Raw genomic sequence first — 64,958 nt, 5'->3', positions numbered from 1 at the left:
GTACAGTCCGTTCCACCTAGTCTATGGATCTGAAGCCGTCCTACCAATCAAAGCAATGCAAATGCCAACATTGAACGGCTACCTTTAACCCGGTTGAAAATGAGGAAGGCCCAAAGCCTCCCTAGACACTGGTCGAAGAAAGCCGAGATACGGCACGCCTCAACTTGGCAGTATACCAAAACCGAATGAGAAGAGCCTACAACCAACGAGTCCACAAGAGGGACCTAAAAATAGGGGATCTGGTCCTAAGGAAGTCGGCCGCCACCAACAAAGGAAACATCCATGGAAAGATGACGGCCAACTGGGAAGGTCCCTACAAAGTGGTTGAGGAAATGAGGCCGGGTACATACCGGCTTACAGACATGGAGGGTGTGCCTTTGATGAGCCATTGGAACACTGACAACCTAAGGAAGTACTTTGTATAGCGGCGGAGGTGTCCAAACCCATTGTGGGCACCCCAACGCATGATTATATCAAATGAAGAATCACCCAAGTTTTCCATCAAAGTGCTTGTCCTCTCCATAGTCGTTTCGAGGTAGACGCCGACGGTTGCCACCGGGCAGTCACCCCAAGAAATAGACGCCACGTATACTCAGTACAGTTGAGACGCAAATCTAGCCGCCTCGGCCATCCGAAGGCCCGACAGAGGAAGCGATCAATATGTCTATAGATACGAACGCTGTCGCGCCGTTAACCCCGACGGGGACACAGCGACCGATACGCTAAAAGAAACGTATACTCAGTGCAGTTGAGACGCAATTCTAGCCGCCTCGGCCAACCGAAGGCCTGGCAGAGGAAGCGATCAATATGTCTACAGATACGCTAACATGTTCACAGCGGCGGTTGGGAAGCGCAAATCGGACGCCTCGGCCAGACCGAGAGTGAAAGAGGAAGCGACCAACATGCCAACATGTTTAAAAAAAAAATACATTAAACACAGTTGAGATACGCATTCTAACTGCCTCGGCCAGGCCGAAGGTAAAAACGAAAAAGCGCTCAATTAATAACGCAAAAAGACAAGTGAAGGATTGTGATCAAAGCCCCGGCCAAGCCGAGGGCCAATAAACAAGCTTTATTAAAAATGATTACAAGTAAGGCAAAAACAGACGATGAGACGACGACCGTCCCCATAGGGATAAGCCAAAACACAACCTACCAAAGTTTTACAAAAAACAAGGAAAAGAAAAGCAAAAGGTTACAGACATATCATTTGAAGCGCCAAAAGATGGCAGGGAGGAAAGGCTTAATAATTGGCCCCCGAACAGCTGAAGCTGTCCGAGATGCCAGGTGAGTCTGGTGACGACCGCCCGTCTCCCTATGCCTGTTGCTGCCCTCCATCGGCAGCAGTAGCTCTCTGGCCTCCTTCACCTTTGCATCGTAGGCCGCCTTGGCCTCAGCTATCTGAGCCGCCTTCGCCACGGGAAGGAGCCTTCAGGAACGAGCTTCTTGATTGCCTCCCTGGTCGCTTCCTCGGCCTGGTCCCGGAATTGGGCGCACATGTTAGGGATGATCTCAGTTTGAAGCATCTCAATATCTTTCTCCCTTTGGGCAAGGATAGCCCTTGTGCCCCTATGTGCCTCCGACTGATCCAAGTACAGATCCTTCCATTCTTCCCTCTTGGCAACCACGGCGTCATAACCGCCCTTATACCTGTCCCGCTCCTTCAGAAGCTTGGCAACGGCAGCATCAGCAGCCTCAACCTTGGCCCTCTCGGCCAAGAGCAGCTTCTCAGCTTCCTCCTCACGCTTTCGTTCAGCAAGGAGGTCCAGCTTAGCCTTCCCGGCTTCCCCCTTCACAGTGGAAAGATCAAGCTTAAGCCGTTCGATCAATGGCCCAGCTTGGGCCATGGCCTTTTCTTGCTCCATAATGTGGGAGCCGGCTAGTTGAGTCCACTTCGCCAGCCTCTTGTATATTCTCGTACCCTCTGCCACAAGCTCGGCGGGGGGAACCTTCTGGAGTGAGGAGTCAACGGTGACATTTCTATCACCCGCCTTCTCAGGCTGCTTCTCTAATTGCCGTTCAGTAAGAACGGCGGCTGCCGACGGCGGATCTACAAAAAATTCACACAACGCATCCACGTCAACATTCATTGACACGTCAGAGAGTCTGTCATCGGGAATGCATAATGAACCAGCTAAGTCTGAACCACAGGTTAGATCCGTACCAGTCTGGACCTTCTTAAATGAAGGACCGGATGAATCATTCTTTTCCCCGGCAACGGTAGAAGCCGGTAGTGGCTCTTTTCTCTTCTTTGGAGGAGGAGGGCCCTTCGCAACGGTCACCACCTCCTCGGTGATATCGACGACCTCCACATGTTCCTTCTGGACCGCTGGGGTTGAAGAGGGAGTTGGGATTGACGCCGTCGCCGACCTGGACGCTGCCTTTGGCTTTCTCTTCGGCATGCCTCCGAGAACCCGTGCTTGAGCCACCGCCGGATCCAGTGCCTCCAGCTACTGATCCATGAGGTCGGTGGGAGCCGGTCTGCGATCACGAGTCTGGGCCTTAGGATGCAAATTGACAACGTTCTTGTCCTTATCAAGCCCTATTCTCTCAAGGATATCCTCCGACAGATCCGGGCCAAAACGGTCTGCAAAGGAAACGAAGCAAGAGTTAAATGAGGAAAGTGAAACAAAGCTCTAAAAACAGAAGCATAACAGACAAAGATGGGCCTCACACCGACCCTACTCACCCCGGTTGAGGGCCGGTATGAGGCCGACGCAGCAAAGCAGCTCGTCCTGAAGAATAATCTGAGTCGGGGGCATCCATCCCTTCTCAGCATCAAACAGCTGCATCGCCCGCTTCTCATCCGCATTAAGATAGACCTTCAAAGCGTCCATCTTAAGCTTACCCCGGGAGATATATTTCTCATATTCTCCCCGGTTCTCGCACCGCAAGTGAACAAGGCTCTGGAAAGACCGAGGCAATGGGTAGTCCTCCGGCACTTGGACGTACACCCACCGCCATTTCCAGTCCTTACAAGAAGTAATCTTGGACACGGAAACGTAGCCCGGCTCCATCTGCACGTTGTACCACCCCACTTTACCGGAAGTTGATGGCCGAAGATGATGAAGCCGGCGAAATAAGTTAACTGTTGGGACCTCCCCCTTAAAGAGACAGAGCCACACGAAGCCGACTATCGTCCTAATGGCCAACGGATGCAGTTGAGCCACAGCGACGTTCATAGCTTTGATGATGGCCGTGACGTATTCATTCAAAGGAAACCGGAGCCCATACTCCAGGTGCCTGATGTATACGCCGATATGGCCCGGGGGAGGGCAACAGACCGCCTGACCCTCCTCGGGGATAACAATTTTGTACCCCTCACCGAAGGAGAAATGACCCTCGAAAAGAGTTTCACCGGAACAACTGGCGAATTTATTGGTCCAGGCACGATCAAGACCAGTCATACAGGCCTCGCCGTGATCCAGGAGATGCGGCCTCTCATCACCAGAAGGAGTCCTTTCCTCACCGTCATCATCAAAGTCTTCATCAGCTTCGTCATCATCCTCCCAATCCTCCAAAACTTTTGGATCAACTTCGGAGAAAGGAGACCTAGGACCCCGGACCTTAGCGGGATGGCGGCCAGTGCCTCCTCTTCATCAAGACGCGACGGGGAACCCCCCGGCGCACGGTTACTAGGTCCGGCATCAGCAGAAGACATGGTAGCAACAATTACTTAACAAAATAAGAGATTGAGAAAAATTTGTTTGTTTACCTTGAAGAAAAGCACTAGCCGAAGTAACGACTCTAAAGATTAGAAGAAAAAGAAGCCCTTGAAAGTTTAGAGAGAAGAAAATTTTAGAGGAAATGAAATTGGTGGCCAATTTCAGGGACTAACTGCCCTATTTATAGAGGAAAGCCCATGAAGAAGGACCAATCAGGGCACAACCCATGAAACGTTAGCCAATCAGCGAACAGACACGTGTCAGACATGCAACCACGGAATGTCAATCGTTGCAACAGTTGAACGTCAATCAACGCAACAGTGACCAAGCGTCTTCAACACGCCCCTTCATATCTCTTTGCCTATTCATCTTCCTCAACAAACTCCTAAGTATCTGTTATCCGCCGGCCACATGATCAACCAAGCTAGGTAGCACCGGCCGGAGGCATTCAAAAACAACCGGCACTCTCAACCCTGGTCTCGGCCAGCGTCACTTTGTTTTCCACATCGGATGCCCTTTACACATCCATGTGGAGGGGGGATATGGTACGGCCTAAGCAGAACCAAGCCGAGATAGAAGAAGCCGGGAAAGGAAATTTTTACTTGCGCAGAATATACGCTCAACACACATCGGAGCCCATACCACGGCATAGACTACGCTGGGGGCAAATTGATGGGGCATATTCTGCACCCGCTGACCGAGTCAACATATTGAGCAAGGTCAAAGATATCCACAGCAAGTCAACGTATCGGGGACAGACCTAGCCGACTCGGCTCGGCTGTCGGCTGTCACTGGGTCTCGGGGGGACAACTAGCCAGTCGGGGCACATATCCGCGTACTCATATCCAAGACCCCTCGGCGGAGAGTCAACAGGGCCCGCCGGCCTGCCATGGGTCCCTCGGCCGAGGGTAGATCAGTCTTTCCACCTGCTAGCCACTTGGCCACTTGGCCACTACGTGACAAAAGGTGAAAGTCTATAAATACTCCTCAACCCTCATTGACGAAAGGATCCCCAAATTCATAACCTAAATACCTCATGATCTGGTAATATCTTCCTTATCTCTCTACAATATATACTTAGCCAAGTAACACATAACTTATCTCTTTAAGTTCACTGACTTGGGCGTCGGAGTGAGTACGCTCGGCCAAAGCCGAGCCCTCAGTTTGTTCATCATTTCAGGAGAGGCCAAAGGAGGATTCGATCAAAGACATCATTCTACAAGCCACGAGTGGTAACAATACCTGCTTCGGAATTAAACCCGGAACAACAATAATATATTGATTTTCCTTAAAATTAACATGTCCCACTTATGGAATTAATTAGTATCATCATAGAATTGTAAATTAAATTAAATGTAGTAAAAGTAATAGTAGCAGCAACGAGATTAATAAAATTAACGGTATAGTGACAGTGGGAGTAGTGAATGTAATAAAGAATGTAGTGAAAGTAACAGTGGTAACAATGGGAAAAAGTATGAACATTAAATAACCAATCGACTCAACAAAATATTTTATTTATTTAAATAAAGGCCGGATAAAATTAACGGGAATAATGATTTAACAGAAAAAAATAGAGGAATTAGTAAAAGAAATAATAGTAACCACGGGAGTAGTGAACGTAATGATATTAACAAAGAATGTCGTGAAAGTAATAATATTAATAGCGGGGTACTGAACGTGTCTCATAATTTGAAAATAAATTTTATATTTCATCATAATTACAAGATATGACATAGAAAAATATATTACTAATAGTAAACGTGTGAGTTAGACAACTCCAATATAGTTTATTTCATTGAAAATAAAATTTAACGGTAAATAGAGATAGCCCGGGCGAAGCCGGGCACCAAACCTAGTATATATTAAATTCAAAAACCAACTGACTTCAACGTAATTAAAGAAAATTATACAAATTTATTATACTATATAATTTTAAATCAATAGCACCGTGTAATGGACCCGATTAAGGGATCTCAATGCAAATATTATATAGTTTGGGTTAAAATTAAATTATATAGAAACTTGGTAATTTTCCTAAACATTTGTAAGAGGCTAAAACATGGTCAATTTCCTTAAAATAAAATAATTAATTAAGATGGTAAATTTTCTTAAAATAAAATAATTAATTTATAAGATGTTTGGTAATTTTCCTAAATATTTATAGAAGACTAGAAGATGTTCTATTTCCTTAAAATAAAATAATTAATTAGTATAAATATGCATACTTATGGTATTATTTATTATCATCATAAAATTATATATTAAATTTAAAATCTATGCAATTTTATTAAACTTTATTATAGTTTATTACTAGTTTGAATGCACGTGCGTTGCAACGGGGTAATTAACTTATTTATAATGCAAAAAAAAAGTTATAAGGGTTTAATGTTTACATTCGATGTCTAATGATTTGTTTACATATTATTAAAATATCTCTTTCAAAAAAAATAAAAGATTAATATATTCGTGGGTTAACTCTTATTTATAATCATATAATCACCCCCACCTTATACTAATCTTTCGATGTGGGACAATTCTACTATTTATAAGTAATATATTCACCAAACTTGGATTATTTTTCTGATGTGGGACAATTCTACTGTGACACCCCGCGATAAAGCGAAAATATAACTGATGGGGCATATTCTGCACCGCTGACCAAGTCAACATATTGAGCAAGGTCAAGGGTATCCACAGCATAGTCAACGACTCAGACAGCCTAGCCGATGGAGCCCATCGGCCTGTCACCTGAGTCTCGGCATGGTAACCAGCTAGCCGGGACACATATCCGCGTACTCATATCCAAGACCCTCGGCGAGCCTGCCACAGGTCCATCGGCCGAGGGTACAACGGTCTTTCCACCTGATAGCCACTTGGCCACTTGGCCACTACGTGACAAAAGGTGAATGCCTATAAATACTCCTCAACCTTCATTGAGGAAGGGATCCACAAAATTGACCTAATAACCATTATTCATCTGGTAATATCTTCCTTATCTCTCTACAATACACTCTTAGCCAAGCAGAACATCTTACCTCTCTAAGTTTACTGACTTGAGCGTCGGAGTGAGTACGCTCGGCCAAAGCCGAGCCCTCAGTTTGTTCATCGTTTCAGGAGACCGCAAGAAGGACTCTAGCAAGGACATCATTCTACTAGCTATGAGTGGTATCAAACATCTGCTCTGGATTTACACCCGGAACAATTGGCGCCGTCTGTGGGGAGTTAGACACTAAAAGCTAGTCACATTCATTCCCAAACAACAAAAACAAAAACACAAGAAAAACCCACCCCAAAAGCTAAGATGTCCAAACAACAAGTAGTCGTGACCGACGAAACCGAGCTACACCAAGATGATACATTTCACCATTCTGGAGTAGTGCAACCCTCCACCGGCGGAGTAATCCAACCGGAATTCGGAATGCCGACATTACCGGACACACCGCCGCCCGTCAACCAGGTCACCATCATGGGACAGGTGGTTGACGTAGCAAAACTGAAGACACTCCTGGACCTAATTGGGGGTGCACCAACTCACGCAGGCACGCCAACACGAGCGACGGAAGCCGTCCAGGAGAACAGGGCCCAGAACGTGACTCCAAGAAACTTGAACGGAGCGCTGGGAGAAGCAGACCATATCAAGACGCCGGAGGAGCCCAAAGTGGTCGTGGTAAACATAAGTCCATCTCGCACTCGGGAGAGGACAGCGTCGCCGCAACACCGACGAGGCACACCCCGGGGAACCAGGCGAAGTCCGACTCAGGAGAGTCGGAGAAGAAGTCCAAGTCAAAGAAGGAGTCCTTCTCGCTACGAGGAGAGGAGCCGGACCAGGAATGCAAGGAGTCGGTCGCCGCGTGTCATCCGACACGTGGTCAAGCAGCCCCTAAGCGACTATGTCCTAGACACCGCCGTGCCACCCAAGTCGAAGTTGCACGGCGCTCACATACAAAGGAGATAGTGACCCAACCGACCACGCCGAGGCCTTTGAGTCTCACATGTCGGTATGGGAGCAGCCCGATGAAGTCTGGTGCCGGGTCTTCCCAACGACTCTGCATGGGATGGCTCAGAGTTGGTACAAGGGGCTTCCTGACGGCTCGATATATTGTTTCGCCGACCTAAAGGACGCTTTCTTGGCCCAGTACTCTTGTAACAAAAGGAGGGCCGTGGAGACATCGGACCTCCTGACTATCAAACAGGAGGAGGGCGAGTCTCTGCGAGCCTATGTGAAGAGGTTCGACGGCAAAGTCCAGCAGATTCGGAGATCAACCCCGAATCGGCGGCGTCGCACTAATGAAGGGCCTCCCGAAGGGAAGCTTAAAGGACGAGCTCATCAAGCACGGAGGCCTGGGCCTGGACGCCGCAAGGAAGATGGCCGATCGGCCATCAAGGTGGAAGATTACCACAAGACCTGGTAGGCCCAGCGAGGCCGAGCCCTCGAGAAGAAAAGCCGCGGGATGACAAACCGGATGAGAGACGCCGCGACACTAACAGTCGCGCGTCGATGAGAAACGCCGTGACAAGAACAGTCACGGTCCGATAGATCTGCCAAGAAGCGGGGACTCGACGGGCGCCGGGGGAGTTCGGGAAGTTTTACCAAAGGCATTACCATGACAAAACCCCTCTCGGTCGCATCGGCCGCCTGTGTCTTCGCCCGAGCGAAGCGAGGGCCGAGAAGGGAACGGCCTCCCAAGCCAAAAGGAGACGGTGACGCGAACCAAGATCGCGAGTACCACGGTTGCGCCGCCCACCTCATCGACAACCGCCGGCACTGAAGAATGCCATTGAAGAGCTAATCCGAAAGGGGTGCCTCGACAAGTATGTGGCCAAAGGCCGAAGACCGACGCCGCGGCCGGATAAGAAATCCGTTTTTCAACGGATAAGAGTTATCCACGTAGTCATCGGAGGAAACGAGAACGGGGGTCGGCTCATGGGCACAAAAGGCACCCGAACGAGCCGTATCGGCCATCAACTTTGTGCCCAACACACGACCCCGCCTCGGATTCCCGATATGACTATTGGAGGGAAGGACTACGAGGAGTCATCGCCCCTCACAAATGACCCGCTCGTAGTCAACTTGGACATTTCCAACCACCTGGTAAAGAGGTGTCCGATTGACACAGCGCGCCTACACGAACATCATGTTTAGGAGTGCTTTAACAGACCTCGGCCTTAGACTCAAGGATTTGAGCCCCGCACCCATCCACTGCATACTGACTTCTCCGGGCTGGCCTGGTACCCCGGTTCATCGGACTCCGGTGATGTTCGGCGAAGGGAATGCGGCCAAGAATGTCTTAGCCGAGTTCGTCGTCATCAACGGCTCATCCGCCTACAACGCCCGATAGGCCGAGTTACTCGAGCGATGCCGACGCAAGTGATGTCCATCCGGCCCCGACACTAATGTATGTCTCGGACCGGGGGGAAGCACATAAGCTCGTCTCCAAAGACGAGAGGGACGAGGTGGTCAACATCCAGATATCTGCCAGAGGATGCAACATGCAATCCCTCAAAGTGGCGAAGCAGTCGGAGAAAGGGAAAAGCTCATCCTCACAACCAAAGGGCGACCTTATGGATGCAACCGACGGCTGACGTGGGAAGAACATGCAATCCCTCTAATAAGGCATTAGGAAACTAATAGACCTTGTTTAGCGCCGGAGGTGCCCAAAACAGCTGTGGGCACCCCGACGCATGTTAATATCAAATGTAAAAGGGACCAAGTGTTTCATCAAAATGTTCATTTTTCAGGCTAGGCGCCATCGAGAAGCCGACGCCGTCTCATACTGTCGATTGGATAAGAGCGGCGTTCGTTGTGAAAACGACGACGCCTGCTCACACTGTCGATTGGACAAGAGCGGCAGTCGTTATAAAGAATGAAGCCGACGCCGTCTCATACTGTCGATTGGATAAGAGCGGCGTTCGTTGTGAAAACGACGACGCCTGCTCACACTGTCGATTGGACAAGAGCGGCAGTCGTTATAAAGAATGAAGCCGACGCCGTCTCATACTGTCGATTGGATAAGAGCGGCGTTCGTTGTGAAAACGACGACGCCTGCTCACACTGTCGATTGGACAAGAGCGGCGATCGTTATAAAGAATGAAGCCGACGCCGTCTCACACTCGCCGATTGGATAAGAGCGGCGTTCGTTGTGAAAACGACGACGCCTGCTCACACTGTCGATTGGACAAGAGCGGCAGTCGTTATAAAGAATGAAGCCGACGCCGTCTCATACTGTCGATTGGATAAGAGCGGCGTTCGTTGTGAAAACGACGACGCCTGCTCACACTGTCGATTGGACAAGAGCGGCAGTCGTTATAAAAAAATGAGGCCGACGCCGACTCATACTGTCGATTGGACAAGAGCGGTGGACACCATGAAGAAATGTAGTCTTTGTGGCGATCACCCCAAATAGTAGACGCTTGGCGATCACGTAAAGTGGTAGACGCCGCGTAATACGCTATCCGGACGCCGACTCTTCTTCGTCGTACCAACAAGAGCGGCGTCTCCATCGAAAGCGTACACCGCGACAATCGCGCCAGCGCGCATTTGATAAACAAATCAAAATGCCTTGAAAACGTTAAGTTGAGATAAACACTCTAAACCGCCTCGGCCAAGCTAAGTCGGAAACAAAAAGAGACGCTCAATTAAAGACGTCAGAGGGCAACTCAGGCAAAAACGAGAAAAGACCTCGGCATGCCGAAGGCAAAGGAATCAAACTCTTATTAATAATAAACAGGTTACAGGTGGAAAGAATGCAGACAACGGCCGTCCCCATTGGGGTAAGCCGAAACACAACCTACCAAGGTTGTACAAAATACAAGGAAAGAAAAACAAAAATTGCAAGCATCATTTGAAGCGCCAAAGGATGGCAGGGAAGAAGGGTTTAACAATTGACTCCCAAGCGGCTAAAGCGGATCTGCAGAAACTTGTTCTCATCAAGCGACCCTATGCCCGTTGTTGCTTACCATCGCGCCGAGTCGCATCTTCTTCAATGGGCAACCCAGCGGCTTTCTTAGCAGCCTCGGCTACGCCTCGGCGTCATCGCCGCCCTCATTCTCGTCGCTTCCTCCTTGGCCGCCTTAGCCTTCTCGGCAAGAAGAGCGGCTCTCTCCGCGCCGCCTCCTTCTCAATTTTCGCCCTCACCGCCTCCCCGGGCCTTCTCCGCCATGGCTTTCTCCTTAGCCGCAAGCTTATCATCAAGCAGCTCGTTATATCTGTCCCACGGAAAGGAATCCTCAAGAGGAAAAAGCTCCTCGATCACTTCCCTGGCAGCTCCTTCAGCCGGATCCCGAATCGGCGCACGGATTGGGGAGCATGACGGTCCGGAGCATCTCAATGTCCTCCTCCTTCTCGCTTGATGACGGCCTCTTTGCCCCGAATCACCCCGCCTGGGCCTTAAACAGGCCCTCGGATTCGTTCCTCTGCTGGAGATAGAGGTCAGCACGCCCCTGTACAAAGTTACACTTCTCCAACAACTTCGCAGCTTCGGCTGCCGCAGCCTCGGCCTTGGCTCTCTCAGCCAGGACATCCTTTTCAGCGTCCTCCCTGAGTTTTCTCTCAGCCAAGAGCGCCTTCTCAGCATCTCCCCTAAGCTTCCGCTCATTGAGGAGATCCAGCTTCGCCGACGCAGCCACCCGCTTAGTGGCATTACGCTCATGAACAGCTCGAGCCACGGCCTTCTCTTGCTCCATGAGACGAGCACCGGTAATCACGTTCCACCTTGCCAGCTCCCTAATCAACTTCGTGCCTTCCTCTATAAGCTGGGAGACGGAAGCCCTCTGGGTAAAAGGGACGGTGGTGACAATTTGGCCACCAGCCCGCGGCTGGGAGGAGGAAGCCTTTTGGGATGAAGGGTTGACGGTGACGCCTTGATCACCAACCTGCGCAGAGGACCCCCCTACCTGCTGCCCAACGAGACCAAGAGCCGACTGCGGTTGGTCTGCAAAAATTTAATAAAGACATCAGTATCAACCTGTATCGACATATCAGAAAGCCCGGCTGAATTTGAGTCACGGGATAGATAGTTACCATGCTTGGCCTTCTTGACCGGAGGAGGCAACTCCTCGCCAAAGACGAGGGGGTCTCTTCTTCCTCTTACGGATGAGAGGAGATCCCTCCCCATCAGAGTCCCCCTCAGAAGGAATATCAACAATCTCCACTTTCTTGGGGGGAGGGATAGGAGATGGAGCCGGGGTCAATGGTGTTTTTCGCGTCCGACGCACTACACCGCTAACGACCCTCGCCTGAGCCTCCTCCACGCTCAAGCTTTTCAGCCGTCGTTCCATAAGGTCACTCGCCGACTTCCTACGGTCGTGGGCTCAGACCTTCGGATGCAAGTTAGCAACGGTCCCATCTTTGTGCGGCCCCATTCTCCGAAGAAGATCCTCGGACAAGTCTTTTCCAAAGTGGTCTCAAAAGAAACAAAGCAAGAGTTAGGTAGAGGAAATAAACCGAAATCCGAGGAGCAAGAGCATTAAGAGCGGCGATGGGCCTCACACCGACCCCACTCACCCCGTGCTAGGGCCGGTATGAGGCCCACGTGGCAGAGCGGCTCATCCCGAAGGATGATCTCGTCGGGGAATCCATTTTTTCGGTACCCCACTCTTGTCCGTCTCAAAGAGCCTCATTGCCGCCTCTCATCCTCTTGGAGATAGACACTGCATCCATTTTGAGCTTCTTCCGGAAACCCATCTATCGTGCTCCGCCGAGTCTCACACCGCAAGTTAACTCGGTCTTTGGAAGAAGCGAGGCGGCGGATAGTCATCCGCACCTTAACGTACACCCACCGCCTTGCCGATCCTTACAAGAAGGAAGTTTGTTGACAGAGACATAACCCGCTCCATCTCCACACTGTACCATCCGACGCGGCGTAAAATGGTTTGAGATGGTGAAGCCGGCGGAATAAATTGACCGTTGGGGTCTCTCCTTTGAAGAGACAGAGCCAGACAAAGCCGATTATGGTCCTCATAGCCAACGGGTGCAGTTGTGCAACGGCAACGTTCATGGCTCTAATAATGGCCATAACATACCCATTCAGCGGAAACCGGAGCCCATACTCCAGATGGTGCATATATACGCCGGTATGGCCCGGTGGAGGGCAACAGACGGCCTGACCCTCCTCGGGGATAACTATTTCGTATCCCCTACCGAAGAAAAAATGGCCCTCGAAAAATTTGTCGCCTGAACAACTGACGAGCTTATGAGTCCAAGCACGGTCAAGACGAGCCTTACAGGAGTCGCCGTGATCCATAACGTACTGCCTCCCTTCATTACGACGAGGCCTTTCCACTTCATCACCGAAATCATCACCAAAATCGCCATAGGAATCAGAGTCCTCCCATTCCTCAAGAATTTGAGGATCAACTTCAGAGAAGGAGACCTAGGGCCCCCGACGCAGTATACTAGGTCCAAAGATCGCGAGAAGACATGTTCACAACAAATTACCAACGAAATAAAAGAAAATTTGTTTAATTACCTTGAAGAAATACACTCGCCGGATCGAAGACCGAAGATTTGAAGAATAGAAAGCCCTTGAAAGTTTAGAAAGATGAAGATTTTGGGAGAAAATTTTCGAAAATTTGAGGAAATGAGAGTAATGGCCAAAATCACGGAATAAACTGCCCTATTTATAGGAAAAGCCCATGAAGAAGGACCAATCAGGGCACGACCCATGAAGCGTCAACCAATCAAAGAAGCGGACACGTGTCGGACATGCAACCACGGAATGTCAATCGTTGCAACGCTTAAATGTCAATCAATACTACAGTGACCAAGCGTATTCAACACGCCCTTTCACATCTATACACCTGTTCATCTCCCTCGAGAAAATTACTAAGTACCCGCTCTCCGCCGCCACACGATCGACCAAGCCAAGAAGCACCGGCCGGGGCAATCAAAAACAACCGCACTCTCGCCTGCCTCGGCCGGCATCATCACATTCTTTCCCACATCGGATACCCTTTACGCATCCATGTGGAGGGGGGATATGGTAGGCCTACGAATGATCAAGCCGATGCATCAGAAGAAGCCGACGCAGAAAATTTTTGCAAAATCAATTACGCAGAATATACGCTCAACATACATCGGAGCCCATACCACGGCATAGGCTACGCTGGGGGCAAATTGATGGGGCATATTCTGCACCGCTGACCAAGTCAACATATTGAGCAAGGTCAAGGGTATCCACAGCATAGTCAACGACTCAGACAGCCTAGCCGATGGAGCCCATCGGCCTGTCACCTGAGTCTCGGCATGGTAACCAGCTAGCCGGGACACATATCCGCGTACTCATATCCAAGACCCTCGGCGAGCCTGCCACAGGTCCATCGGCCGAGGGTACAACGGTCTTTCCACCTGATAGCCACTTGGCCACTTGGCCACTACGTGACAAAAGGTGAATGCCTATAAATACTCCTCAACCTTCATTGAGGAAGGGATCCACAAAATTGACCTAATAACCATTATTCATCTGGTAATATCTTCCTTATCTCTCTACAATACACTCTTAGCCAAGCAGAACATCTTACCTCTCTAAGTTTACTGACTTGAGCGTCGGAGTGAGTACGCTCGGCCAAAGCCGAGCCCTCAGTTTGTTCATCATTTCAGGAGACCGCAAGAAGGACTCTAGCAAGGACATCATTCTACTAGCTATGAGTGGTATCAAACATCTGCTCTGGATTTACACCCGGAACAATAACTTATAAAATTCAAGCGGAAGTTTGGAAGTTTTTGAAACTTTTAAAAATTTAAAGCGCGGGTTCATTAAAATCCAAAACATAAATAAAGAATGCGGAGATAAAGTTTAAATTATACAAACGTGATAGTCAAGGTGAGGGAAAATATATCCCTCGAATGACGATACAATAAAAGGTGAGTCTAAGCAATCCTAATGAATCGACTACAAGGCCAAAGTGCTCGCTAGCTCACACATGTCTTCACCCCATGAATGCACCACTAATACCTGTCATTCATGTAAACATGAACGCATACGATCGGTGGGGGAGTAACTCAAGGTTCTCCCAGCCACAAAATGTCAAAATGAACATAACCAAGAACTAAAACAGGTAAGTCATATAAGATACTCACAAAAGATAAGAACATCAAGTTTATATTTAAACACGGCAATTAAATGAGATGGAACGAGATAGATCAACATTAGCTTAATAAAGATTCAACTGATCATGTGAAACAATTAAATAATATGAAAGACAGGAATATGGTCATTTATACAAAAGCACGCATTTCAAGGAAATACAATATAGATATGAGATTAGAATTCGAATCATGTGAAACAGTTAAGTAAGGGATTAACCAATGCAAATTACAAGAATAGAAACCGTAGCCATTATTTGGAAAACCACTTAGCAAACATTGCACGGGACGTGGCTACTAATGTCACATTCATACTTATGGCTTGCATCTCACCATAAGAACGGATGGGAACATCAATCCCGACGATCATATCGCAACTAGAGGGCTTATAGCTCACCCCTAGTATCCGATAGGACCAAGACAAACAACACAAGGCATAACTCTTACCTTGAAAGACAAATACCAATATCTATAACCAAGCAAGACCTTTACTACTCATATATCAAAATATAATTCCCCCGGTAGGACGACAAGGTGGTACTCCCAAGACTCGGTCCTAGTCTAAATCGCCGGACTCTCGGGGCGAACGGTCCCCGATTCGACATGCGGCGAAGTCCGCATCCAAGACTCGAGACAGATCGGAAATCGAGAACCCACAATCGCGAAACAGTCCGAAAGAGGCGGAAAATATGAGCTAAACCCACAATCGGCAGGATACCCGAAAGAGGCGTAAAGATAAGTCAAGCAATACGGTATAGTATAAAGGCATTATCAAGAATACGACTCAACCAAGCGATACGAATCAACTTGGAAAGATACTACTACAAGTAATGAACCGATAATAATCCAAGTGAGACATTATTTCATGCCAAATCATAATCATGAAAATGAATAAGTAACCCATTTCCTCAATATTGTCACTTGAATAAAAAAAATGTAGCTAAATGGAAACGGACCATTTAAGGTAAGCAAAACAAGAATTTGATTATAAATAATTCAAATGTAAGATAAACCATTTACTACTCGCAAGGCATGAATAATCAAATGAGGTTCATACTAAAAGGGGGCATGTCATTTCATATACACATGAGATAATAGTGAATGTATTCCACAAGTATAAACCATGTGAGAAGAATATAAAAATGAATGACATTTAACGAATCACGTTATATAAAACACGAGACGGATATTTAATTATTTCAAAAGACCAAACTCGGCGTCAAAAGCACCATAACCACGACCCTAAGCAGCTATTGGACAACCCCTTACATGATACCCCAATGGCCAGCCGTGACCAAAGGCCACAACAAGTCAACCGAGGTCACTCTGCCAGGCTACAAATTCGCCCAGCCAGTCCCTGCCCAGGCCATAAGAAGTTCCCTTCCCAGACCTTAATCAGCCTTGCTCAACCCAACTAAAACCCATAATTGAAACAGGCCATAGCCTCAGCACAACTAGGCCACACACACTGCCCAAACCGAGGCCAACAGCAATTCACAAGACGGGCTTAACACATAGTACAACCACCCAGCCAACAATACTATAGACACGAAATCTAACAAGGTAAAAGCACGCACTTATATACATGAGACGGGAATTCCTTACTCACTCGTCACAACACTCAACACCAGTCACAAAGACACCCAAAACTGTGCAACATCACCACGACCATTATTTTCAACTCGCTCAAAACAGACCACACAACCCCTCATTCTAACTACCCGAAACAGACCATGAAGTACCCGCAAAGTCGAGTCAAAAACGGTCCCAATTTCCGTCTTAAAACGGTCCCAAAACAAAGATAATCTCGTGCCTAAGAACAACACTACACATACCCTACTCTCATCCAAAAACAAATCAGTATAAACACCATAATTTCATGCCCAAAACAGTCCCAAAGACAACACCAGTACCTGCTGAAAACGACACCCATACCGAGTCCATTTAAGACAAGAACAAAACGAAAAGAATTAACACTTTACAAATTCCAGCAAGCTCATTCTTTTCCTTTCCAAACCGTCCTCGCCTTTGGCGATCAAAACGACCCATTACAAAACAAATTTAAGACGAATTTCTAAGCATAAGCAAGACAGAATTAATCATATAAATCATCCAATTACATATACACTGCCAAGGAACTATAAGTCATGTAATTTCTACAATTGAAGTTGGAAATCTCGTAGTGCTCCGTCACAATCAATCACTCAAAAACAATCCAAGAAAAAGATGCAAAGATTCACACTTTAACACTACTAGTAACAAACTACAGCATATAAACACGAATTCTTGACATAATGTCGAGTAACCTATCACCGTTACCTTTTTTTTTGCTCTCTGAAAGTCCAAGGAATCGCCCAAGCATGATCTTAACCCAAAAACAGAAGAAATTAACCCAAAATCCGAATCCCTTGTAAGACGGCCGAATGAAACAAGATGAAAGCTAGACTCTTTCTTACATACAAAGAAGGAGGACGAGGAGAGGAAGTCGTTGGTGTAAAATTTATCGAATTTGGTTGAGAATGGAGGCGGGATCGGAGGTTGGAAGGGACGGGTTTCAATGGAGTTAGAGTATTGGTGTTGCTGCTGTATTCTATTCGAAAATGAAGACGGAAGAAATGAGGAGGGCAGGGAGTTGGGGGGGACACGCTGCACTAGCAACAACAATAATAATAAATAATAATAATAATAATAATAATAATAATAATAATAATAATAATAATAATAATAATAATAATAATAATAATAATAATAATAATAATAATAATAATAATAATAATAATAATAATTAAGTTAGAGTGCAAGAGTGAGTGTTGTCGGAATCGGGTTGGTCCGAATTGAAATAGCTTTATAAGAGAAATGCAACGATCTTGCTAGACGGAAATACACTTATAATTTAAGACGGAAAATTACTATTATTATCCCTATTAATACTATCCGACAAAATATTTATTTTTATATAAATTAAGCCTTAAAATTATAGCCTTGATAAAAATTATGTTTTAAAATGAATTAATTAAATTAAATAATTTAAAAATATAAGATAAATCAATTAAACGGTTAAATAAATTTTAATTGTCGAAATGAGAAATTTGCGGGTGTTACATCTACTATTTATACGTAGTATATATTCATCAAACCTGCATTGTTTTCAATGTGGGATAAATAACATACTCAGAATTACACCATCTTTTTTTCACTTAGTTCAACATCCAACCAGATCCCAAATACCGAATACGGACAATTTGCTACTCATTATATCTAATAGTTATATTTAAATTTAATAATATGATTAAATACTCTCCATTCATATTTGTACGTTGTTTTTCTTCAAAAAAATTTTATCATAATTGAGATACGGAAATTTCCCGTGGTACCCCTTAGTTTTGTCAGATTTTCCATGTTACCCCTACTTTTAAGAATCTGCCTATGATACCCTTGAGGTTCCATTTTTTTGCCCATGGTACCCCTAATGTAAAGGCTGTTAAATGGACGTTAAGTTTGATGGCGTGGCAATAAAATAACAATTAAAAAATAATACCCCATTTATTGTTTTATTGGTACGGATATCTCTCTCTTTTAAATGAAAATTTAATTAACTATATCATTATAATATTGAAAATTTCTCATGGTAACATTTAATTATATTCATGATTATGTTTAAAGTCTCTTATATAATAAGTATACTTTGAGAGATTCAATATATTTGGGGTGATACCTAAGTTCCAAGGATAAATCCTATTTATAATCATGGGATCACCCAACCTTATGATAATCTTCTGATGTGGGACAATTCAACTATTTAAACGTAGTATATATTTATCACACCTACGTTATTTTTCAATGTGAGACAAATAACATATTTAAAAGTACACCATATTTTTTGAACCTAATTCGACATCCAACCCGATTTAATAATAAACAAATACTATATTATCTATTAATATTCATACGTTTGTTTTCTATTTTTTTATCATAATTAAAATATGTGCAAATGATATGAACTATACTCTATTGATAGATTTTTTTTTAACACAATTATAATGATATTATTTAAACGTAGTATATTTACCACACCTACATTATTTTTCAATGTGGGACATATAAAATCTGTAGGTAGAAAATATAATGATATAAACTTTTAAGAGCTCTCCAAGACAATACTTAAGAGACTCAAAAGATTTTGGGTTGATGCCTAAGTTCCAAGGATGCCTCCTATTTATAATCATATAATCACCCACCTTATGCTATATTTCGATGTGGAAAAATTCTATTTTTTATATGTAGTATATTTGTCACACCTATATTATTTTTCAATGTGGGACATATAACATAGTACTATGAAATACACCATCTTTAATATGTGCAAATTATATGAAATCTATATATACTCTAATGATAGCATTTCTTACCATGAATCTAATAATATTATTTTCATAATTTTTTTACTGACATTATTTTGCCAAATGAAATGTAAAAGTTTTTATATAAAAATTAGAAACATCACTTGAATATAAAATAAAAAATACCGAGTATATACTATAATAACTTAAAGATTTTTCAAAGATTAACTTAGGTTAGAAATCATTATTGTAGAGACAGTAATACAAACTATTTTAAAAGCTCTCTCTGACAATACTTAAGAGAATCAAAAGATTTTGGGTTATGACTTCTATTTATAATTATAAGATCACTCTGCCTTATGGTAATCTTCCGATGTGGGACAATGTATGACAAATAACATACTAAGTACACCATATTTACTTTTATTAATTTCCAAGGATAAATCCTATTTATAATCATGTTTTTTATTAATTTTTTAAACTTTTATTTTGTATTTTTCATAAAAACATAACCATATTTACTTTTGTGATATGATAAATTGAATTTCTCGTGAGATTTTGACAAAGGGGTTTAATTTCACTTATTATGTAAGTTACGTGGCCTAATCACTCCAATTGAAAGTTATGGGGGTTAATTTCACAATTGCACAAAGTTATGGGGGTCAATCACCACTTCCCCGGATATAAATCATGATTAAAGATAAAACTAGTTTTAAACCCGTGAAATTCACGGTCTGCGATATTAAATTGTAATACCCGATATGATGGATGACAAGTTGAATTAAACTTAATCTCATATGTCATTTATCCACGGTCTCATATTATTACTTTTTCCTTTTGATAAATATGTATAATACTTGCCCTTCCATTTGACTCTTTGTGAGAGAGATCCGACTCATCATTTATCCACGGCCTCATATTATTATTACTTTACTTTTTCCTTTTGATAAATATGTATAATAATTGAGAAGCGGTACCACATATGCAAATCCGGAGCTGCAAAGCCATGATAATGAAGTGCCCACTAATGATAATGAGGTACCTTATATGCATCCTAAGGGATTGGGCAATTTGGAGCTTAGTGATGATGAAAAAGAAGCTGACGAAGTTGAAACACGAGCTGAGGATAAAAGCGAAAAGAACGAAAAAGACGAACCTGGTAAGGTTCCTCGATCGAGTGCAGGTAGGCTCGATCGAGGAACTTCTGTGCTTGATCGAGTGCGACTAGGGCTCGATCGAGGTTTCTCTATGGCAGACGACGGTGTTTCAAAATTTGATTCTAAAGCCAAGCAAGCCGAGCCCATTACTATTGCACTACCTTTTCCTTACCGTCAACAAAAGTCTAAGCTGGACAAGCAGTTTGGTAATTTTATGGAGGTAGTGAAGAACTTACAGGTAAGTGTTCCTTTCACTGAATTAATTACTCAAGTGCCGGCTTATGCAAAGTTTATGAAGGAGATTTTGACAAGGAAACGATCCTTTGATGCGGTGGAAACTATTGCTTACACTCAGAAGTGCAGCGCCATGTTGCCAATTAATTCACCACCTAAATTAAAAGACCCAGGAAGTTTTTCTAACCCTTGTCATATTGGTTATCTTGCTATTAGTAAAGCTCTTTGTGATTTAGGAGCTAGTGTTAGTGTCATGCCTTATTCTATTTGCATGAAATTAAATATGGGTCAGTTGACAGTTACTAATATGACTTTGCAGATGGCTGATAGATTTGTTAAACACCCATTGGGGGTGTTGGAGGATGTTCCCGTTCGAATTGGGAAATTCTTCATTCCCGTAGATTTTGTTGTCTTAGACATGGCGAAGGACAACCAAATCCCTATCATCTTAGGTAGACCATTCCTTCACACGACGGGGGCGGTTATAGATGTTAGGCAAGGGATACTGACTTTAGCTGTGGGGGATGATACCATTGTTTTTAACTTAGAAAAAGCATTAAAACATCCCATGATAGAAGAAACTTGTCATAGTATAGATGTTGTTGATTTTACTATTGATGAGTGTCTTTCTATGTGTTTGGACAGGGATCTTCTGGAGATTGCCCTGGTTTTAGATTCAGCTGCTCAGACGGGTTCATGGAGTCCAGAAGTTCATGAGATTTAGAGGCTTCTAACTGGAGAGGAATGCCCCCATCAGAAGGTATATAGTTTGGGTATCGCACCTAAGGTAACTGAGGTAAAGAAACCTGAACTAAAACCTCTTCCCTCTCATCTTAAATATGAATTTCTTGATGACTGTGAGATGAACCCAGTAATTGTCAATGCTAGCCTAACTGAAGGTCAACTATCTGCTTTGTTGACTATTTTGAGAACTCATAAAAAGGCCATTGGGTATAGCATTGATGACTTACAGGACATTAATCCTGACTTTTGTATGCACCATATTCACTTGGAAGAACGCCATAAGCCTAGTGCACAGGGTTAGAGACGACTAAACCCTCCAATGCAGGAGGTGGTAAGGAAAGAGGTACATAAATTACTTGATGCTGGTATTATTTTCTCTATACCTGATTCTAAATGGGTCAGTCCTGTCCAAGTTGTACCTAAGAAGGGAGGTACTACAGTAGTAAAGAACGATAAAAATGAATTAATTGCTACTAGACTTGTTACAAGATGGAGGATGTGTATTGATTATAGGAAGTTGAACACAGCTACTAAGAAAGACCATTTCCCACTTCCTTATATTGACCAAATGTTAGAGAGATCAGATTAGCATGCCATAGTTATTTCTGTTACCTAGATGGCTACTCCGGTTTCTTTTAGATACCCATTCATTCTGACGATCAGGAAAAGACCACTTTCACATGTCCTTATTGTGTATTTGCTTATAGGAGGATGCCCTTTGGTTTATGTAACGCCCCAGCTACCTAGAGTCTATTTTCTGATTACATAGAGTCTATTATGGAAGTCTTTATGGATGATTTCAGTATTTATGGTACTGATTTTGATGTTTGCTTGAGAAACTTGACTAAAGTTCTGCAGCGCTCTGAGGAGAGCAATCTTGTGCTCAATTGGGAGAAGTGTCACTTCATGGTTACTGAAGGGGTGGTACTCGGTCATTTGGTGTCAGGTAAAGGTATCCAAGTGGATAAAGCTAAGGTTAAGGTAATTGAGCAACTCTCGTACTCGGTTAATGTTAAAAGTGTGCGTAGTTTTCTTGGTCATGCAGGGTTCTATCGCCGCTTTATTAAGGATTTCTCTAAAATTGCTCAACCTCTAACCCGGCTGCTTCATAAAGATACACCTTTTGTTTTTACAGATGAGTGTGTTAAGTCCTTTAACAGGATTAAACAAGATCTTCTCTCAGCTCCCATAATCCGATCTCCGGATTGGAGCCTTCCTTTTGAGATTATGTGTGACACCAGTGACTATGCAGTTGGAGCTGTTTTGGGGCAGAGAATAGATAAGGTGTTACATGTCATTTATTATGCAAGTAAGACTCTTTATGATGCGCAGATCAACTATGCTACTACGGAGAAGGAGCTTTTTGCAATTGTCTATTCTTTAGAGAAATTTAGAGCTTATCTTGTTGGTTCTAAAGTTATTGTTCATACTGACCATGCAGCTTTAAAATATCTTTTAACTAAACAAGAGGCTAAACCACGACTTATTAGATGGATTTTATTATTGCAAGAATTTGATTTAGAAATTCGTGATAAGGCTGGTGCTGAGAATGTTGTTGCAGATCATTTGTCCAGATTGAGATTTTTAGGAAGAGAGATTTTGCCCATTGATGACTCTTTTCCAGATGACCATCTTCTAGCTGTAGCTGCAAACACTCCATGGTTTGCAGATTATGCCAATTATTTGGTAGGAGGTATCCTTCCTCTTGACTTGTCTTATCAACAGGAAAAGAGATTTATGCATGATGTGAAGTGGTATTTCTGGGATGATCCATATTTGTTCCGGGAGTGCGTAGACGGTATTTACAGACGATGTATTCCTGAGGGTGAGGTATGTGCCATCCTTTCTCATTGTCACTCTTCTTCTTATGGTGGTCATCATGGTCCTTCTAGGACATTTGCTAAGGTAATGCAATCGGGTTTCTATTGGCCTACTATCTTGAAAGATGCTACTACTTTTGTCCGTTCTTATGATGCGTGTCAAAGAACAGGTAATATTTCGCAAGGCATGAGATGCCTCAAACTGGAATCTCAGAGGTGGAGATTTTTGATGTTTGGGGCATTGATTACCAAGGGCCATTCCCTACTTCTCATGGGAATCAATATATTTTAGTAGCTGTAGATTATGTTTCTAAATGGGTGGAGGCAATTGCCACCCCCACTTGTGATGCTAAATCTGTTGTTAAGTTGTTTCATAAGATTATCTTCCCGCGGTTTGGAGTGCCTCGCGCGGTAATTAGTGATGGAGGAAAGCATTTCAATGAGCGTCATCTTAATTCTTTATTGAAGAAATATAGCGTTACACACCGCAGAGGATTGGCCTATCATCCTCAAACCAGTGGACAAGTGGAGGTTTCCAACAGAGAATTGAAACAGATCTTGGAGAAGGTATAGTGAGCAAGAATAGAAAAGATTGGAGTCGGAAGCTTGATGACACCTTATGGGCTTACCGTACTGCCTATAAGACGCCGATTGGAGCATCACCTTACCGTCTAGTCTATGGCAAATCTTGCCATTTACCTGTGGAGCTTGAGTACAAGGCTATGTGGGCCATAAAAGAACTAAATATGGATCCCTCACTGGCGGGTGAAAGAAGATTGATGCAGTTGAATGAGCTTGATGAGTTTCGACTGCATGCCTATGATAGTGCTCAAGTTTACAAAGAACGAACGAAGAAGTGGCATGACAAGCATATTTTGCAAAGAGAATTTCATGTCGGTGAAAAGGTATTATTATTTAACTCTCGTTTGCGTTTGTTCCCAAGTAAGCTAAGGAGTAGATGGTCTGGACCGTTCACTGTTGTTGAAGTGAACAAATTTGGGTCAGTTACACTGCAAACTGACAAAGGTGAGACTTTCAAAGTGAATGGGTAACGATTGAAAATGTACTATAAAGGTGCTCATATTGGGGTAATAGAGGTCGTTGACCTCTTTGCCATTGATTCCTCTCACTGATGAGGTAATACGGTCGAGCGGGACCGCTTAAACCAGCGCTACCGAGAGGCAACTCGGAAATTGTAATGTAATATTTTGTAAATTAGGATTTTAATTTAATTGTCATTTTATAGCTTTAGGGTTTTCTTGAGTCTTGAGAGATGTGAGGGAGGGGATTTTGTATGTTTCAAAGTATTTTTGTGCAGGACTTGACGGAAATTAGACTTGGGAATTGAATCAACGAAAGAGAAGACCGTCAGCAGGTTCCTCGATCGAGTGTAGGTAGGCTCGATCGAGGAACCAACGTGCTCGATCGAGTGCAGTCAGGGCTCGATCGAGGCACCAATGGAGCAATTAAAATCCTCAAATGTCGAAAGTTGCCTTGTTGGGATATTGGTTCCTCGATTGAGTCCACCCAGGCTCGATCGAGGCACCAATTTGAACCAGGTTCCGCGTGTTTGAACCGGATGGGTTTTTCTTTTATTTGCTCTATTATTTCCTAATCTCTCTTCTTCTTGTCACTTCTATTTGCAATTTTCTACTTGTTCTTCCCCTTTTTCTCTCAAATACTCCACTTTCATCATCAAATCTTCATTTAAACTTGTGTTTTGTTGCTTGTTAGTGATCTACATCAATCCTTTGTGCTTATTTGTGAATTTCATTGCCTAATAGTGCTCAAGTAAGTCCCGTTTTTTGCTTCTTATGGTCCGAAATTTCTGGATTTTTATGCTCAAATCTTGAGTTTATTGCCTTAAATCTTCCATTGCTCATATACAATTGCTATTTCCTTGCTTATTAGCCTCTTATTTGTTGAATTAAATGCCTAATTTGCTAATTTGGGAATTAGGGCTCTTTAAATCCGGGTTCAATTTTTGCATTAAATTGGTTAGAAATTGTGTTCTTATGCTTGGAATCTTCTCTATTTGATATGTAATTGCAATCCCCTTGCCTTTTAGATAGTTTATGTGTGATTTTCGGCCTTAAAATCGAATTTTTCGATCCATATGTGCCGAAAAACGTGGACTGTTTTGGGACTTCAATTGGTTTGTGATTGTATACTTGTATTTTTGCAGGTATGTCGACTAGTGGACAAGGTAATAAAAGGCCACGGGAGAGGCGCGCTCCCGTTCGTCAGCCGGAGGTGGTTGAGTCATCCGAGGAGGAAGATGATTTATCACCAATCGACGTCCCTTTTATTGAATTTCGTGACAAAGAGCAGCGGGATAACTTCTTGGCTTTAATGAACAAAGCTATGCATCCTACTAGGTGTGTTGATCACAAAATTTTGCGAACGTTAAAGATTGATGAGATTATGTTTGGTATGTTTGTAGAGATTGGGTTGCAGGGTCTTTTTCTGTTGCACGAGCTATCATATCGTGCCTTGACCCTTGAGTTCTTGAGTTCATATGCTTACTTCCCGGCGGACCATCTTATCCGTTTTAGATTGTTTAATGAGGAACGGTCCTTGACTTTTGACCGTCTTTCTGAGATTTTGGGGATTGATAAGCATACCACTGGTGATTTGTATAATGGTACTGGGTTGTCTGCGGTCCGATTCTTTCCACTGTTTACAGGTTTTGCGGACGCAGATGTGAGTAGTATGTCTTTACTAGATGTTCAGCATGTTTGTCTTCGGCTTTTCTTACGGTATCTGAGTTACTTGCTTTATGGGAGACATGATAGGAGCAAGGCATCTTCTTTGGAGTTCTTGATATTAGCTAGCTACCTCAACCCGTTTCAGGAAGCTACTTTACAGTTTTCTCCCCCTGCACTCGTTTGCCAGGCCCTTGACCGCATGACTGGGCGGTATTCTGATTTTGATTGCGGTGCCATTATTACTAGAATTGCTAGAGTCTTGTGTGATTTTGAGGGGAATGACCCTTATGAGCCGATGGATGACCATGAGCCGTTGGTAGATGATGACCACCTGCGCTATGACATCTCTTACCTTGACATTCGGGGTGGGAAGGATCATTATTGGAAGGTCTATGGTCAGTCTTATATGCTTTTGCCTAATGATCGGTTGCCGGCTATTGAGCCTCTTGAGGAGAGTACAGCTAGAGTGAGACCTGCCCCAGTCACATATCTTATTCCTGAGGATCTTCTAGTTACTTTTCCTGGCTCTAGTACTACTACTACTACTACTATTGGTGGGCGTCGGAGACGTCGTCAGCCTGATACTCATTTGCCTGGTTCTTACCATCCCCGTCCTCCTCCTCCTCTTACAGCCTTTCCTTCCCATGGTTATCATTTTGACCCAGTACTAGCGAGGGAGGTGAGGACCCATGAGGGTATTAACACCACTTTGACTGAGCGGCGTTTGTGGGAGTAGATGGAGGCTGTTACTCTTGCTGGGGGGGGGGCAATACACGGGTACTTCTCCGAGCTACTACACCACACCTGGTGATGACAGCCGTGTTTTTCACCTTTACGGTGTGACCCCTGATGAGTTTGGGCAGTTTAGTATAGAGTATGGTGCCCTGGGCCGTCCCTTTTACACTCATGTTCGTCCTCACCAGCCCACTAGTGTTTTTCCAGAGGATGTGAGTGTTCCTCTGTCGCAGAGAGGGCCTTTTGGCCAGTTTGCAGCTTCTACTTCTGCTGCAGCAGCTTTTCCTGGAGGTGGCCGTTCTATAGGGCGTGGTCGACCAGCTGGCCGTACTAGAGGTCGTGGGGGTCGAGTTCAGGACCCTGAGTTGTTGGCCATGTTTGAGGAGATTGATGGCTTTGATGAAGACAGTCTTGATGATGATGATGATGATGATGATGGTGCACAGTAGTGACGGCTGGTCACTACCTCCCTCACTTCCCAGCTGGTTTGGGGGAGACTTTGCTACACAGCTGGTATTATCTTTCTTTGTTTATTTTATTGCATTTTTTATTTTCCCCTCTTCCCTTTGTTAGTAGTGTCTCATATGTTGCTGGATTTTCTGTGTGATTGCTATGCTGTAGGCGTCACAATGAGGACACTGTGACATTTAGGTTTGGGGGAGAGTATTTATTTATGTTATGTGTTTATTTATTGTTGTATGTGTTAAAAAAAATCCATAAAAATTGAAAACTTATAAATACAAAAACATGTTTTTATTTATTTAGAGTCGAGTCTTGGTGAATTGATTAGTAATGATGATAATTTGCTTTATCTTTGTATTTGAATCCCGTTTAGTTATCCATGTACATTGTTTTGACCTGTTAGCTATGATAAACAAAGCTCTTAACTCAAGTCTTGACCGTCACAATATGCCTTATGCCGAGTAAATTTGACTAAATTTTGTCGGTAAACCACTTAAATTTCTGTGGTCTTTAGAGCTTCCTAGGCCAGGAACATTAATAAACTGGTCTCATTTGTTATTTAGGCTAAAGAGTGTGGTCTCCTTGTGGAATATGTAATATCAAACTGCATAAGTGTGACATTAGTTTCTTAGCTTTTTGCGCATTCATATGATTGAGTACATGAGGAAAGGTAATTCTTATTGTTCAAATATGCCATACACTACCCTGTTTTGTTAAGCCCGTTTGAACCATGTAGCCATTTCATATCTTATTTCATAACTACATTCCAGAATTTGCTTATCTTTTCGGGACAGCCGCAGTTGCTTGAGTCTTATATTGTTATAGCTACTTTGGTTGGGTTGGGACTTTTATGTCATGTGGGTAGTAGCTAACTTTTTGTAGCAATTGTGTGACCTCCTATGTTGAAAAAGAATATTATGAAGCAAAGAAAAAAAAAGAAAAAAAAGAAAAAAAATCGAAAAATCCGAAAAAGAAAAAAAAGAGAGAAAAAGAGAAAAGAAATTGCTTCATCAGTTTTGTTAGGAGGTCATAAGTGGTAAATGCTAGAGTCTAATGCACTTTTGGAGAGTTTTTATATTCTCTCATATGTTCTCAAAGATGAGATAATTTCTCTAGTTGGATGGTTGTGTTATATTTTATTAGATGTGGTTATTAGTCTAGCGCTGCGACTACCGTCTTAGCCTCACATATCTATATGTGCTTTTGCACAAACCACTTCTATACCCATGCCCATTTGCCACCATTCCGTCCTCGATTCATGTACTTAGTCTATGTTGTGAATACGCATTAGTTGGAGAAATTACTATCACATTAGATTGCATGCATGTTTCATAAGTTGAGTGAGTGTCTTTATTCTTTCTATCTTACATATATCTCACCCCTTATGAGTGCATGAGTGAAACCGCGAGAATCCAACAAAATTGTCTTACAAGGTTGAAAAGCATTTGGCTGAGTCTCGGTATCATGTTACATCTTGAGTTGAGCTACGTTAATCTATTACCCGTACCTTTGAATTTGTTTTATTGGTACAATTTTTGGTCATTACTTTGTTATAGATATGGATAGCTGGGATTTGTATATGCCTAGACATTTGTTCTGAGTTATTCATTCACCATTTGTATGTTAGTCTTTTGTATGATTTGAGTGCTTTGCTTGAGGACAAGCAAAGGTTTGGTTTGGGGGAGTTTGATGTACCACTTTTATATACACTTTTATAACTCCTTTCATACCATTTTATATACCGTTTTCGTGCCTTTATGTCATTTATATGCCCTTTTATAGCGAATTGTCGATACTGCCGCTATTTTACGTTTTAATGCAGAAATGACGCATTATGAGGATAATTGAGCTAAGATGAGCATTGCGGATATGGCATAATGGAATACACGAAGCATGACACGGGAAACGAGGTGACTTGAAGATTAGAAGTGAAGGAAAGACGAGAACAAGCTCGTGAAGTTGGTTCCTCGATCGAGTCCACTAAGGCTCGATCGAGTAATCGTCCTCGATCGAGTGCTGCTAGGCTCGATCGAGGATCCTTGCTGTCAGATTTATTTCCGTATTTTCCTAAAACACTTATTTTGTAATATAAATTCTAAACTCGTAGATTATTATTAGGTTACGCTTTATTTTACTTAAGACGGCTGAAAACTCTCTTTAGCTTGGATTTCTAGTTCTTAATCTTTCCTTGTTGCTACGGTACTAATCATTCTTCATTAATTATTCATTCTAGTTTTATGCTCTTAATTAGTTGTTGTTATTTCATATCATTAATCATGCTTTCAATTATTATTATTGCTGTTGTTAAATTTGTTATGAGTAGCTAAACTCCCCATCTAGGATGAAGGGGATTTAGGTAAATTAGAAAGGGGATTATTAATTGATTGCTAGTAATATTGCTTAAGTTATCGTTTGATTATTGTTCTTCTTCTAGTTAATTAATTTAGGCCTGAATTGTTAACTAGTGTAGCGAATTAATACTTTCACCGACAGGGTTAGAATTAATATAGGCTGCGATAATCAAATAGATTGTGTCTAATTATAGCGATTGCATGTTAGAATCGATCTAAAGGACATAAACAGAATTAATCAATCTTGTGACCTTATGTAACTTGATAGACCTAGCAATTGATTAAGAGACCCCATATAATTGACCTAGTGAACCGGAAATCCTAGACCTTTAATATTATTGTTATAAACCTTTTAATTACTCGTTATTAGTTGATACATAACAAACAAACCAAAAAACCCCAAGAAACGGTTACGTTAAGACGATCTAAATATTAGCAAACTGATTATTACCGTCTCCCTGTGGATTCGATACCTGTCTTACCGCTAGTTATTTTGTTAGTAACTGAGATAGATTTATTTTGATATTGGTTATACGACTTTAGCCTTATCAGCTATCTTTAAAGTGCAATCCAAAAATATACTCCCTCTCATCCACACCAAAGGTTACATTGACTTTATCACACTTGTCGAAACGTGTTTTGCAACTGAATATATTTAGTTATAGCTTATTAAAAATTTGACATTCCTATAGAATTTATAACGATAAACCAAATAAGATATTACATGACTATATTTTCTCTTATAGTTAAAAATAATATGAAAGATTCTCTACGACCATAAATAGTGTCAAAAAGTCAATGTAACTTTTGGTCTGGATAAAAGGGAGTATAATCTCTAACTGCCGACCTGTGTTTGAACGAATGCCGGTTCAGCTTTCCGATTGTTTTTTCCGGAATTCGAGTTCGCTTCTCGAGGTCCAGTATTCTAATTTTCATCCGCATATAAGTACATAATCTCTAACTGCCGACCTGCGTTTCTGGGAAAAGGTTCTGCTGCTATCATAATCAGCACGTAATTGAAACTACGGAGACGGAACGTTTCAATTCCACTTATTTTCCCCAATTTCAAAAACCCTATTTTTTCACATTCACCCCTAAAACATCATCCATCAATCTACATTTCTCTGATCAATTCGTCATACTTTGCTCAATTTCTACAATCCTAGCAACAATCGACCTTTTTTTCACAACTTAATTTGAATTTCAGTTGGATTTCTAGGGTTTCAATTCCATCCTTTTCCCAGCTTCAAAAACCCTAATTTCTCCAAATCATTCCAAAATTTATCCAATTATATTCATCATTCTTCGATCAATCTCTTAAATTCTCCCGAAAAATTAACCCTTTTCTGTGAAACCGTAACTACAATTTGATGGAAATTTCTAGGGTTTATGGACAACCATCATTGCCTAACTCGTCATCGGAACTGACCTCATCAATTGCTAGAATCAATACCTCAGACGGAAGCCATGAATTCAGAATCACAGGGTATTCGCTGTCGAAAGGGCTCGGAATTGGCAAGTATATAGCTTCAGATACGTTCATGGTGGGAGGTTATCTTTGGGCAATTTACTTTTATCCTGATGGGAAGAGTCCTGAGGACAATGCCAATTATGTTTCGCTTTTTATCGCGCTTGCGAACGAGGGGACCGATGTTAGGGCGTTGTTTGAGCTCAAGCTTGAGGATCAAAGTGGGAAGAATAATCATAAGGTTTATTCGCATTTTGGACGGCCTCTCGAAACTGGTCCCTACACGCTTAAATACCGCGGCAGTATGTGGTATGCTTGGTTGTTTTCTTTTTTGGATGTTTTTGTAAATTTTGTAAATTTAGATTCATAATTTGTTGTATAAACTTTGTAGCATGAGTTAGCCTTACATGAAGCGGTTTCATCATCAAAAGACGTCAGGCAAACCCGTTTACCCCGTGATTAAACCTATACTGTTGATGATAAGTTAGTACATGACTCATCTGACGAAGATACTTTTGTGTGAGACTGTCTCTTTTCAGAGAGCGGCCCTGTTCTTTTGGGCTTAATTTTAGCTCATTTTAGATTAGGACCATTCAACTCAGGTGTGGTGAGGTTGGGTCAGGTCAATTATAATTGTTATAGTTCACCGGTTTAGGTCAGGTCGGATCCATTAAGTTTAGTTTATCAAATTTCAGTCCTATAGATTAAGCTCAGTTCGTCAAATTTCAGTCCAAAAGAATAGAGCCTTAGGGTAGTGCCTTAGTGTGGCACCGCGGTGTTATTAGGCAGAAATGTGCTGAGAGTGGAACATAGTTTGCTGCCTAATGGCTAAGCTTTTGAATTGTTAATGTTGAGTGTGAGTGAAGTTTTGAGGGGGGGTTTAACGAATTTGATGATATGTTATAATGGTGTATCATAATTGTTGGAACTTGTTAGAATAAGAGATTAAGAGGCATGTTATCATGATCGCCATGATAGTTGTGGTTCTGATCACTTTGCTTAGATGGTCAAAAACTCAAACCTTGGTAAGACTCTAGGGCGCGTTTAGTTGCTTAATTGATTTGGGGGGTTCTGCAAAAGGAATGGGAATGGAATATAATTCCTCAATTCCCTTAATTGATGTTTGGTTGCTTCATTTTCCGACTCCCTTAACCCATTTATGAGAATTGCTTTACCCCAATACCTTCAAATCCATTCCCTTACTCCCAGAGGTTTCCAAAACCCTTTTATCATTCCCTCCACTGCCCTGCAATATCCACCACCGGCACCCGTGTCAGCGGTGTCACCCTCACCCGGCTACTGGCGACTTCGCCTACCCCAACTTACCCATCCTTGTTGACGTGCCCCTCCCTCCCTCCCTCTTTCCCAGCCTCTCCTCCCCTATCCCATAACCACTACTCAAATCCTTAAAATTCATTTGCGATGAGAATGTACTATGGATGATATGTTATAATGGTGTGCTGTCATAATAGATTACTAGTAGGGAGTCTTGCCATGAGAATGTACTATGGATATAAGTTTTGATGGACTTTTGGCTGAGACTTATGGCAGCAAGAGTAAGTAGGTATACAACTGATAGTTTATATCTCCTTTTATTAAGTCCATCTCTGCTGGTGCAGCATTTCCCATGTTTGGTTAGTAGTAGTAAGTGGAAGAGAAACATTAAAATAAGCTAAGGAGGTGTTTGGTTGTGGGGTTTCAGGAAAGGGAATGAGAATCATTCCCTTACGTGATGTTTGTTTACCCAAAATTTCCATTCCCTTTAACCAAGTAACCAACCACCACGACCCATTACCATCGTCAACATTCACCAACACCCCCTCACCACCAGACCGCCGGCGACCCCTCCTGTACCAATCATGTCGGCGCCGGCCTCTGATGCAGCAGCCTCGACAGTCGACCCCAGCCCCCGAACAACCCCCTCCTCATAAATCACTCTCTTCGGAATCTCCACCAACCCCCACAATCACCACTCCCAACCCCCGAAATCTCTTCCCCCGCCCTTAAAAACACTAGAGGTGGTGTTATTAAGAGTGGGAGAGGAGATTTCGGCGGTTAGGGGTGGTGGTTGTGGAGAATGGTGAGGGTTTCGAAGGTTGTGCAGGGATGTTGACGGACACAATTGAGGTGACAGGAAGGTGCGCCGGCGACAGTGGGGGTATGTCGGCGTTTGAGGTGGTTTAGGGTCTAGGGTGGAGTTTTGGGGGGGGGGGGGCTTGGTGGTTTTTGGATTATCAGTATGAGTTGGTTTTTTAAGCATTCTTTTTCATATTTTCAACCAAGATAGAATATCGAAGGGAAACTCATTCCTTTCCCTTCGTATGTCGGCGTTTGAGGTGGTTTAGGGTCTAGGGTGGAGTTTGGGGGGGGGGGGGGGGTGGTTTTTGGATTATCAGTATGAGTTGGGTTTTTAAGCATTCTTTTTCATATTTTCAACCAAGATAGAATATCGAAGGGAAACTCATTCCTTTCCCTTCGTTTCCCTTTCCGATTCCCTAGAGCGAACCAAACGCCCCCTAAATAATATAGTATGATGCTTCTGGATCAATAGAATAAAAGCGATAGAGGGACGAAAATGTTCCAGATTGTTTTAAGGGGTGTAGGATGGGTGTTATCCACAGTGGACTTATAAGAAATTGAACTCGTAAAGAAGGAAGACATTTGTTGATGATCGTATTTCTCAAATAAGGAGGGGGATTTTGAGCTAAAAGCGAATCAACAAGATTTACACTGAAGTATAAGTGATGGTGCAGGTCTTCAAATGAAATGGAAACCAACATGTCATTAATTTTCTCCCATATACATATATCGGGCAAGTTTATGTGGAGAGTTGTGCGTGTGTGTGTGTGGGGGGGGGGGGGGGGTTGAAGAGATGCAACGGAAAAGAACGCGCTTGAAAAATTAAGATGGAGGAAGAAAAGTAATACATCACTTTGAGCGGTTACAAGGGTGTTTAATCTAGTTTGATAGATCTTCGCTTTGAACATTTTGGAGAGATGAGCAACTTGAGTCGTCATCTTAATTTTTCACATTTGTTGCCCAGCCTTGCCTTGTCTTAAGATAACTAGCAAAATAAGATATCAAATCTCGGTCAGTGGAATCTCGGTTTGAGACATGCCTCAAAATCAGTTGTCTGGGCTTGATCTCTATTGTCGTTGCCATCAATGTGTATGATACCACCCTAAAAGACAGATTTGGCCAACTTATAAACCTCCAAGTGTTTGCAGAATTGATTTTGACTCAGTTTAACAATTGCTCATGTGTCAATGTATCATAGAACTTGTACTTATCGAGTTAAGTGAAGAGATTGGGGAGTGAGTAATTTCTGTTTGAGCTTTTCATGAGTGCAGAGAGTGAGGAATGAGTAGTCCCAAAGAGTGATTGTGACAGAGTGCTTAACAAGGGACAATTGACCGACTATATGTCAAGCCGACCCCAAATTATTCTAGGGCTAAGCTTTGTAGTTGTTGTACTTTTAGTATCAACAAAGATTTGCCTCATTTAAGAAAAAGACCTTGAAGTTATGTACACCTGAGTAATCTACTTGTTACCGTTTTTCTTTTTGTTTACTGTTGAAAGTTTTAGTTGGTTGGCTGCTGCTTTCTAAAGTTATGGCGTCATTTTTCATTCATTGGTCTTGAGGCCTTCTGTCAAGCTTGCATTTGACCTTTTTTATTTCCCAGGGGCTATAAACGCTTTTTTAGGAGAACATCACTGGAGTCCTCTGATTTCCTTAAAGATGACTGTCTTGTGATCACCGGCACTGTTGGTGTGGTCAAATCTCATACTGAGGGACCAAAATTATATTCTTTTTCAGTTCCTCCGTCAGATATTGGTAAACAGTTTGGGCAACTTCTAGAAAGCAAGATTGGTACTGATGTAACTTTTGAAGTTGACGGTGAGATCTTTGCTGGACACTGTGTAGTTCTGGCAGCACGGTCACCTGTGTTCAAAGCGCAGTTTTTTGGCCCAATGAGGGAGAAAAGTATGAATTTCATAAAGATTGAAGACATGGAAGCTCCAGTTTTCAAGGTGTGTTTCTATGACTTAGCTGTATTTTATTTTTGTTCTTTGTACTGTGAGCTGGGCCATGTTCTTTGGATGTCTTGTTTGTTTTCTCGTCTTTGTGCTATCTCTACTCTCTTTCTATGTTCTGACCTTGCTTGAAAGTCTCAAGCAGTTGATGGAAATATCTAGTCTGATAGACCTCCTTTTCAGGGTTAAGCGCAGTGCTTGGTGGGCAGCAGGATGTTTATCAGTAGCAGGTTTACCTTTAAAGATACACACTGACATTCTACAGACTTCCATACTCAATTTAGGTATCTTATAATGTAGCATGCTCTAGGACTTGTGTGTTTGTAGGTAAAGATACACACTAACATTCTATGCTTTGGTCCCAAAATGATTTGAGGTTGGGTAATGGAATCTATTGATGGGGCCGTTAATATATGAGGTAGGATATTAATGACACGGTAAAAACTGAAGAGAAAAGGTTGAAAGTACATCAAATATGAGGAAACATTTTGAACTAGAGTTATTAAAAGGCAACAAAAAAAGGTCAAAATCTATACGGAACAAAGCTAGGAAGAACCACTTAGACAAAAAAAAGTCACCTCATCTTCCACACAAATTCTTGACTCTATTTCCTCTACCCTTGTCCGTGATGACTATGCACTTGGACATTTCATTTTTAATCCAAAAACATGTGAACATTTCACACAATAGCTGAGTCAGATACCTATACACTCACTCATGTCGGATACTTCTTCACAAGCGTGAGTAATAAGAAGCGATTAGTGTCTGCACATTGAGCTTTTCTATGATAGGATGTGCAACAAACATGTGTTTATTCTGGTGAACCTTCTTGATAGGCGTCTTACAGAGGCACCCACCCTTGTCCTGAAGAAGCAATTATACAGGATGGCTAATACACTAACTAGTAACTATCCATTTGTTCTAGTCCACATTTGACTGCTACCAGCATTTCCTTAGCAAAAATGAATATGCTTCTCTTCGTTATTTGTTCAGGGTTTGGTGCCTTAATATCCTATGGCTTGTCTTACTCCCACTCTTCATATTGTCTCGCATACCCATGTCTAACAATCAACACCCGACACGGGATGAGACTTGGTCACTTGACTTTATACCAATAACATGTGATATTTTCATAAGTTAGCCAAGTTCGGCACTTTGACATGTATTTGTGTCGGATACTTTTAACCTAGACTGAGAAACATAGCTAATATAGCAAGCTCGTCTTGAAAAGTTAAGGTAGTAATCAACATCTTTGGCTGTTAGGCGCTTAGCATCTCTGTTTTTTGCTGCAAGAATAGTGTAAGCCAATAGATTAATTTCCGGTTCTGTAGATTGTCTGTTAACTGTAGATAATGTCGTCTTTCGTTGACTTTCTAATATTTGTTTTTGTATGACTTTCAGGCTTTACTGCATTTCATATATTGGGATGAGTTGCCAGAGATGTATGAGCTTACTGGTTTGAATTCTAAAGGGGCTTCAACCTTAATGGCTCAGCATATGCTTGCTGCTGCAGACCGTTATGGACTTGAAAGGCTTAAACTTCTGTGCGAGTTTAAACTCTGTGAAGATATTGCAATAAACACTGTTGCAACAACTTTAGCCCTGGCTGAACAGCATCATTGTGTACAACTAAAATCGAATTGCCTAAAGTTCATTGCACTACGTGAAAATTTGAGAGGTAAAATTTGTATGAAATCGTGCAATTTCTATGTTCCTTTATTTTGTCCAAATATCTTTTTTGGGATGTTTATTGATAACTTCCAGTTGCATTTTTGGAAACTACTTTCATCGACCACATTTTCCATCCACTACTTAAGTCATATTAGAAGAGAGAATTAAACAGGGATATTATTGTACCCGGGGCTTTTTTTTTGCTGTGTTTCTGAAATCTTTTGCCGCTTGTTTTAGAAGATAGACTGTATCATATAAACAGAGGGAACTCATTTTTCAAGACTTTAGTAGCAAATAGTCGTCTATCTAAATTCTAAACAAATGATAGTGGCTGTGTCTCCTCTTAATTAATACTTCTATACTTCTCTTAGCAGCAGATGTAAACTGTGCATGCCATTAACAATTGGATCAATTGTTACACACTACTTTCTAAGCACCGACTTTTCTGTGCCCGTGAGTTTTGGTCGAGACGTGAGACCAACACAAATCTCTATATACATTTTTCTTTTAGTTATGTAGCTATGAGATGGTTTCGCACTAAGATTCTCTTGTAAAAGTTCTAGTTAGGGAAATGCTGCATCTGCATTGTAACTGGGTCATTATAATACTCTTCTTTTACTAATCAGCTTACTGAAATGAGTAATGTGTTTCAGCTGTGATGCAAACGGATGGTTTTGAGTATCTGAAAGCAAGCTGCCCATCAGTCATTTCCGAACTACTCAATTGCGTAGCAAGATTGACCGAGCATTCCAAACCGTCTCTCATGTACATAAATGGCAGTAGTATGATTGATGGTGGTGACATAAATGGTAGAAGAGTGAAGCCGAGGTTATACTGACTCCATATTTTTTTCCAAATTTATAATTAGGTTTTTAGACATTACTTTCTGGGGTTCTAGTACATGCGAGAATTACTTCGGAACTTAATACTATAGCGTCAACCGTCTAGTCTTTCGGCTTGGATTCTCAGGTGCTGGGCTGGAACTTGAATGTGAAAGTGTATATGGTTACCTGGAATCTATACTGCATGTCTGCATCTATAGTTAGCCCCATTATTGAATTTGCTCGATTTTTAGACCAATTAATTTGTTATTTTATCTGCTGATGCTTTACAATTAAACAGACATTACTTTCTGCCTTTCTGGTGTTCTTCAGCACTGTGACAGTTGGAAGTTAAAAATTTATATAAAATGTTAAATAAAAAATTCCAGTACACGAAGTATCGCTGTTGGTGCTAAACACAAAACGATATCAGATTGATTTTGATCTCCTAAAAACAATAAGGCAGCATATATGATATTTCCTCGACTGCTAATGGCCCCATTAAACGAAGATCAATCCAAAAATAGCGAACAGCTTTCGTCTTTAGGCTGGCATGCTACGACTTATGAAGGCGTTTTGGTTGCATTGTACTGATATCTTTCTAGCCTTCACTGGATATTGTAAGGAGCATCTGCACAGAACTAAGACCAAGTTAGACAAAGCTATGTTCGGAGATTACTTTACCAACAAAGGATTGAGAATTGAATTCCCAAAGCTTAAAAAGTCATACACAGAGCTGACATACTTACTAATGCAAGTACAGTAGCACCGGGTTTGCGACTCTTCAGTAATCAGTACCATTGTCGTTTGATACAAATAACAAAGCAGGCAGCACTAAAAAAAAATACGGCTGCACAACCACAATCACTCTATAAAGCACCATGCTACAGCTTGCGGCTCAGTTGGGCATCACCAAGATCTTCAAGAAGCAGGTACATTGGCAACACATTCTCTCAAGACATGCGCCACATCCTCGACTACTCCTAACCTACGAAACCACTCAACTAACACCTGAGAAGCTTCTTTGCCAATTAATATGCCTTCTTTCTCTAAAGATAATAGCAAGTCCAGAGCCGTGTTTAGCCTGTTTTCTTTCTCGTAAGTTGCTAACAAAAGAGCTACACATTTATCATTAGGCTCAATACCAGCCTTTCTCATATTGTCAAATGCAACACGGGCGTTTTGGCTTTCACCAGCCAAATGATACGCGTTTATCAGAAGTCCACACAGCTTAATGTCGGGACTAATGCCAGCAACTTGGAGTGCATCGAAAACCCTTTGAGCACCTTTGGCGTCACCCTCCATAGAGTAAGTTCTCAACAATGCTTTGTAAACTTCTCTACCTGCGTAAATTTCTTGAAACTCCATTTCTTTCATTAAATCTTCTCCTTTATTAGGCATCCCGGCCCTAATGTAAGCCATGATCATAGAACCATATGATCTTTTATCTAATGGCTCATCGAGAAGCTTCATTTCTTCAAATGTTGCCTCAGCCAGCTTAAAATGACCGGCTTTGCTATACATGTGAATCATTGTAGTCAATGTGACTTGGTCACATGTTAGGCCTCTTTTACTCATAGTTAGCAGTACGTTTTCTGCATCTTGAAGTCTCTCCAACTTTGCGTATTGATGAATCATCTTGGTGTAATCGCGAATATTACCTTCAAATGATTCTTCCAAAAGCACAAGTCCTGAAATCTAGAAAGACAATTGGATATAAGTTCCAAAAACATGTTTAAGATATCCCTTTTTTTTCTGGTTTTCCTTTTATGTTCCCTTATCGTTGACAAAAGATTGTAGGTTCTTCACTATGTCCGGTATCAAAGAGAACAAATATTTACGACATTCACTTTGCTTGGTTCACTAAACTTTTTACGCTTCATATATTGTGAAGTATCAGTCACTTGATGCAATTCAATACGGATCTCAGGCGTATTGCTGCGTACATCTTACCCCTATCTCGCTATAGACACGAACCATTAAGACAATGAGGTGACTATTGCTGTTGATGTCGTTGGCATTTTTTGTCTAGCAAATCAATTCCTCGGAGGAAATTCAAACTAAAGAACATACAGTATATCATAATTGTACAGGTTCGCCACTGTGAACCCTCAAAAAGGAGAAAAACACAAAAGCAGATACGTAGACAAATCTAATGGCATTTTCAAAACACAAATTCTCATTATAGACAGGAGATATCCGTCGGGCTAAATATCCACCCACTTAAGCATAAGACAAGCAACAAGTTGCATATGGTGGGCCCAAAAATGTCAACACTTTAAGCATATTTGACCCGTTTTTCACTTTAGACGGATATAGTGAACTAGTTCTAAGACCAATATAGTGTATTCAGTATTCTATTATAGCTAATCCAAGAATTGGCAGATTCACCAAGAAATGTCAATGACTCCGTATTGAACATCACCCTTTGCAATACTATTTCAGTAAATCACCATAGCAATTGTAGTATCCCTTGTATCACAAATTCTTGTGTAAAACGGTTTTACACAAGTGCGGTTCTAAAACAAGTGTCATTCTACAAATGATCCCACTAAAATAACTTGGTTTTTTTTGTGTGAGAGATGGTTTTCCAATGTTTTATCGTAAAACCGTTCTACATAACATCAACAAAACTGATAAACTAATAAAACATACCAACAAAACACACCAAAACCAACAAACAGAACACCATAGTAATAAGATTATATTACCTCAACGAACAAAGGATGATCCAAAAACTTCAATTCTTTAAGAACAGACAGCCAATCAGCTCTAATAGGCTTCATAATGAAAACCCAAGCAGACAATAAATCAGACAAACAAGCTTTATCAGGATCAAAACAGATAATCTGTCTCATCAAAGCCTTACATCTTTTCTCCATTGTTTTCGGCAATCTTGAAATTACAGCTTTCTGGGATTCAGACATATTATCTTGCTTTATTTCAACCCATTTAAATTTGGGTACCTCTTTGTTATCTTGGATTTGCACATTTTGTGTAATTTGTGCATTAGGGATTTGTGTTGAAAGAGGTATGAATTGGGGTTTAAGTGATTGGGAAATTGTGGGTTTTGAGAGGAATTTGGAGATGTGAGGGAGAGTGGTGTTGAGGAAAGGGACAGAGATGAAGTGAGTTGGGGAACAGGCCATGAAGATAAAATTGAGTTGAACTCTGGAGCATGCGGGTTAGTATAGCTCAGCACTTCAGCAGTCGGTTTCCCTTTAAGACGGTCGTGACCCATCCTAGATGTAAAACGGGTCAAATACTACCCTATATAGTTGGGATAAATCAACGCGACATTCTACTTTTGTGTCTCATCCGTCTATTTAACCCGTTTTATTTTATAAAACGGATATGCCTATTAAAACAAGAAGTCAACTTTTTCCGACAATAGTGATTAATCCCCTGTTCAGGGGTGATTTTTGATAGAGCTATGTAAATACTAAAAATTGGCGAGTACTTTGTCATTTATCTGATGTAGTACATCAGATGGTATAGTTTTTTAGCATTAAGATAAAGTTTTTGAGTTTTAATTTAAAATTTTTGAGTTTTATTATAAAGTTTTTGAGTTTATTTACTTAAACTTTAATCTCAAAAAGTTACATTATAACTCAAAAAAATTACATATAAGCTCAAAAAAATTTGATTTTTGATATCATAAAACTAAAATGTAATTTATAAACTCTATAGTACTCGAAAAAAATACACAAAAACTCAAAAAGTCATCAAATATGATGTAGTACATCTGATATACAATCATGTTTCTCCCGTTTATTTAGACACCGTCTTAATTAACCAAGATTAGTTAGATAACATGAGATTCAATACAAATTCAGATAAATATGAATTTCTATGGCATTCCTCTTCTGGAGAGAGTGAATTCAATCGACACAAATTCTCCTAGTATTGTTTCTGCTAATAGTTTACACTTTCTTTTTAGTCATGTTGTATGGAGCTTGGATGCAAAACTCAAAAACTACTCCGTATTATCTATTAGAGTAAAGACCGCAACAGCTAGTCTGTGCACCTTCTGATTTAAAACACGCGAAATATGACTAATTACCTTACTTTGTATGTGCATGTATTAAATCATTCCGAGAGTAAACGAAAACTATTTGTAAGACATAGGACTATAGGAGCATAGAGCGTGTAAAAGAAAAAGTGCACAAGTATTCAAATTGTACTGTTAAGCTTTCACAATCCTCTTGGTGCGCCCCTTCTCAGGTTGGAAGTAAGAAACACAGTATTTATTACATTATGCGACGACAAAATACAACAGAAGTCGGACTTAAACAGCGTACACTAGCATTATGTGAATAACAATTAAGCAGGAGTCCATTTCTGTCATTAGCAACTCATTTCATCAAATGGATGGTTTGGTTCTCGAGAGTAACTCGGGTCTCCCTGCAATATCGTCCCATCAATGAAACATCTGTATTTATTCGGAACAACTTGTCGTGCATGAACTTACAGTCTATCTGGAAAGCACCACATTGCACCAAACAGATAATCGGAAACTGCAGCTCCTACATATCAGAGTCTCCAACAGACCTGTTTTCACGAGTCCCACCTCGTGTATCCACCCGTCAACAACACGTCAACTCCCAAACACAATTGCTTGCCGCAAAGTGCAAGCTCATACTTAATAGTTAATACCAATTTCTACCAGCCCCACCTTGAGAAGCAGCTACTTTGCTTGCCAAGTACTGGGGCTTAGGTTGAAGCCCATTGGGCCCTTCCATGACTTCGTCTTCTCCTCGCTCATTTGCGCAGCCTGGGTTTCTTTTTGGATATGAAGCAGAGCCGACATATTTAGATGGTATAGCTGGGTTCCTCACAATACGTCGCTGTTCCATCATCTCGGCTGTTACTGCAGCCCCACAGTTGTTGTAGCGTAACACAGAACCGACAACCTTCCCCGGCCTTGCAGCACTACCTGTTCAACATAATAAACCCATTCAAATTTCTGATTTTCACTCCAATTAGATTGTATGGATGGGTAGGGCCATCACAAGTGCACGTCACAAGGTCATTTTGGTTACACACGTAGCGTCAGGATCATTTTCAGGTCATTTCATGTTGGGTTATTTTGAATCAAGTCAATTAAGAATTGGTCTACTTTGAGGTTGTTCTTTTGGAGTTCAACTCCGGTCTGGCTAGTTTTGGCAGGTCTAGATAACACATGAAAACTAAATCATGTACTCAGATCGCTATTCAAGAATAATTCTTACCCTGTACAGTTTGAGGAACTTGTAGAGGAAGCCTACCCATAGGGATTGCACCATTTCTGTCGATGAGTGGCTTTTCAACATCCGCAATTTGACATCTGGAGAGATCGTCAGTGACTTCAGCAGAGCCATGGACCGAGTTATCAGAGTACAATACGCATTGCCTGTAAGAGTGAAATTGTGTGACAAACTGAGTCAATGAAACCAAAAACAAGCTTCATCTAAAGCTGTGGAAAAGTGAAATGAGCAGCCAAGTGTAAAGAGTATTGAGAACTTGAGAAGTACCTCGGCAGAGAAGCGTGCTGCCTCTCAGGGGCAGTGCCAGTTGAACCGTTTTTGTAATGCTCCTCAAGGTAAGCAAATTGCTTTTTGAAGTGGTCAACAGCACTGACAAAGAGTAAGAATCGACTTTAGGGACAAGTTATCCAAGTCTCCAATTTTCCATTAAGAACTCGGAAATCCATAATCAACATGTTGTGTTTTGTGTACTATGACCACCTATAATCCTACATTTACTTTCCTCATCTTACGTTGATGGTGAACCGGTGTAAACTTTGTCCATCAAATTGTTCAAATAAGTAATATGTGATTTTGTAATGCTAAGTATAGTTTGTTACGTTTAGTTAATAACGACTAGATATCTTCATATTATCATTTTAAAAAATTGTATTATGATTTTTGAGGGAAAAAAATAGTCAAAATTGACGTTTAACTACCGAAGTCAAATGTAGACTATATAAACAGGATGGACAGAGTAAAATCTAGCTATTGGCATGGAATTCCAAAATGGAAGATTCGTGTAAAGAAGAATAAATAAGGAAGAAGCTGACGTTAAAAAAGGAAGGCATACAAGCAGTGTACAAGTATATAACAACATCGTACAGAACAACATACAAAGAATTGGTAGATCAGGAACCAAATACCTCGGATACATGAAGCTAGTTGGTTCAGAACCGTCCAGTGACTCCCTCAACATCTTGGGATGGTACTCAAGAATCTCCCTATAGATGAGCTCCCTAACATCGTCCTTTGACACTCTTCGTCTCTCAAACTCAAACTCCATTTTTGTGACAGGTTGAGCAGAAGGCTCCCTCTCAACCTTAGCTAAGCCCCTGAAGTATGGATCTGCAAGAGCCTAAAATGCAATATCACAACTCTGTTAGAAGATTCGGAAGGCTTTAAATGCATCGAGTACATTGCTTGCAAGGTTATGCTACTCCGACTCTTCATATTATCTTGCGCACAATGTCTGACACTCGACACTCGGACATGGATATGACATTTGGGATTTGGCCACATCCATCATATTAATCCAAACATGAGAATTTCCATAAAATAGTTGAGCCCGGCACTTGTACGGACACATACCCATTTGCTATTCTCTCTAAACAAGCTTCAGAGCCAACTAACCTCTTCAGCAGTAGGGCGGTCCTTAGGATCAAAGGCAAGCATCCTTTCTAGCAAACGAAGGGCAAGAGGATCAGCATTTGGAAATTTGTGGGTGAAGGGAATAGGCTTCTTCTTGCGCATGCTGCTCAAGTATCGTCTAGCTTTCTCATTGCGTATCTGTAATAAGATGAATACCACCAATACATCATCAGGAACAAAGGCTTCAATTATGGAAATAATTGCATGCACGCTGAGATACATGGTTTACTAGTTGAAAACAAACCCGGGCAATGGCTTCTGCGGATGGAGTTCCCAACAATTCTGTCATAAGATCCAGTTGGTGGACTACATTCTTTCCTGGAAATAGAGGCTTTCCAGTAAGAAGTTCGGCAAAAATGCACCCAATGCTCCAGATATCAATAGCTGGTGTGTACTGAGGAAAGAACAGTGTAAACATCAGCGAATAACATCCTAACATCAACCCAACAACATAGACTTACACCCAATACGATTTGGGGTGAACATGAGAGAATCTGAAGAAAATTAATTCAACGAAAGTAAAACAGACATTAAACAAAGTGTGGTAATTGCAGAGAGTGAGGAAAGTACATGAAAGTTCTAAACTTCAAGTTACGAAGATTCCATTAACATAAACGTTAACACCATAATAATAGCAGGTTGATGAAAGTGACCACGACCTTGCATAAGTGATAAATAGTGCTCTAATTCTACCCCTCAACTACTGTCATCAAGTAATTTAATATTTTACCAAGCTCTGCTGTTTGTCCATCACAGGGATGTCAGGTGGCAGAAGATAGTCAGTCATATGCTGAAGCGTGTACAGGATTTAGGAGGTGATGGTCACTACCTATGTTACTCAGCGACTGAAAGTGTTGTACATGGGCATAGGGAAATGAAAATTGGTGTTATGGCAGTGTCAAATAGAGTATTGTGACATGTTTGAGAGACGTGGTAGATAGTTAGCTACTGCACAAACTTATAAGAATTGAGCTGTAACCAAAAAAAAAGCCACATTCTAACAGCGACTACAGGAATGCATGCATCCGTGATGCTAATCAAATAGTACCACTGATAATTCATGGCTAAAGTGTTGTAAGGTCCATAGACCATAGGGACAACAGAGATGATGTGGCTGGAGTTTAAAATGGCATGAAAGGTATTTGACTAATTAGAAAAGACTCTTTTGTAGTTTTCTGTTCTTCAAACCCGAGCACCATAAGTAACTGACCAGTAGTAGCAAGGAGCCCTGATTAAAACAACAGCTATAGAAGTCACCTGGGGATGTTCAGTGAGAATGGTATGAGTTTTGACTGAAACCAACCCGTAAGACACACGAATACAGCACAATATATTTCCAACTTCAATTTCATAGTACAACAGTAGATTCTTGGCAAAAAAAATTACAGAAGGGCTGCTAACTTGCAGGTTACTGTTTCAGCTAGTTTCACAAGAGTAGACAATTCAAACCCAACCCGTAAGCATATAGAATTTTTAGGGTGCAAATTCTACCCGAGCCACTCTCCGAGACAGTGCCCAGATCGTATGAAATTTCATTACATAGATATAAACCTACAGAGTGATGTGAAGTTCGCGATACTAGAAAACAGTTTAGTGGTCCAAAATCTACTACCTTGGAAAGACACCCACATTGTAAAATTGAGAATACAAAACACGGTATAGATGTAGTTATATATTAGTGCCTGGAACATCTCTTTTCCCCTTTCACCTGATAAAAAATAACTTAATAGTCCAAAACCTGCTACACCTTTCGGGATCTGTACTTTACTCACTTTATTCCCCCATTTGTTCCATTTAGTTGTTTATATATTCCTTCTGTTCAGTTAAATAATAGATTGTTTATGTGTCCTCATTTTGATAAGTTTCAAGAGTTAACAGGCTCACATTATACTCTTTGGCTCGTTACCCTCTCACATTATATATGAAAAAATTATTATGACAGTAAACAACTGCTAGTCTACAGAAAATCCTCCATCCAAAATTTTTGCTCTAGAGTCAAGATCTTGGCAGCAGAAGGCATACACTCAAATTATTCCTCTTTTTTAACCTTCAGGAGTAATTGATAAAATTTCTCAGGCTTCTATATGACAAAGGATCATTTACCACTCGGTTTCAAAACTACCTATTCTTTGCTTCAGAATAAGAAAAAAAAAAAACTGTGGCTGCCTTAGCTGGCTGAGCTACGTTTTATTGTTAAGTACCAGTCATAATGTACTTCTCAACACGGTTCTCATTGTGATCATTCAGAAACCACCTCTTTGCGATGTTAATACAGGGAAAAACTTGCTTACATTAGACTCCCCTTAGTGAGCCATATATTGGGGCCCTTGAGCCATAAAGGTAATATTGACGGTGTATCTATAAGTAAACAGCCAAGCAAGGAATCCTAGACCAACAGAGATAGATATAGAACTAGCTGTAGACAAGGGAAGTTGGGAATAACAGAAAAACAGAAAAACACACATGTCAAAACAGCTCCTGCACAAAGAAGCAGAATTTAACTAAATGTATCTGTTGCATCAAGACACAGTCGGCCAGAAGTAAATCCTAATTCCAAACAATGATAAAAAAAATAGACTTATGATCGTAGGTTTATACCTTAGAAAAAAACGATCCACACAGCTCAGGAGCCCTGTACCACCTTGTTGCGACATAATCCTAAGCAAAAAAGAAACAATCAAGAGATAGATAATGAAAAATAGAAATGAAAAGGAAGGCATCATGAAAGATGAGCCAAATGAAAGAAAAAGAGCAGAAGCTAGAGCTGATAACAGTCAACATACTGTCCAGAATATGGCAGTTGGAGTATCATTAAAGGCAACCCTTGCAAGACCAAAATCACAAATTTTGAGCTTGCAATCAGCATTTGCTAAGATATTCTTTGGCTTCAAGTCTCGATGAAAGACATTAGCTGCAAGAAGTAATGGTATTTACAGAAGTCAGGTAGAAGTTACAAGTTTATAGTTATTGAAACAAACCTTCAGCTTTCTAATACGAAGTACTTTTCTATTTTAAAAGGAAACATTCTAGCCAATATGAGAAAACATGCCTGTATGAATGTATTTTAAGCCTCGGAGAAGCTGATAAAGAAAGAACTGATAATGCTCTGGAGTCAAATCATCATTTGCTTTGATAACCTGATGTAGGTCAGACTCCATTAACTCAAAAACAACATATATGTCTTTAAATTCCCTTCTAGAAGGAGGCAACAATATATGCTTGATTTCCACTATATCTGCATGACGAAGAAGCCGAAGAAGTTTGATCTCGCGTAGGATTCGAGTGGCATCTGAAACATGCTCAAATATATCATTAATCTTCTTGATTGCAACTTTTTCCCCGAGATGAGTGTCATACGCAGAACATACAACACCATAACTTCCTTTACCAATCACCTCCTCTATCTTATACCGGCTACCTTCACCATACTCGGTAAAAAAGTCCACTTCTGCTGACCCCTGCATAATAAATAAAAAACGCCATATTAAAAACCTAAACTCCTCCTGCTTAGGACCATATCACCATAACTCTAATCTTCCAGCATGTATAGTGACGTCAACTTCCTAGGGCAAACCGCTTCCTCTTCCTCTGCTCTTGCAAAGCAAAGCAGTAGCGCAAAGAGGCAAGCTCACAACCCAGACTTCCCTAATCAAAATCGCTGACGACCTTTCTCAAATCTCACATTATATTTCATGATAGGAAATTCAAGATCCAAGTACCAAACCCCTACAATTCTACAAACAAACGAGGACTTCCCTAAAACAAGAACCAGTAACACCAACATTATCAGACAGTGACACAGCAACCATATGACTACATGAGTAAGGTACTAGCAATAGTAACATACTAAAGATCACCCTATTATTTAATCATAATAAATTTATAAAATCATTTTTTTAAAATGGTACTTAAACATGCTTTAAATTTACTAGTTCCATCTTAGTCATTTGTTTACCTTTTATATTCATTTGTTTACTCTTTCCGTATCAGTATTTTAATCAAAGGTAAACAAATGATTGAGATGGTATTAATCTTTAACTGCATTATTCAATCCTAAAGCACAAAACCAAAACAAAAACTAAACTTATAATTAGCTAGATCTTGAGCTAAAAAATTAAATCATTCAAGAAAACAAAAACACTAACAAATTAAGCATTACCTTTCTCCTTTGATCAGGTTGCATTTTTGCCACAAAGCATCAAAAGAGCTCCTTGATCCAAATTAATCAGTAAAAAAATAAACCCAATTGATAATTCTTAAGTAGAATCAAACCCAGATTAATGATACTCAAATAATTCACAAATATCAAAAAAGTTGTGAACTTTTTGTATGATTTTGTGAAAAAACAAAAATACCCAATTAATTTATCACAAAACCCAACTCAAAGAAAGAATCTTTAAGCTGAAATGTAAAGAACCCAACTTTTTTGCAAATTAGAAAAAGATAATTATGAACTCAAATTTGTAGATCCAAGTAGATTAGTTCAAAATAAAACAAGATTTAAGTGTTTAAGATGAGAGTACTTGAACAAGTTCAAAGTGTTTTTATTGAGGATTAACAGATAATATAAAAAGTTTTAAGATATTAGAGAAGGATCTAAGAAAAGAAGGTGGGATTTATTTGGACAGACAAGAACAAATATGTGGGCAGAAATAATTTTGGTGCTTTATTTCTAATTTGCTTAATTTATGGTGGGTAAAGAAAGGATGGATCTTTGAGAAAGAAAGATGAGTAGGGTGAGAAATGGTAGAGATTTGAAGTCCCGTGAACAGTGAATTAGTGATGTAGCTTCAAACAGATCCTCATTCGTAAAGTTTTAGCCTATAACTTGGTCTACCCCTAATGAGTTATGACTAATGACTTCATTAGATTTAGTGGATGAGTCAATCATGTTGAGTGGTATAGCTCATTTTCGGTTATGATTATCAAGTTATTTATGAATAATGATCAGTCTGTAATAATAAATGTTTGACCGAGTTGAGTCAACTCGATTCATGTGATACTCCGTATTTAATAATTATATAATAATAATATTTTATTGTATTTTACGAGTATGTTGTGAGACGGAATAATAAATAATAATGATAATAATACATCGTATGTATACATGTATATACTTACTCCTACCATTATACATATACTCCCTCATCTTATCCACACTACCCTTATCCACACAAAATCTCAACAAAATCCACAGACTAAAGAGAGAAGAGAGAAAGAGAGGAAAAGGAGATTACGTCACACCGTCTTATACTAGCCTTTATATTATTTTATTCATACCAATGACTCGTCCCGACCTCGACCCACCTTTGAGTCGTCCTTGACCACCCATTTGACCGCCGTAAACCACCCATTTATGGGCTTGACCGAGAGTAAAAAGGGATTTTGGGGGTGTTTGGTGACCCGTGTTAGGGCTTCGGGTTTGGGGGTGTTGCGGGATGTTTTAGGGCTGGGTATGGGCGGATCTAGGTCGAGGATGGTGAGAGGTGTCGAGTGGTGGTGGTGGGTGGCCGTGAGGGTGACTGTGATGGCCGGAATATGGGGTAGAAGGAGGGTGTATGGACAGGGTGTTGTGTTGCGGTTGTTGCAGTTTGTTGCGGTCGTTGTGGGTGGTGGCTGCCGGCATGGTGGCCACCCTTGGACCCACCGTGGCCAGGGGCGGCACCGTGGTGGTGGTGGCGGCCTTGGTGGTGGCGGGTTGTGCGTGGGTAGTGTGAGAAGGGTGGTGTTTATGGTGTTTGTGGGTGGTGTTGGTGTCGGGAGTTGATGGTGGGGTCGTGGGCTACTGTTGGTCGTGGCCACCATGGCTGGTGGTGGTGGCTCACGGTGGCAGCGGTGGTGGTGGTGGTTTTGGGTTGAGTCGGGTTTTTGAGTAATTAGTTAAGACGGGTTTTATTTATTTAATTAGTCGTATACGTATTTGTATAATATATTAGTATATTTATAGGTATTGGTATAAATATATTAGTATATTATACGCATTGGTATACGTATTGGATTAGTATATTTATACGTATTTGTATACATGTTTGTATGATTAGATGAGTATATTTATACTTATTTGTATTACTATCGTATTTTAGGAAATGTGTTTTGTGAGACGGTTTTACGAGACGGACCTAACTTGTGTGACGGTTTGCTTATGCGGATTTGCTGTGAGGTAGGTTAATCATACTCAGTTTAAATATTGCATTTGAGTTGTCATGTGAGTCGTGTTTTAGCGGTTATTGCATTATAACATGATATTGGTTAAGGTGATTGGAGGAATCGGTAATTGGCATATTGCGTGGTATTTGCATTTATTATACTTGTCATGCATGATGCCTGTCGTTGTGTGCACCAAAAATAATATTTATAATTTCCAAACTACTACTAACAAGCGGTAGTAAGGGTCGATCCGCAGGGAGGTAGGGAGATAATAGTTGTTTCTATATTTCAGTCTATCGGGTAACAGTTGTGGGGGTTTTGATTTTCGATTAATTAAAGAGGCAAATGAAATAAATAAGTAAATAAAAACAAGCAATGAAAATAAATGATGATAATCAAATAATAAAAAGGAGCCAGGATGATCGGGTCACTACAAACTTGATGGCACAAAAGTCTAGGTAGGTCTCGAAATACGGTCGTGGGTGATGGGTATGACAAGTCCTCTCGGCCCAAGTCAACTAATAGCCCCTCTCGGTCTATGCTATTAGTCCCTAGGTGTCACTAATACTAACTTTCGTTCTTGACTAGTGATCCTAATGCCTAAATTACATTATCTTTCGATCTAGCAATTTAGCCGTCTTAATTCGTTAATTTAAGTCCTTCCCTATCTTTCGATCTACGGGTTGGTCAAAACTAAGCATCTAACAAGTCTCCGCTAGGTCTCATTGATAGATATTGCACTTAACGAATTAAACGAAGCAAATCGACGCTGAAGTCGATCGATCGACCACTACTCGATCGATCGACCAACCTCGATCGATCGACCAGATAAGCCAGTCGATCGACCAAGCCCTAATTTGAGGGTCACCTATTCGTATGCCATCTACGCTAAGTTCGCCTACATCCTAGCAAGGTATTTAGCTACTCATGTCTATGACAAAAACAACAATAAAATTAAGGCATAAAAATACCGAATTCATGATTGAAATAATCAAACAAATAACATAAATTAATAACACGGCTTTGGGAATCCTAGCTAGCAAATCTAACTATAGAGAAATTAAAGCAATAAACTGAAATTTGGAATAAAGAATACTGTATGAAATTGCAGCGAATAAAGATCCCAAAAACCGAATGCGAAACTAACTTGTATGGAAGGAAATAATTATAAACTAAGAACCCTAGAATTTGATGATGAAAACTGATAAAAACCGAATGAAAACTGAATGTATAAAACTGGATGCCTAATGCTTAATATCAGGTTACGTTATATAGAAATATAACGTAACATTATTCCTAAACCTAACACATCTTGGGCTTCAGGTTTCTCGTTCTATAAGTTTAATTCACGCATCAGCTCGTAAGTTGGTCGATCGACCACTTAGGCCAGTCGATCGACCAAAGGTGTTGTACAGAATTGCATTCTGACGATTCCTGCAGCGCGCACCGATCTTAAAACAGCTGTCATTTCTTCGTTACTTGGTCAAATCAGGCGTTCTATGCGGCGTTGGAAAGCTAAGAGGATAAGCTTTCACCTCCAATTGGAATCAATTGATTATCAGCTCTAGAACTCGAGATATAGCCATTTTAAGCAGCCTGCAATGTCGAGAAGCACTTCTTCGCTTGTTAAACTCGTACGCACCCATGCTTTTGCTATCTTTAGGCCTTGAAACGCGCACCAAGTTCGCTTCCCGAGTCTTTACTCCATGTCAAATGCAATGCAAGGTACTCGGGGACGGATTTAGCTCAATTTCCGCTGGATTCTTCACATTTCTGCAATAATGTACAAAAACACAAAAGTAGACGGAAATAGGGAGAATAGTAGCATAAACTACATAAATGAGCTCTGAAATGCGTGTAAAATGAGGTGTAAAACATCATATAAATGACACGCATCAAACTTCCCCAAACCAAACCCTTGCTTGTCCCCAAGCAAGAACTAGACTCGATCCTAAAACCTAATGGAACGAGTTCAATCTCAGAGCGAATTACAAACTGCAAAGCCTAAACCATTTTAATTCATTAACCAACAATCAATTAGTAATGCGAATCATGCAAACGAGTTATGTAGTCGTTAAAAACTGCTAAACCGTCAACTATAGAGACTTGTCAAATTGGACTCTCACGGGTCGCTCAAATCACTCAAATAAGCACAGGTGAATATATGTAAAGATAGAAAGAAGCAATTTTGTGAAGACTCTCACCTAACTACGACCTATGAAAACATGCCTGCAATCTAATATGAAAGTAATCTCTACAACCGTACATACGCATTCCAACCAAACAAATGACCATGACACATGCCGAGGTAGATATGGATATGTAAGGTAATGGGTAAGAAGAGGCAAAACATTTATGGGAATGTGGAGGTATAGGTGATCAAGCTAGTACCTAAAAAAAACCATATGACAACATCCAACTTCTTGCTCAAAATCAACAATAAAACCCGCTGCTAATTATCAAGCACAAATCTCGCAACTTCCATAAAAGTCAACTCCCCAAAGAATATAGATGATAACATGGGAGTGAAAATCACCAAATCATAATAATTGAAACATGTGATTTTTTTTCTTTATTTTTCTCGGGCTGCAGTCGATCAACCAAAGGAAGCAGTCGATCGACCACCCTCTTCAGTACTGCACACTTTTTTTTCCTTTTTCGAATCATTTTTTCTTTTTTCTTTTTTTTTTCTTTTTTCTTTCTTTCATTTTTCAATTCTTTTCCCTCCTTCATTCTTTTTGTCCATCATCATCTCAAAAATGAGCATATAACCAAACCGCAATAAACATATTCCCGAAAACTAAGGCTACTAGCTTGACAAAGGCAGGCTGAATATAGGATGTAGTTAAGGGACAAAAGGCTAAATTTGGCTATGAGGGGCTCATGGGTAAAATGAATAAAGGGAAACTTCTACCACATGTGTCAACAAACCACAAACTGAATGCATACGGGTATTAAGCAGATTAAGTTCATATTTATGCACATTTATGTAACATGTCTCATAAGGAGTAACTACTCACATTCCTAGATAAACTGGTCATGAATGTCACCAGTTATAAGGCTCTAATCTCAGAAAATGATGTAGTTTGCCAAAAATCTAAGTCATGTCTCAAGATTCAGCAAAAAATTAACGAAAACTCGTAGACTATGCATATTGATTCTACTAATAACATGTCAATTAGCAAGGCTTAGGCGTAAACAGCTGCAAATGCAATGTCATCATTGAAATACTACTGTTCCGACTCGACCTATATGCTAAAATAAACGTGCATTTTTTTGAAAATTTTTCAATTTTTTTGTATATATATAAGGGAAATGTAATAAACAAATGCAAACTGAAATGTAAACGTGAATGCAAGCAAATGAAATGCAACGCAAAACCCTTCCCCAAACCAAATCGCACAATGTCCCCATTGTGCAAAATCATGTAATGAAATAAAAAGAGAAACGGGAATTTGCGTTAAATTAAACAAACAAGACATGAAGTGGAAATCGGGAACTCACAAGACTTTAAGCGCAGCAAAAAGGAAACCTCCCCAAACCAGCGTGAGCTAGGAGGTTTCAGTAGCCAGCAGTGCTACCAATAGTTACCTGAAAAGACAACAATACCACGCATAAAACCAAGAAAGCAACGTGGAAGCGATAGTTATGTGCAAAAGATGAAGAAATGGAAGAAAACAGAAAAATGTCGGAAAATAAAAGGGAGGAAAGACTCCCTCAATTCCGCAAAATGACCAAACACAGCAGGGGAAAGGTCGTGAACTGGTACAGCAGCGACAACGGTCGATCGACCATCTTACCCAGTCGATCGACCAAGATGACGGGAACAGAAGCTCCTGGAACTGTAGCGCTCAGTCGATCAACCAAGATGGCCAGTCGATCGACTGAAATGGCTGCTGTAACTTCTGATTTCTTCGAATTAGCTCAATAAATTGAGCTAACAGGGTCTATAAACCTGCAAATACACATAACAATGCGCCCAAAATTGCGCAAAACCCAAAGTAACAGTCTAAAGTTTATAAAAATCCTAAGCAAACCAAATTAAAGAGCGAAGTCTCGCGCACACGAAAAACGATAAACAGTCTAAAAGCAATAAATTGTCTTAAAAAGGTCTAAGAAACGAATCAACGGAAACTGCGGAAAATCTCCGACCAAGGCTTCTGTCTACATGAAGTAGCTTCCGCAGTGCTCATCTCAGAAGCTGGACTCCACTCTACTCCGACTGGAATACTCAATGGATCATCCCTAGCATCTTCCCAAGTATGGCCATCATCTTCTAGTTTCTCACACTCAAGATCCGACTCCGAAATTTTGACTGGCTCCTTCTTCTTGGGCTCCTCATCTGGCTCCTCGTCCGTGCCATAACTAAGACATCCTAGACCGCCTCTTTGAACAATGGGCTCCTTCACAGATGGAGCGATTAGCGGTTCCTCCTTCCCCAAACCATTTCCTGCAATACTCAAAACAGAAGAATCTTCCTCCAATTTGCTCCCAATCTGGGGCGGAGGTGTCATAACAGTAATAGGTACAGGCAAGGGAGTAGGAGTGTCAGTAATGACAACATAAGACTTACGAGTAGAAATCGCATTACAAGTCACAGGACACATAGCATCTTTCTTCCTATAAGTCTGGGCAAAATTAATGGACTGCTTCCCTACTTTAAAGGTCAGTGTCCCTGAGCCAACATCAATACCCGTGAGAGTCCAATTTGACAAGTCTCTATAGTTGACGGTTTAGCAGTTTTTAACGACTACATAAATCGTTTGCATGATTCGCATTACTAATTGATTGTTGGTTAATGAATTAAAATGGTTTAGGCTTTGCAGTTTGTAATTCGCTCTGAGATTGAACTCGTTCCATTAGGTTTTAGGATCGAGTCTAGTTCTTGCTTGGGGACAAGCAAGGGTTTGGTTTGGGGAAGTTTGATGCGTGTCATTTATATGATGTTTCACACCTCATTTTACACGCATTTCAGAGCTCATTTATGTAGTTTATGCTACTATTCTCCCTATTTCCGTCTACTTTTGTGTTTTTGTACATTATTGCAGATATGTGAAGAATCCAGCAGAAATTGAGCTAAATCCGTCCCCGAGTACCTTGCATTGCATTTGACATGGAGTAAAGACTCGGGAAGCGAACTTGGTGCGCGTTTCAAGGCCTAAAGATAGCAAAAGCATGGGTGCGTACGAGTTTAACAAGTGAAAAAGTGCTTTTCGACATTGTAGGCTGATTAAAATGGCTATATCTCGAGTTCTAGAGCTGATAATCAAGTGATTCCAATTGGAGGTGAAAGCTTATCCTCTTAGCTTTCCAACGCCGCATAGAACGCCTGATTTGACTAAGTAATGAAGAAATGGCAGCTGTTTTAAGATCGGTGCGCGCTGCAGGAATCGTCAGAATGCAATTCTGTACAGCACCTTTGGTCGATCGACTGGCCTAAGTGGTCGATCGACCAACATACGAGCTGATGCGTGAATTAAACTTATAGAACGATAAACCCGAAGCCTAAGATGTGTTAGGTTTAGGAATAATGTTACGTTATACTCCCTCCTATTCATTCATTTTGTCCCCCTTCTATTTTGCACAAGAATTAAGAAAATGATTTTGGACCACACAAAACACTCTATTCCACTCTACCCCACATGTAATTAAATTTGGACCACACAAAAGTTACCAAAAAAGGAAAGAGGGACAAAAATCCGACTAGCTTCGATAAGGAAAGAGGGACAAAATGAATGAATAGGAGGGAGTATTTCTATATAACGTAACCTGACATTAAGCATTAGGCATCCAGTTTTATACATTCAGTTTTCATTCGGTTTTTATCAGTTTTCATCATCAAATTCTAAGGTTCTTAGTTTATAATTATTTCCTTCCATACAAGTTAGTTTCGCATTCGGTTTTTGGGATCTTTATTCGCTGCAATTTCATACGGTATTCTTTATTCCAAATTTCAGTTTATTGCTTTAATTTCTCTATAGTTAGATTTGCTAGCTAGGATTCCCAAAGCCGTGTTATTAATTTATGTTATTTGTTTGATTATTTCAATCATGAATTCGGTATTTTTATGCCTTAATTTTATTGTTGTTTTTGTCATAGACATGAGTAGCTAAATACCTTGCTAGGATGTAGGCGAACTTAGCGTAGATGGCATACGAATAGGTGACCCTCGGATTAGGGCTTGGTCGATCGACTGGCTTATCTGGTCGATCGACTGAGCCGGTTGGTCGATCGACTGGAGTAGCTGGTCGATCGATCGACTTCAACGTCTCGATTTGCTTCGTTTAATTCGTTAAGTGCAATATCTATCAATGAGACCTAGCGGAGACTTGTTAGATGCTTAGTTTTGACCAACCCGTAGATCGAAAGATAGGGAAGGACTTAAATTAACGACTAGCTAATTCTTCTTGTTAGATGCTCCTTATCTGGCTCCTCGTCCGTGCCATAACTAAGACATCCTAGACCGCCTCTTTGAACAATGGGCTCCTTCACAGCTGGAGCGATTAGCGGTTCCTCCTTCCCCAAACCATTTCCTGCAATACTCAAAACAGAAGAATCTTCCTCCAATTTGCTCCCAATCTGGGGCGGAGGTGTCATAACAGGAATAGGTACAGGCAAGGGAGTAGGAGTGTCAGTAATGACAACATAAGACTTACAAGTAGAAATCGCATTACAAGTCACATGACACATAGCATCTTTCTTCCTATAAGTCTGGGCAAAATTAATGGACTGCTTCCCTACTTTAAAGGTCAGTGTCCCTGAGCCAACATCAATAATCGCACCAAGAGTGTGCGAAAAGGTCTACCCAAAATGATAGGAATATGAGCATCCTCGGGTATATCTAGTACAACGAAGTCAACAGGAAGAAAAACTTTCCTATTTGCACAGAATGTCTTCTAAGACTCCTATAGGCCGGACCGCGAACGATCAACCATCCATGCACGTCATGCTAGTAATCGCAAACCTAGTTAATTTCAATTTTCTAGCTAGACTCAAAGGCATAACGCTAATGCTGGCTCCTAGGTCACATAATGCCTTCTCAATTGAGAAGGTACCAATATCGCAAGGAACGGAAAAGCTACCCGGTCGGCTAACTTGTGTGGAGCAAAGTGTGAGTCAAATAGGAACTAGATTCTTGATTAAATTAACAGACTCGACCCTATCAAGTTTCCGCTTCTTATTTAAAAGTCAAGTTTCATGAATTTCATGTAAGCGGGAACTTGATTTACCAACTCAAGAAAAGGTACTTGCACATTAAGACCATGAATGACATTTTTAAATTTTTCAAAGTATACCTCATCTTTCGTTGGTACCAACCTCTCTGGATATGGGGCTTGCAAAAGTAACTTAGCCCTCTCCTCTAGGTCTCTCATACCGGCATTATCCGGCATTGGAGGACGAAATGGCTCATCATCGCAGCGCAGCGCAGATCGGTCGATCGACCATGTATGTCGGTCGATCGATCGACTTCTACAGAACGATAGATGTTTCTTTTCGCGGACCGTCGATCGATCGGTGATGTGGTCGATCGACCGTGATTACTCGCGATCGTCTTTTTCTCGACCTTTTTCTTCCCTTTTTCAAGACTTTCTCGGTCCATCAAGAGCGGACCCGCTCCTCGGCGTCATTGCATGTACGGTCTCAATACGCCGATTCGAGAGAGTGGAATTGACTTGGTATCTCAGCTGCATTCTTGTCTAATGTGGCAATTTGAGATATCAGCTTCGTGATTAAGGCCTGATTCACCGCATTGCTTTTCTGTACTTCCACCATAAGCAACACACTAGACTCGTCAACTCGCAACTTCGTTTTTCAACTCTTCTTTGACGGAGTGGAAGGTGGTGGGGCTTCATGAGGAGGCACATATGGTTGATGCGGTGAAGTAGGAGCGTAGTTATATGAATTGTCGAGCTGAAGTTGATGAAAAGCAAACATCTTCTCCTTAGGGTGCCCGCATGCCCCAGATGTGTGTCCCGCTCCGCCGCATCTCTCACAAAACAGCACCTGCTGCTCCTGAGAATGGAACATGAGTGGACCCTCCTGAAGTACTGCAAATAAACAACACTAAAGAAAAAGATAAGAACTGCCTCAAGGTACTCAGTCTTCCCTTGAGGCGAAACACAGACTAAAATAAAAAAAACAACTAAAACTAGCGCTGCCTCCCCGGCAACGGCGCCAAAATTTGATGCCTTTTGTCCCTTAACTACATCCTATATTCAGCCTGCCTTTGTCAAGCTAGTAGCCTTAGTTTTCGGGAATATGTTTATTGCGGTTTGGTTATATGCTCATTTTTGAGATGATGATGGACAAAAAGAATGAAGGAGGAAAAAGAATTGAAAAATGAAAGAAAGAAAAAAGAAAAAAAAAATGATTCGAAAAAGGAAAAAAAAGTGTGCTGTACTGAAGAGGGTGGTCGATCGACTGCTTCCTTTGGTCGATCGATCATGAAATTTCGAGAAAAGAAAGAAAAAAAATCACATGTTTCAATTATTATGATTTGGTGATTTTCACTCCCATGTTATCATCTATATTCTTTGGGGAGTTGACTTTTATGGAAGTTGCGAGATTTGTGCTTGATAATTAGCACCGGGTTTTATTGTTGATTTTGAGCAAGAAGTTGGATGTTGTCATATGGTTTTGTTTAGGTACTAGCTTGATCACCTATACCTCCACATTCCCATAAATGTTTTGCCTCTTCTTACCCATTACCTTACATATCCATATCTACCTCGGCATGTGTCATGGTCATTTGTTTGGTTGGAATGCGTATGTACGGTTGTAGAGATTACTTTCATATTAGATTGCAGGCATGTTTTCATAGGTCGTAGTTAGGTGAGAGTCTTTACAAAATTGCTTCTTTTTATCTTTACATATATTCACCTGTGCTTATTTGAGTGATTTGAGCGACCCGTGAGAGTCCAATTTGACAAGTCTCTATAGTTGACGGTTTAGCAGTTTTTAACGACTACATAACTCGTTTGCATGATTCGCATTACTAATTGATTGTTGGTTAATGAATTAAAATGGTTTAGGCTTTGCAGTTTGTAATTCGCTCTGAGATTGAACTCGTTCCATTAGGTTTTAGGATCGAGTCTAGTTCTTGCTTGGGGACAAGCAAGGGTTTGGTTTGGGGAAGTTTGATGCGTGTCATTTATATGATGTTTTACACCTCATTTTACACGCATTTCAGAGCTCATTTATGTAGTTTATGCTACTATTCTCCCTATTTCCGTCTACTTTTGTGTTTTTGTACATTATTGCAGAAATGTGAAGACTCCAGCGGAAATTGAGCTAAATCCGTCCCCGAGTACCTTGCATTGCATTTGACATGGAGTAAAGACTCGGGAAGCGAACTTGGTGTGCGTTTCAAGGCCTAAAGATAGCAAAAGCATGGGTGCGTACGAGTTTAACAAGCGAAGAAGTGCTTCTCGACATTGCAGGCTGCTTAAAATGGCTATATCTCGAGTTCTAGAGCTGATAATCAAGTGATTCCAATTGGAGGTGAAAGCTTATCCTCTTAGCTTTCCAACGCCGCATAGAACGCCTGATTTGACCAAGTAACGAATAAATGGCAGCTATTTTAAGATCGGTGCGCGCTGCAGGAATCGTCAGAATGCAATTCTGTACAGCACCTTTGGTCGATCGACTGGCCTAAGTGGTCGATCGACCAACTTATGAGCTGATGCGTGAATTAAACTTATAGAACGAGAAACTCGAAGCCCAAGATGTGTTAGGTTTAGGAATAATGTTACGTTATATTTCTATATAACGTAACCTGACATTAAGCATTAGGCATCCAGTTTTATACATTCAGTTTTCATTCGGTTTTTATCAGTTTTCATCATCAAATTCTAGGGTTCTTAGTTTATAATTATTTCCTTCCATACAAGTTAGTTTCGCATTCGGTTTTTGGGATCTTTATTCGCTGCAATTTCATACGGTATTCTTTATTCCAAATTTCAGTTTATTGCTTTAATTTCTCTATAGTTAGATTTGCTAGCTAGGATTCCCAAAGCCGTGTTATTAATTTATGTTATTTGTTTGATTATTTCAATCATGAATTCGGTATTTTTATGCCTTAATTTTATTGTTGTTTTTGTCATAGACATGAGTAGCTAAATACCTTGCTAGGATGTAGGCGAACTTAGCGTAGATGGCATACGAATAGGTGACCCTCGGATTAGGGCTTGGTCGATCGATCGCTTATCCGGTCGATCGACCGAGCCGGCTGGTCGATCGACCGGAGTAGCTGGTCGATCGACTAGTAGCTCGATCGACTGATAAGCCGCGATCGACCAAGCCCTAATCCGAGGGTCACCTATTCGTATGCCATCTACGCTAAGTTCGCCTACATCCTAGCAAGGTATTTAGCTACTCATGTCTATGACAAAAACAACAATAAAATTAAGGCATAAAAATACCGAATTCATGATTTAAATAATCAAACAAATAACATAAATTAATAACACGGCTTTGGGAATCCTAGCTAGCAAATCTAACTATAGAGAAATTAAAGCAATAAACTGAAATTTGGAATAAAGAATACCGTATGAAATTGCAGCGAATAAAGATCCCAAAAACCGAATGCGAAACTAACTTGTATGGAAGGAAATAATTATAAACTAAGAACCCTAGAATTTGATGATGAAAACTGATAAAAACCGAATGAAAATCGAATGTATAAAACTCGGATGCCTAATGCTTATCAACGTTACGTTATATAGAAATATAACGTAACATTATTCCTAAACCTAACACATCTTGGGCTTCGGGTTTCTCGTTCTATAAGTTTAATTCACGCATCAGCTCATAAGTTGGTCGATCGACCACTTAGGCCAGTCGATCGACCAAAGGTGCTGTACAGAATTGCATTCTGACGATTCCTGCAGCGCGCACCGATCTTAAAATAGCTGCCATTTCTTCGTTACTTGGTCAAATCAGGCGTTCTATGCGGCGTTGGAAAGCTAAGAGGATAAGCTTTCACCTCCAATTGGAATTACTTGATTATCAGCTCTAGAACTCGAGATATAGCCATTTTAAGCAGCCTACAATGTCGAGAAGCACTTCTTCGCTTGTTAAACTCGTACGCACCCATACTTTCAGAGGCGTAGCTACCATAGTAGCATGGGGTAGCAGCCGCTACCCCAAATCCCGAAAATTTGACTAAGAAGATGAAATTTTGCTACTCCATATATGGCTGCTATTTGTCAAAGGGTAAATAAATAATACGTTTCTCGGGTAGCATCAGAATGTACATGGTCTAGTGGTAAATTACAAGTACATATCGGAGGAGATGCGGGTTTGACTCCTACAATAAGCAATTTTTTTCACGTGTTGAGTTGTATATTGCTTGTATATGGTACCCACATTATCTTTTAACCTAAATAATATCTCTCCTAATATCGTATTCTCAAATTCCCAACTCTATTTCCCTAAAAAAACAGAGTATGTCTCCTTAGAGATGGTCTCTTAATATGCTTTGTTGAGAGAGACCATATTACAATTTTAAGAAAAAATGGTAAAAAAAGGTAATAAAATAGATACAAATCATGTTTTATTATAAAATAATAATATCTCTCCTAATATCCTATTATGTAATTCCCAACTCTATTTCCCTAAAAAAACAGAGTATGTCTCCTTAGAGACGGTCTCTTAATATGCTTTATTGAGAGACTATATTACAATTTTAAGAAAAAGTGGTAAAAAAAGGTAATAAAATAGGTACAAATCATGATTTAAGATAAAAATAGGCACATTTATTATGTAAATAGGTACGAAATTACTATGTCACGATCAACAACAAAAGGGTCACGAAATACAAATAAAAGGGTGCGAAAGACTGGTCCCTCAATAATTTATTGAAAGACCGTCTCTCCCAAGTTTTATTGTTTTTTATTAGTTACGTTTGATAGTCATACGAATTGCCCTCGCAAAACAAATGCTTGATGAAAGGTCTTAACTACCTAGGATTTGAGGCAACGTCATTTCTTTCACAACAACCACGTCAATTATTCCGAAAACATTTTTTTTCGTATTTTCAAATTGAAAGTGTAGATCTTATTGACGATCGGCTTCACTCTACTTTCGTCTTTTGCTACCCCAAATTTTCAATCCTGACTCCGCCCCTGCATGCTTTTGCTATCTTTAGGCCTTGAAACGCGCACCAAGTTCGCTTCCCGAGTCTTTACTCCATGTCAAATGCAATGCAAGGTACTCGGGGACGGATTTAGCTCAATTTCCGCTGGATTCTTCACATTTCTGCAATAATGTACAAAAACACAAAAGTAGACGGAAATAGGGAGAATAGTAGCATAAACTACATAAATGAGCTCTGAAATGCGTGTAAAATGAGGTGTAAAACATCATATAAATGACATGCATCAATGCATATTGGATAATATAACGGTTGTGATTGTTGGTTGTTGTTGAGGAGACGGGAGACGGTTGGGAGACCGTCTTCCGCTTGGGTCGCCTCTTGGAGTTTTACCACTCTAAGAGAGTTGTGCACATTAATGACTTGAGTTTGGAGGGACTCGTGTGTTTGAGACACGACGTCTGGCAGGGGATCCGGTTGGCTTTCAGACCCGGTACGTCTGGGCGTGTCACGGTACCTGTTTGTGGTTATCGGTATGTCTGGGCGTGTCCCGGTACCAGTGTGGTTGACGGTATGTCTGGGCGTGTCCCGGTACCAGTGAGGTTGTTAGTATGTCTGGGCGTGTCCCGGTACCGTGGTGGCGGTTGTTGGATATCATGTTGTTCATATCATAGTCATGTTGTATACTCTCACTCGAGTCGTGTCACACTTTAATTATTTATTGAAACTGATGTTTGTTGTGTCTGTGTCTTTGTGACCTGTCTCTTTTGGGGTAGCATGTGTCGATCCATATGATATCCTTTGGTCATATGGGGAGCAGGTTATGATCAGTTTGTTTGGATAATACGCGGGAGACGGGACGAGCTTGATGATATCACGAGACAAGTCTAGTTGACTAGAAGAGTATAGACATCACGAGTTGTATTTTATTTATTTACTTGTTTACATTTATGTAATTTATTAACGCTATAGTTATAATAAATGTTCTTTGATTGAAGTTTTGAAACACTACCTCGGGAAGCCGAGATGGTAACGCTCCAATTATCTTGGCCGGATAGTTGGGGTGTTACAAAGTGGTATGAGAGCGACGATTTTGGAACCTAAAACCAATGAACCAAAAATGAATCTAGGAGAGTCTAAGTAAAATGAACCCGACATGAGTACAATAGGAGATCGGTTTTGGATAGGTAGGCGCCATCATGCCAAAGCTAGTGCCTATCGTCTCAGTTGGTCACTACGTGGGTGGTTACGAGTCGGGAAACGTAACGTGAAATGTTGCATGATTATGTGAATCGTGATATGAATGCATCCGTGTTATGGTATTAATGTATGTTTGAATATGGCATTGAGCATAATCATTAGTGAAAGTGGCATGAATGCGTGTGTTTTGTTACTCGTTATATGTTATCGTGTGATAGAATTGTTTGTGAAATATGATAGCATGTGATAAATGGATAAGTAGACTCATGTGAGTAGTATATCGTAGATAGATTGGTGTGTGTTGATATGAGGGACGGTAGTCCCGAGTCTTGGCATGTAGATATCATAAGCGTATTTGAGCTTGCTAGTGTTGTGTTAGAGTATAAATGTTGATGATTATTCGTAGAATAGTTATGATCATGAGAGTTTTGTGTCAAAGATAGTGAGTGTGAGACCAAACTCAATCGAGTAGAGTAGTACTCGAGCGTGTTGACCAGTCACTCGACCGAGTGGATGAGTCACTCGATCGAGTGGACAGTTCACTCGACCGAGTGGTCCTGTCACTCGACCGAGTGAGCAAATTTGAGAAATTAGAAAACTTCTGGAAAGTTTTCACTCGATCGAGTAACCTGTCACTAGACCGAGTGGAGTTGCACTCGATCGAGTGCTCTAAGTACTCGGCCGAGTGGGCCTGTTGAGATGAGAATTTCGTGTAAAATTTGCTTTTATACCTTATCTTTTCATTTCTATCTCGAACCTTGTAACTTCGGCATCGATTTATCTTATAATAATTCAAAATTTTCATATTGTAATTTGTTGTTTAAATACGCTTGCTACTCCAATTTTCTTGATTCGTTTTCTCAATTTCGACCATGTAGTTGAGTCATCTCCCTCATTTTTGCAAATTGAAACAGTTTTGGGGAAGTCTTTATCACATTAGATTGCATGCATGTTTCATAAGTCGAGTGAGTGTTTCTACTCCTTTCTATATTTACATATATCTCACTCTTACATACTTATGAGTGCATGAGTGAATCCGCGAGAACCCGACTAATTTGTCTTGCAAGATCGAAAGGTATTTGGCATTTGTCTAAAGTATGGTGACTTGAGACTGAGCTGCGTTTTCTATTTCTCGTACCTTTGAATTTGTTTTATTGGTCCACCTTGGTCATTGCTTTGTTACATATACGGATAGCTTGGGATTTTATGCATTAAACATTAGCTCTGGGTTGTTTATTCGCCATTTGTATGATTGGCTTTTGTATTATGTGTTGCTTTGCTTGAGGACAAGCAAAGAGATGGTTTGGGGGAGTTTGATAAGTCATAATTATATACATATTTATGCCTCCCCTTAATTGCTTTTGATACGATATCGTGCTAAATTATATTAAATACATGCCTTTTATGTTAGAGCGTTGATACTTGCGCTTTTTGATGATTAATGCAGGAATAATGCATTTGAGGAGCAAAGGAATGAAATGGGCATCGCGGAGTAGGCATGAAGGAACACACGAAGCACGGCACGGAAATCCATAAGAATGAAGGCAGAGAAGTTAAGAAGGAAACA

At 40.9% G+C, this 64,958-nt stretch overlaps 3 protein-coding genes across 6 annotated transcripts; 1 reads left to right on the top strand and 2 right to left on the bottom strand.

Annotated features, from left to right (window-relative positions):
- The first annotated feature begins 30,146 nt into the window (after positions 1–30,146).
- On the top strand, positions 30,147–37,553 carry LOC141642419 (BTB/POZ and MATH domain-containing protein 2-like). The gene is made up of 4 exons (XM_074451212.1): positions 30,147–31,076; positions 34,451–34,799; positions 36,204–36,480; positions 37,127–37,553. Exons 1-4 carry the CDS (start codon positions 30,670–30,672, stop codon positions 37,309–37,311), a joined length of 1,218 nt encoding a protein of 405 aa, XP_074307313.1. The 5' UTR covers positions 30,147–30,669; the 3' UTR covers positions 37,312–37,553.
- Positions 37,554–37,637: 84 nt separating this feature from the next.
- On the bottom strand, positions 37,638–40,524 carry LOC141642420 (pentatricopeptide repeat-containing protein At1g01970). Of its 4 annotated transcripts, none has more exons than XM_074451216.1 (3): positions 40,006–40,524; positions 38,040–38,992; positions 37,638–37,935 (listed from the first exon to the last, which is right to left on the bottom strand). In XM_074451216.1, the coding sequence occupies exons 1-2, from the start codon at positions 40,441–40,443 to the stop codon at positions 38,216–38,218; spliced, it is 1,215 nt and encodes a 404-aa protein (XP_074307317.1). In that variant the 5' UTR covers positions 40,444–40,524; the 3' UTR covers positions 37,638–37,935; positions 38,040–38,215. The 4 variants fall into 4 exon arrangements, with proteins under 4 accessions (XP_074307317.1, XP_074307316.1, XP_074307315.1 ...); XM_074451215.1 differs by having other exon boundaries at positions 37,638–37,925; XM_074451214.1 differs by having other exon boundaries at positions 38,044–38,992.
- Positions 40,525–41,444: 920 nt separating this feature from the next.
- On the bottom strand, positions 41,445–48,752 carry LOC141642418 (mitogen-activated protein kinase 16). The gene is made up of 10 exons (XM_074451211.1): positions 48,110–48,752; positions 47,000–47,408; positions 46,734–46,861; positions 46,549–46,608; positions 44,195–44,344; positions 43,933–44,088; positions 43,446–43,657; positions 42,808–42,909; positions 42,526–42,686; positions 41,445–42,230 (listed from the first exon to the last, which is right to left on the bottom strand). The coding sequence occupies exons 1-10, from the start codon at positions 48,131–48,133 to the stop codon at positions 41,944–41,946; spliced, it is 1,689 nt and encodes a 562-aa protein (XP_074307312.1). The 5' UTR covers positions 48,134–48,752; the 3' UTR covers positions 41,445–41,943.
- Between the last annotated feature and the right edge of the window lie 16,206 nt (positions 48,753–64,958).

The sequence above is a fragment of the Silene latifolia genome, chromosome 2 (assembly GCF_048544455.1).
Source record: "Silene latifolia isolate original U9 population chromosome 2, ASM4854445v1, whole genome shotgun sequence".
In the NCBI taxonomy this organism is placed as follows: domain Eukaryota; kingdom Viridiplantae; phylum Streptophyta; class Magnoliopsida; order Caryophyllales; family Caryophyllaceae; genus Silene; species Silene latifolia.
The sequence above is the reverse complement of the archived record's forward strand: the minus strand, read 5'-3'. Positions and strand labels throughout refer to the sequence as shown.

Bases quoted from the DNA above. Each gene is read 5' to 3' on its own strand.
- LOC141642419 (XM_074451212.1), top strand. From the start codon at position 30,670: ATGGAAATTTCTAGGGTTTATGGACAACCATCATTGCCTAACTCGTCA. The intron at 31,077-34,450 runs GTATGCTTGGTT...TTTATTTCCCAG, and splicing joins AAATACCGCGGCAGTATGTG to GGGCTATAAACGCTTTTTTA. The intron at 36,481-37,126 runs GTAAAATTTGTA...AATGTGTTTCAG, and splicing joins ACTACGTGAAAATTTGAGAG to CTGTGATGCAAACGGATGGT.
- LOC141642420 (XM_074451216.1), bottom strand. From the start codon at position 40,443: ATGGCCTGTTCCCCAACTCACTTCATCTCTGTCCCTTTCCTCAACACC. The intron at 38,993-40,005 runs GTAATATAATCT...TTGTCTTTCTAG, and splicing joins ATCATCCTTTGTTCGTTGAG to ATTTCAGGACTTGTGCTTTT.
- LOC141642418 (XM_074451211.1), bottom strand. From the start codon at position 48,133: ATGCAACCTGATCAAAGGAGAAAG. The intron at 42,910-43,445 runs GTATTTGGTTCC...ACTCTTTGTCAG, and splicing joins ACTAGCTTCATGTATCCGAG to TGCTGTTGACCACTTCAAAA. The intron at 42,687-42,807 runs GTACTTCTCAAG...TCACTCTTACAG, and splicing joins CAGCACGCTTCTCTGCCGAG to GCAATGCGTATTGTACTCTG.